Source organism: Podarcis vaucheri (genome assembly GCF_965113315.1).
Source record: "Podarcis vaucheri genome assembly, chromosome: 12".
NCBI lineage: Eukaryota > Metazoa > Chordata > Lepidosauria > Squamata > Lacertidae > Podarcis > Podarcis vaucheri.
In genome coordinates, this window is record NC_138750.1 from 2,182,241 (window position 1) to 2,254,091 (window position 71,851).

Consider the following 71,851-nt stretch of genomic DNA (forward strand, 5'->3'; position numbering starts at 1 on the left):
CAATCCAAGCTTATTTGTCCTCTTTCTATTAACTAAAACACCTATGCTTGATTTGGGCTGATAACAAACATTTCGCTCTGTGATTTTTGGTTGAATGTGCATTCTAAACCCAAAAACAGCTATTTGAAATAAGCCCAATCAGAGCGTTTTCATCTTCTCTCTACGTAGATGGAACGCAAAACACCTTATTGCTTTGTTTGGGGGTGATTCTGGTGCTCACCCAAAAAACACCATGTAAATTCCAACTATGATTCTATGATTCTATGAATTGAAATAAGCCCAATCGAAACTTATTCCTCTTCTTTCTGCGCATATGGATGCGGAAATATGGCGTTTTGTTATTTTGGTCTCATTACATACACTTTGCGATTTCTGGGTAAAAGTGCATTAATACCAAAGAACACGACTTTGAAATAAGCGAAATCCAAGATTCTTCTTTCTATTCAGATGGAACCGAATACCTGTTTTGCTTTCTTTAGGCTTATTACACTTTGCTTTGTTATTTGTGGGTGAATGAACACCGAAAGAGCAATCCAAGCTTATTCGTTCTCTTTCTATTGAGATGAACTTAAACACCTATGTTTGATTTTGGCTGATAATAAACATTTCACTGCGATTTTTGGTTGAATGCATTCTTTTTGCTTTGGTTGTGTGATTCTAGTGCAAACCCAAAAAACACCAGCTTATTAGTCTTCTGGAAGAAGCATATGGAAGAGGAAATATGGTGTTTCTTTATTTTGGTCGCATTACATTCACTTTGCGATTTTTGGGTAAATGTGCATTAACACTTTTTAATAAGCGAAATCCAAGATTCTTCTTTCTATGTAGACGGAACCCAAAACAACCTGTCTTGCGTTTATGCTTATGATACTTCGATTTTCTATTTGTGGGTGAATGAAAACCGAGTGCAATCCAAGCTTATTCTCCCTCTTTCAATTGAGATGAACCAAAACACCCATGCTTGATTTGGGCTGATAACATACATTTCGCTCTGCGATTTTTGGTTGAATGCGCATTCTAACCCCAAAAACACTTATTTGAAATAAGCCCAATCAGAGCGTTTTCATCTTCTTCCTATGTAGATGGAAGCCAAAAGACCTTTTTGCTTTTTTTTTTTAGAAAAGAAGCACTGCATATATACACACACATATACAGATATCCGTTTTATTTTTATATATTTACAAACGGACACCTATATCTAGGTATGTATATTCTTGTATATAAACTTCCGCGGCCCCCCCGCCCCATCCCTCCGCCAAGGGGCACGAGAGGAAGGCCACTGGGGGAGAAAGGCAGGTGAGGGCGGGGCGGGGGGCGGGGCTGCCCCCTGGGGAGAGCGGGGTCGAGAGAGAGTGGGCGGGAGAAAGAGAGAGGGCCAGCCTGGCTCAGCACGTCTCTGCTGGCCCAACGTCGCAGCGCCTCTTCCGCCCGTTTCCCTCCCTTTCCTGTCCTCTTGCCTCTCCTCCGGTGGCACCTCCTTCCGGTACCCCTGCCCTCGCCCAAGATGGCGGCAGCACAGGCTCTTCCGCCCGTTTCCCTCCCCTTCCTGTCCTCTTGCCTCTCCTCCGGTGGCATCTCCTTCCGGTACCCCTGCTCTCGCCCAACATGGCGGTAGCACAGCCTCTTCTGCCCTTCCGAGCTAGGAGTGCAGAAAAAGGTGAAACTGCCAGGAGAAGGAGAGGAGGAGTGTGTGTGTGTGTGAGTGAGTGAGTGAGTGAGAGTGAGACAGGGAGCATCCAAGGGTCATCTAGTCCAACCCTCTGCAAAGAAGCTCAGAGCTACAATTCCCAGGTCTTCTTTGGGAATTCTATGGGAAGTAAGAGTTTCTACATTCATGAGCATTCACTTAGAGTGCGCTCATGTTTTTACCTTTTATTGAAAGCGGCCAGAAGTGACTTGGGTGGAGTATAAATAATAAAATTATATTGCTCCTGCTGCTGTTCTTCTCTTAGCCTAACTCACATCCAACCCAATACCAAACCTTAACCCGAATGCTCACCCTAACTCAAACCTAATCCTCACTCTAACCCTAAACTTAACCCAAACCTAAGCCTCAGTCTAAACCTAAGCCTAATTTAACCCTAACCCTAAGTAATAAAATTATATTTCTCCTTCTGCTGTTCTTCTCTTACCGTAACTCAACCCCAACTTTAACTCCTAATCCTAATCCAACTCAAACCCAACTCTCACTGTAACCCTAACCTTTACCCAAACCTAATCCTAAACGCTTTGCTTCTTTTTGTGGTGTTTTGTGTTATTGCTTCATTTGTTAGGTCATGAGGCTTTCTTTGTTTCTTGTGGTGTTGCTTCATTTAGCAGTTTTTTAATTGGCTTTTGTGTTTCTTTTGGTATTGCATCATCTTCATAGGTTGTTTGGATTTCTGATTAATTTGCTTTGGATTTCTGGTAGCTCTGCTTCTTTATGATTTGTTTCTGTGTTTCTGGTGTTTTGGCTTGGTTATGCCAAAAAATTGAAGACATACCACCAGAAGCACAAAAACCAAGAAATATTCCCAAAATGAGGCAAAACCAGGAGACATGAAAACCAAGCCAAATCAATGGAAAAGAAACAATCTCACCCAAAACCGCAGAACCATTCAAAGTAAAAGAAGCAAAACAATTAAATGCAAAAAACAAGCAAAACCACCCCAAATTAAACAAATCAGCAGAAAACAAGCAGTCAAGCCACCAATTACAAAGCAATGCCACAAGAAACTGGAAACCAGTTTTTAAAAAGCAAAACCAGAAACTCAACAAGCATGCAATTTGTGGGAGTCCAAAAGCACTTCAAGCAACAGAAATTAACCAACACAGCATACTAGTTTTCACTTAGTCTTGGGTTTCTGGTGAATGTGCTTCGTTTGCAGCTGGCTTCATTTCTTTTCCATTGGTTTAGCTTGTTTTTTGGACTTTTGCTTTATTGCTTCTTTTGAGATGTTTTCTTGTTTTTGCATTCTGGTGGTGTCAGGGGTTCAGGAGCAGAGGCGAGGGCAAGGGAGGAAACAGAGAGCGAGGGGGAGGAGGCAGAAGAAAGGATGAGTGACGACGACGACCCGAGATCTCCGAGTCTGTCCAGTGAATCAGAAGATTCACAAAGAGGAGCACCAGTGGCAAGGGCAAGGGAGGAGACTAGGGGGACACCCCAGGAAGAAAGAGCCAGAGGGGACTCAGAGGGGAGCAGTTGGAGATCGGGACCTACGTCACCGCCAGAGAGTAGGGAAGAGGAAGAGCGCCTGGGAACTAGCGCTGGCAGCTCACAACAGGAGGGAGGGCACGAGTCAGGAGTGGCCACACCTTCATCGGGGAGCGAAGTGACGGTTAGACGGAAAGTGGAAGGTTGGGCGCGCGCGCCAAGTTCAAATGCACAGGAAGGTGGCGCAGTAGGCAGCCCGGAAAGAGAGCCAGGTCCTAAAGCCCGGCGCAAGGAGACAGGGGAGTCAGGGGGGTCAGCGTCAGAAGAATCCCGGAAGGGAGAGACCCAGGGGGGCAGAGGGACCCAGAGGAGAACTGTCAGGCGGAAAAGGTGGAGCAGGGCTAGGATATTAAGTTGGTGCGCAAGGGGCGGAGACTCAGAAGGAGCTTCGCCGACCTAAGCATAAGGCGTAGGGTTGCACGCAGCAGCTCAAGAATGGAGACTGTAACTCAATAAAGACTTTTAATCAACAACCGCTGGCTAGCGTGATCCTCTGTGAGCTAGGATCTGGAAGTAACCCTGACAGTAAGCTCCTTCTCTTCAAATTGTGGACATCCACGACCTCGCGGAGAGGAGGGAAAGCGGGTGCCTACAAGAAAGCTCACGAACGGTAGACAATATGACGGCCGAACAGCAAATAACGGAACTCAGAGACGCGGTTTCACGACTGACTGCCGAGGCGGTGGCGTCCAGGAAGAGAGAGGAGGACGCAGCGGCCGCCTACAGGGATCTCCAGGTCAGGTTGGACGTGCTTACGAAGCAGGGGCAACAGACACCCAAATCAGAGGGGATTGGGTTGGGGAGACGCACAGGCAGTCTGGTCTCGCACTTCGATGGGAATTTGCAACAGTACCCCAATTTTAGAGCAGACGTAATGTGTGCACTACAACTACTGCACAAAGACTTTAGAGATGAACAAGAGAAAGTGGGGTTCATCATGTCCCATTTGCATGGAGACGCTAAAGCATGGCTGCGCAATTTGTGGAGGGATAAGGATCCTGCGCTCCAAAATGCGGACGCCTTTATTAAAGCGATGGATGGCTGTTTTTTATCAAGCATTGACGTGGATCTTGCCCGAAGGGAGGTGCACGGACTAAGACAAGGGAGGGCCAGCGTACGGCAATATCATGCCCGCTTTTTCGCTTTGGTCAGTGCCCTGGAATGGGACAGAGATTCGGCTCCCGTCAGAGACCTTTTTTGGGAGGGCTTGAACAGCTCGGTGAAAGATGAGATTGCGAGGGGGGAGAGACCCCGGACCACGCAGGAGATCGTTCAGAGGGCGCTGGCGGTGGGAGTGCGGCTGGAAGAACGTCCGTGGAGCAGGGACGAAGGGCGCAGCGGGCGCGAACCAGCCAGGGGCTCCTCCTTCCTTCCCAGAGAAGCAGCGCGTGCGCAATCCACGCCCCCAACAGGGGGAGGGGTGGAACCGATGGAGGTAGGGAGTGCAAGGGCTCAGTCAGCAGCCAGAGCCCTAGCACCGGCAGCAGTGAAAGCGAAGCCTCCTAGAGGGAACAGGAAGTGTTACATCTGCGAGGATCCAGGCCATTTGGCGAAAGAGTGTCCCCGGAGGCTCCACAAGCACACTGCAGCCTCAGCAATGGTGACTGCAGCAACGCAGCAAGGAGAACCACAGCAGGGAAACGACGATGTCTGGCTGGAAGAGGAGGCACTGGGGCCCAGCCAGACGTGTCAGTGAAGCAGTCCCCAGAGATTTTACCGCCCATGGACCCCCTCCCGCCCAAGCCAGTAGTGAGGCTCACCGCATCGCTCCAGCTACCCAATGGAATCACCATGGACGTGCCAATCACCGTCGACTCGGGAAGCAATGCAGACTTCATAGGGCAGGACTTTGTCGACCGGCACGCTATACAGTTGCTGCCTGCCGCGCTGCCACTGCAGGTTGTCACGGTGGATGGCAGGGAGCTGTTAGGGGGGCAAGTGGTGAAGCAGACGCCACCTATGGTGCTGTGGCTTGGAAATCACAAGGAGATTATCAGCTTCAACGTCACTCAACTCTCAGACACGCCTATCGTATTGGGCATGAGTTGGCTGGACAAGCACAGCCCGACGCTGGCTTGGTACCAGAGGCAGCTGACCTTCGGTTCTTCCTTTTGTGCTGAACACTGCATCATGCCCCAGCAAGAAGGGGAGCAAGAGGAGTCACAGCTGCTGCTCGGCACGCTGCAAGCGATTCCCCACAAGTACGCAGAATTTTTGGAGGTTTTCTGCGAGAAGGAGGCAGACAAGCTACCCCCCCACAGACCATATGACTGCAAGATTGACCTGCTGCCGGGGGCGGCGCTGCCCAAAGGGAAGCTGTATTCCATGTCTGAAGACGAACTGCAGGAACTCAAGGAGTTCATTGATCATAATTTGAAACGCGGTTTCATCCGAGAGTCCCAGGCAGCGGGGGGCAGTCCTGTATTCTTTGTGAAGAAGCGAGACACGCCCCAGAAAAGGCTCGTGGTGGACTACCGCATTTTGAACAGTGTCACCAAGCCGTCGGACTTCCCCATGCCCCGAATCGACGACCTCCTCGCGAAAGTACGCAAGGGCAGCGTGTTCACCAAGTTGGACCTGCGAGGGGCGTACAACCTGATTCGCATGCGGGAAGGAGATGAGTGGAAGACAGCCATGTTCACACCCCTGGGCACCTACGAATATAGAGTTATGCCTTTTGGATTGCAAAATGGCTCCCACGTTTTTCAAGCTTTCATGCATCACGTGTTGGCGGGGCTCTACAAGACGTGCGTCTGTTTCTTGGATGACATCCTGATCTTTTCGGAATCGCAGCAGGAGCATGACAGACACGTCAGGGAAGTGCTGAGCAGGCTCCAGCAACATAGGCTTTACGCCAAGCTGGAGAAGTGCCAATTCGACGTGACGGAGGTGGATTTCCTGGGATACAGGTTGTCTGACAAGGGGCTCGCCATGGACAGCGCCAAGGTTCGAGCGGTGTTGGATTGGAAAAGCCCACGCAACCGGAAGGAGGTCCAACGATTTGTCGGCTTCGCGAACTTCTATCGCAAGTTCATCAAAGGCTTCGCTATGCAGACTGCAGCCATTACAGACACGCTCAGTTCCAAGAAAAAGAAGTTCATCTGGACAGCGCAGGCGGAGCAGTCCTTTCAGGCACTCAAGCGTCTTTTCGCCTCGGAGGAACAGCTGCTTCATGTCGATCCTAGCAGGCCGATGAGAGTTGAAACAGACGCCTCGGACAGGGCCGTCGGAGCAGTCCTGCTGCAGAAGGACCCGCAGGGGGTTTGGAGGCCCGGAGCGTTTTACTCCAGGAAGCTCAGCAAGTCCGAACAGAATTACACCATCTGGGACAGGGAGTTGCTGGCTATTCATGCAGCATTCAAAGCATGGAGGCACTTCCTGATTGGAGCCAAGCACACGGTGCAGGTCTGCACGGACCACAAGAATCTGGAGCACTGGCGCACGGCACAGTTCCTGAACCAGAGGCAGATACGTTGGGCTGAGTTCTTTGCGAATTTCGACTTCCGAATAGAGTATGTCCCGGGGGACACCAACATCATGGCGGACGCGCTATCCCGTAAGCCACAGTATCTGGAGGACGCCACGCCAGCGGCTGCCATGCACATCTTCGCGCCAACAGTGTGGGCGTGCGCTGCGGCGACAGTGGACCTGGAGGCGGTGCGACAAGCGTTGCAGAATGACTCTTTCGCGCAAGCAAAGATGGCTGAGATGCGAAGGGGCACGGCAGCGACCAACGGGTTCCAGCTGAGAGATGGATTGCTCATCCGCAAAGGGGCCATCTACGTGCCGGGAGACGAACTTCGCGCCAAGGTACTGCATCAGCTGCACGACGCGCCCACTGCCGGGCACTTTGGCAAGGAGAAGACGGTGGAATTAGTCGCCAGGGATTTCTGGTGGCCCGGAATGAGAGGGGAGGTCGCGGACTACGTGGCGAGGTGCGACACCTGCCAGAGGGCCAAACCAGTGCACAGACCGCCGGCCGGACTGTTGGAACCGCTGCAAACTCCGGTCGAGCCATGGGAGAGAGTCGCCCTGGACTTCGTCACGGATCTGCCCAGCTCGAGGGGCAAGACGGCCGTGCTGGTGGTGGTGGACTTGTTCTCCAAGATGGCGCATTTCATCCCGTGTGCGAAGGTGGCCACGGCGGAACAAACCGCCAAACTGTTCATAGACCACGTGTTCAAGGTTCACGGTCTGCCACGGTCTATTCTGTCCGACCGCGGGCGGCAGTTCATCTCGAACTTCTGGCAGAAGCTGATGGGCTTCCTAAACGTCAAGATCAACCTGGCGTCGGCGAGACACCCGCAGACCAACGGGCAAGCGGAGCGGGTCAATGCCATCATGCAGCAGTACCTGAGATGCTATGCGAATCAACAGCCTGCGACGTGGGTGGATTACCTGCCGCTCGCCGAGTTCGCCTACAACAACACGAAGCACGTGTCCACGGGGGTCACGCCGTTCTTTGCCAACAACGCGAGGCACCCCAGAACCTTCCCGGGACTGGAAAGACTGGTGGAGGGGGAGCCGCAGACAGCAGATGCGTTCGCGTCGGAGTTGCAAGAGGTTCACGATCAGCTGCGGCGGCACCTGGAGCTGGCCAAACACGCATACAAGGTGCAGGCAGACAAACACAGAAGGGTTGGCGAAGAGATCCATGTGGGAGACTGGGTCTGGTTAGCAGCCCACGCAGTGCCGGCCAGGTCGTTGGCCAAGAAGAAACTAGGGCATAAGCAACTGGGGCCCTACCAAGTCGAAGAGCAGGTCAACCCGGTGGCTTTCAGGCTGGCGCTTCCGGAGGGTTCCAGAATGCATCCGGTGTTCCACAGATCGGTGCTCACTCCCTACAAGGCACCGCACAGGTTTCAGGAACCCGGCACGGCGCCGAGTCCGCTCCGAGAGGGAACCAGGCAACGGGGAGTGGCACAGGAGGTGCGCCTCAACGAAGTCACGGAGATTTTGGACTCCAGATGGGGGGAAGAGGGGGTAGAATACCTTCTCGCTAAGGAGGGCACCCCGGCCAATGCCAACAGCTGGGTGCCGGGCTACGCTCTAGATGAACCTCTGCTCAAGGAAGAGTTTCATGCCCTCTTTCCCCATAGGCCAATGCCGGCGGACTTTTTCGACGACTGGCTTTTCACGCCCACGCTTTCAGCCAGCACGTTCCGGGGGTTCGACTCGGATGAGGAACCGACACGAGACGCCCGTTCCCCGGAGGGGTCACCCTCGGGATCTGCCTCAGAACCCTCGTATTGGTGGGATGATCGACCAGAGGAGCAGTGGCGCAGGAAGTGGCTGGAGGGTCCAGGACGAGCTACGCCTACAGAAGGAAGCGAGGGAGAGACCGACATGGACTTTTTCGGGGACAACCAGGGTCTCGAGCACGGCGGCACGGAGATGGAAGCAGAGGTGACCGTCGTTGACGAGAGCAGGGAGGAAGAACCGGGAGTCTGCGGATGGAGGCCGGCCACGGGAAGCGAACTGTACCCGACATTCGTCCCTTTGACACTGCAGCACCCAGTTCCCGCACCGGAGGGAGGGGAGGGGGGAAGGGGGGGCTTTGAGGGGGGATGGATGTCAGGGGTTCAGGAGCAGAGGCGAGGGCAAGGGAGGAAACAGAGAGCGAGGGGGAGGAGGCAGAAGAAAGGATGAGTGACGACGACGACCCGAGATTTCCGAGTCTGTCCAGTGAATCAGAAGATTCACAAAGAGGAGCACCAGTGGCAAGGGCAAGGGGGGAGACTAGGGGGACACCCCAGGAAGAAAGAGCCAGAGGGGACTCAGAGGGGAGCAGTTGGAGATCGGGACCTACGTCACCGCCAGAGAGTAGGGAAGAGGAAGAGCGCCTGGGAACTAGCGCTGGCAGCTCACAACAGGAGGGAGGGCACGAGTCAGGAGTGGCCACACCTTCATCGGGGAGCGAAGTGACGGTTAGACGGAAAGTGGAAGGTTGGGCGCGCGCGCCAAGTTCAAATGCACAGGAAGGTGGCGCAGTAGGCAGCCCGGAAAGAGAGCCAGGTCCTAAAGCCCGGCGCAAGGAGACAGGGGAGTCAGGGGGGTCAGCGTCAGAAGAATCCCGGAAGGGAGAGACCCAGGGGGGCAGAGGGACCCAGAGGAGAACTGTCAGGCGGCAAAGGTGGAGCAGGGCTAGGATATTAAGTTGGTGCGCAAGGGGCGGAGACTCAGAAGGAGCTTCGCCGACCTAAGCATAAGGCGTAGGGTTGCACGCAGCAGCTCAAGAATGGAGACTGTAACTCAATAAAGACTTTTAATCAACAACCGCTGGCTAGCGTGATCCTCTGTGAGCTAGGATCTGGAAGTAACCCTGACAGGTGGTAATACTTTTGAATGCTTTGGGGGTTTCTGGTGAATCTGCTTTGTTTGGGGTTGGTTGGCTTCTTTGTCAGTTTCCATTGATGTTGCTTTTACATGGTTCTTCTGCTTCTTTTCAGTAGGTTTTTGTGTTTTTAGTGGTTGACTTCATTGTTGGAATGGTCATTAGACATTTCTGGTGGTTTTGCTTCATTTCTGGTGGTTTTCCTTTTATTCTTGGGATTATCAGATCTCATACAAATTAATATTCTCAAAGGTGCAAAACCCAAAAAACCTAGAAATGAAGCAAACTCACCATAAATCCAGCACCCAATCTGTTATGTACTAACCTTGGATCCTAGAATGCAACAACTGATTAGTCTTTTCCTGCAGGCCAATCAGGCTCCAAGAGGGAAGCAGAGTTAGCCAGTCAGATGGGACTCATTGTGTAAATAATGTATATAAAAGCCTGAGGTTGGGGGGGGGGCAATAAAGAGCATGAAATACATACAAGACTCTGAGTATATTTCACAATTGTAATTTATATAAAAGAATCTATGAAACGAAAACCACAGAAAAAATTCAACATAATCCCAAAAACAAACCAGAAACAACAGAAACAAACCACATCCACCAAAGATGAGAAAACCAATTGAATAGAAATTCAAGAAACTCACGCAGTAAACATCTCAGGGAAAAGCAAAATCACACCATGCAAAACTAAGGTTTAACTGGCTTTGGGGTTTCTGCGCAATTTACTTTTCCCCTCTTTTGGGGGGTTTCTGGTGGTATTTCTTCTGCTTCTCACATTTCTGCTTCTTTTCAATTGGTTTTGGGATTCTGGTGAATTTGGTAATGATTTGATTAAAGTCTCTGTCTGGCAATTTTCCTTTTTCATGAATTCCTTCCTTGTTGGGTTTCTGGTATCTCACTTTTGGTTTTCACATTTCTCTTAGTTTTGCTACGTTTCAGGTAGTTTGCTTACTTTTTGGAATTATCCAGTCTCATAAAAATGAAGCAATATCATTAGAAGCTTAAAAAGCATGGGGGAAAAACCCCAGGCACTAACCCTAACCCTGAACGTCCACCTATCCCCTGCCCTAGCCCTAACCCTAACCCTGATATTCTGGTCATCCATCATTCAGAGCACTCCTGGCATATGGTTGTCAAGCCTCTGCTTAAAGACCTCCAAAGAAGGAGACTCCACCACACTCCTTGGCAGCAAATTCCACTGTCAAACAGCTCTTACTGTCAGGAAGTTCTTCCTAATGTTTAGGTGGAATCTTGTGCTTGAGCGCCTGATATCTCAGAAAATCAACATCAGTGTTGGGGTGGGTGGGTCAGGGCATTTCCAAAATGTTATGATAGATGGAGCCATGGATGTGGCCAAGGGGGGCCAACTAAATAAAAATAAATAAAAATACATAGCTAACTGAGGTTCTGACCCCCTAACAAAAGGCCTGCCCCCACTAACAAAAATGCTGGCTATGCCCATGGATGAAGCCAACTACAGTGTAGCATGTGTGGGCCGTGGGGGCACAAATTTGTGGCAGGGGGCACAAACAGGTGCCCCCAAAGCAGGCTCCCTCATTGGTGCCTGGCTCTGTGTGAGAAGGAGCTGACCTAAGCTGCTTTGCTTCTGCTGGCCAGAGTTCTGTCCTTATGTTAGGCCTGATCCAGGGAAGAGAGCCGGAGGGTGGGTGGCCGCAGTGCACCTCGCTCCCAGTCACAGCAGCAGCTCCGCCTCCAGCCCCTGAACTGTGCCAGCTGGTCAACATAGGAACAACTGTTTAGTGATTTGTGACTGAGATTTGATATTCCTCTTCCCTCCCTGCCCCCTTTGCCTGTGAGGAGGGACCATCTTGCTTTGATTGCGTTTAAGTTGTCTGGTGGTCTTGTTGGCTGAACAGCGAGGCACAAATGTTCCAAATAAATAAATCTCTAGACACAGTATAGAAAATTAGTGATCTTTGTAATGTGTGATTTTGTAGTACTACTTTGTAGTAGGGCGGCCAGATACCACATAGTATTTGAGCAAGAACAGAAGACCAAGGAGTGTGGTGGAGTCTCCTACTTTGGAGGTCTTTAAGCAGAGGCTTGACAACCATATGTCAGGAGTGCTCTGATGGTGTTTCCTGCTTGGCAGGGGGTTGGACTCGATGGCCCTTGTGGTCTCTTCCAACTCTATGATTCTATGATTCTATGATTCTATGACCAAATAAGTGAATAAGGCTAAAACCGGGGTGGGGGGGTGGGGGTGCAAATGTGATTTACAAATTATGTGCTATAAGAAGCCAAGAAACCTCCTGCTGGGTCAGACCAAAAGCCAAGAGCCTTTCTTCCTCCAGTAGCCAATCAGATGCCTCCAGGAAAGCCAGCAACAGCCCTCCCCAATTGTTGCTCCCCAGCAACTAGAATTCAGAGACATACTGCCTTTGTACAAGGATCTATCTATCAGAGCTGTATAAACCTATTGTGAAAGTTAACAGTATTTCAAGGTATAAGAATAGCCCTTTCCCCCCCACTCCCAACAACCATAGCAAAATACAGCATAGGATGGGGGTAAGCAATATGGTTCACTCCAGATGATCAGCCTCAGTTATCATGGCCAATGGTCATTTTCTTCTTATTTATTTTAGGGGCTTATTCTAGTTTTAGGAAATATGAAAATCTGTTTCCACAGAATAGTTAAGAGCAGCTTCATGAAAAGGAGCTATCTACTTGCAGTGGATCAAATAGTAGATGTTGTTTGAAGTCGAAAGATTTCCCTTCTTTCTGTACTCAACAATCACATCTTCTAAGGGAGGGGATATTGAAACTACTTGCAGAAAAACAGATATTTTATTATAAATTGACATGGATATTTGCACGCACAGAGAAAACAGCTTTGTGTTTTCTCTAAATTCTAAAGGCCAGTTCACAATATTGCATTGTCAACACAATGTTCCCTATATGTATGTATGGGTATCTATGAAACTTCATCTGTGGATGTTTGACCATACCAAGCTCAAGGAAATGTTCCTGAATGCAACACAAAGTCCCTTCTGCGCAATCATGAATTTGCATCAATGTTACATATAAGCACATTCACCAAGCAGCAGATATGAACAGTTAACCAAAACAAATCAACCCATTTTTTAAGCACATTTCTATTGCATTTATTGTGATAAGAAACTTACAGACATTTGTAACTACATTCCAACTTATATAAAATTATTGTTGTTTGAATGGGAATAATCTTATTGCTTGATGAAAAGTACTGCAATGGATCTGGTAATAACTTTTCTCATGGAAGTGGATGCCATTATGCTTTTTAACAAGTAAGATAAATTTGCATGAGGATAAAGCAATGCTCTGTAATATTTAAATCTCATTCGATGGAGGCCACACAAATGCAAAATGGAGACCACTCAAGTGAGAACAATAAAACTCCATTTACTGCAGAAGTTATATTTCTTCCTATGGGCTACAGGGATTCATTCTAGTTAGAATATTTTATTATTGTAATTATATTTGTTATTTAAAAGTAGCACTATATTTCTTCTAATACTTGAAATACAGTGTTGGTTCCTGACTTTTATTTTTGCTTCATGTTGGGTGGGTCTCATTTCCCTTCAGTTCAGTGTTCACAAGAGGCAAGGTAAAAACTTTGCAAATTTGTATACATATATGTATATGGTCTAAGCCACTGAGCCTCTTGGGCTTGCTGATCAGAAGGTCGGTAATTCGAATCCCTGTGACAGGGTGAGCTCCCATTGCTCGGTCCTAGCTCCTGCCAACCGAGCAGTTCGAAAGCACTCCAAAAAGTGCAAGTAGATAAATAGGTACCGCTCCGGTGGGAAGGTAAACAGCGTTTCCATGAGTTGCTCTGGTTTTGCCAGAAGTGACTTAGTCATGCTGGCCACATGACCCGGAAAAACTGTCTGCATATATCATGGGAATTGGGGTTGCTTGTGTGTAAAACTCTAGCCGTTCCCAACTGCTTGGGGTGGTTGCGTCTTTCCCTGGCTGAGCAGCCCTTTTGCGCTGCTGCTCAGTCGCTGGCAGAATCCGTCAGTGGGTGTCTCCTAAATTTCCTCCAGCATAAGAATTCCTTAACGGACAACCTTCGCCTCGCCTCTCTGTGCGGAAGCCTTCTGCGCAGAGTGGGCGTGCCAAGCGGTGGTCCTCCACTCTCCTCACTGACTTCACTGGAAGAGTCTCGGAGCCTCCCCTCCGAAGTGCTCTCTGCCTCTCCCTTCTGAGCCACTGAGCCTTTTGGGCTTGCTGATCAGAAGGTCGGTGTCAGGGGTTCAGAGACAGAGGCACAGGTGAGGGAGGAGACGGAGAGCGACGAGGAAGAATCCCAGGACAGTGAGGAAGAGGATGACAATGACTTGAGATCTTCCATGAGTCTCTCAAGTGAATCGGAGGATTCTCAGGAGGTGGCGCCCCTAGTCAGGACAAGGGGGGTCACAGGGGGGACCTGCCAGGAGCAGGGAAGCAGCAGGGAAACCCCGAGCGGGAGTGGGAGATCGGGGCCGGCTTCCCAGCAGGAACGAAGGGAAGAGAGGGGGGTTCCCAGTGTGACACACGGAGCGGAGCAGGAAAGAGACAGGGGAAGGAGATCTGGGGAGAACGTCCTGCCGGAAGAGGCGGAGAGTAGTACAGGGAGTAGTGTAAGTGTCAAAAGGAAGGTCAGGGGAGTGCAAAGGCTCAGTCAGTGGCCGGAGGCCCAGCGTCCGGAACAGTCAAGAAGAAGCCTCCTAGAGGGAACAGGAAGTGTTACGTCTGTGACAGTGCAACGCACATGGCGAAAGAGTGTCCCCAGAGGCTCCGGCAACACACTGCAGCCTTGGCGACAGTAAATGCAGCAGCACAGCATGAAGAGCTGTGTCAGGGAAACGACAATGCCTGGCTGGAATCAGCAATGTTGGGGCACAGCCAGGCAAGTCAATAGAGCAGTCCCCAGCGCCTTTGCAGCCTACAGACCCCCTGCCACCCAAACCTGTAGTGCAGCTCACTGCAACCCTCCAGCTACCTAATGGACGCACCCTGGAGGTCCCCATCACAATTGACAGTGGGAGCAACGCAGACTTCGTGGGGGTGCAGTTCGTCAAGCAGCATCGCATAGAGCTTCTGCCAGCCACGCTGCCATTGAACGTCGTCACAGTGGATGGCAGGAAGCTGCTGGGGGGGCAAGTGGTACAACAGACGCCGCCCATGGTGATGCAGATTGGCAATCACCGAGAAGTCATCAGTTTCAACGTCACCCGCCTGTCAGACACGCCTATAGTGTTAGGCATGAGTTGGCTGGATAGGCACAGCCCGACCATGGCGTGGTACCAGCGGCAGCTCACCTTCGGCTCGTCCTATTGCGCGCAGCATTGCATCCAGACCAGTCAGGAGGAGGAGGGCCAAGAGGAGGGGCAGCAGCTACGTCTCAGCATGGCGCAAGCAGTACCCCTCAAGTACAAGGGGTTTTTGGAGGTTTTCTGCGAGAAGGAGGCTGACCAGTTGCCACCTCACCGGCCCTACGATTGCGCTATTGACCTCTTGCCAGGGACAACGCTGCCGCCTGTGAAGCTGTATTCCATGTCCGAGGAGGAGCTGCAGGAGCTCCGGGAATTCATAGATCACAATCTGCAGCGGGGATTCATCCGAGAATCGAAGGCTGTAGGGGGCAGTCCTGTGTTTTTTGTGAAGAAGAAAGACACGCCCCAAAAGAGGCTGATCGTAGACTTCAGATTCATAAACTCAAAGACAAAGCCCGCGGCCTTTCCCATGCCCAAGATCGACGACCTGCTCGCGACGGTGTGGAAAGGGAAGATCTTCACCAAGTTAGATCTCCGCGGAGCTTACAATCTCATACGCGTGTGTCAGAGTTGCTCCCCGATCCTAGCTCACAGAGGATCACGCTAGCCAGCGATCATTTAGTAAAAGTCTTTATTGAGTTACAGTTCCCATTCTCAAGCTGCTGCGTGCAACTCTACGTCTTATGGTTAGATCGGCGAAGCTCTGTCTGGGTCCCCGCCTCCTGTACACCAACTTAATATCCTAGCCCTGCTCCACCTTTTCCGCCTGACTGTTCTTCTCTGGGTCCCTCTGCCCCCCGGGGTCTCTTCCTTCCGGGACTCTTCTGACGCTGACCCCCCGGACCCTTCTGTCTCCTTGCGCCGGGCTTTAGGACCTGGCTCCCTTTCTGGGCTGCTTACTGCGCCACCTTCCTGTGCATTTGAACTTGGCGCGCGCGCCCAACCTTCCACTTTCCGTCTGACCGTTTCTTCGCTCCCTGATGGAGGTGTGGCCACTCCTGACTCGTGCCCTCCCTCCTGTTGTGAGCTGCCAGCGCTTGATACCTGACTCCCTTCCTCTCCCCTGCTCTCTGTTGGTGACGCTGGTCCCGATTTCCAACTGCTCCCCTCTGAGCTCCCTCTGGCCCTTTCCTCCTGGGGTGTCCCCCTAGGCTCCCCCCTTGCCCTGGCCACTGGTGCTCCTTTCTGTGAATCTTCCGATTCACTGGAAAGACTCGGAGATCTCGGGTCGTCGTCATCACTCATCCTTTCTTCTGCCTCCTCCCCCTCGCTCTCTGTTTCCTCCCTTGCCCTTGCCTCTGCTCCTGAACCCCTGACATCCATCCCCCCCTCGAAGCCCCCTCTTCCCCCCTCCCCTCCTTCCGGTGCGGGAGCTGGGTGCTGCCGTGTCATGGGGACGAATGTCGGATACAGTTCGCTTCCCGTGGCGGGCCTGCATCTGAAGTCTTCCGGTTCTTCCTCCCTGCTCTCGTCGACGACGGTCACTTCCGCTTCCATCTCTGTGCCGCCGTGCTCGAAACCCGGGTCGTCCCCGAATACGTCCATGTCCGTCTCTCCCTCGCTTCCTCCTGGGGGCGTTGCTCGGCCTGGACCCTCCAGCCACTTCCTGCGCCACTGCTCCTCTGGTCTATCGTCCCACCAATACGAAGGTTCTGAGGCAGATCCCGAGGGTGACCCCTCCGGGGAACGTGCGTCGCGTGTCGGTTCCTCGTCCGAGTCGAACCCCCGGAACGTGCTGGCTGAAAGCGTGGGCGTGAAAAGCCAGTCGTCGAAAAAGTCTGCTGGCATGGGCCTGTGTGGGAAGAGGGCATGAAACTCTTCTTTGAGCAGAGGTTCGTCTAGAGCGTAGCCTGGCACCCAGCTGTTGGCACTGGCCGGGGTGCCCTCCTTGGCGAGAAAGTATTCTACCCCCTCTTCCCCCCATCTAGAGTCCAAAATCTCTGTGACTTCGTTGATGCGCTCCTCCTGTGCCACTCCCCCTTGCTCGGTTCTCTCTCGGAGTGGACTTGGTGCCGTGCCTGGTTCCTGAAATCTGTGAGGTGCCTTGTGGGGAGTGAGCACCGATCTGTGGAACACCGGATGCATCCTGGAACCCTCCGGAAGCGCCAGCCTGAAAGCCACCGGTTTAACCTGCTCTTCGACTTGGTAGGGCCCCAGTTGCTTATGCCCTAGTTTCTTCTTCGCCAACGACCTGGCCGGCACTGCGTGGGCTGCTAACCAGACCCAGTCTCCCACATGGATCTCTTCGCCAACCCTTCTGTGTTTGTCCGCTTGTACCTTGTATGCGTGTTTGGCCAGCTCCAGGTGCCACCGCAGCTGATTGTGGGCCTCCTGCAACTCTGACGCGAACGCATCTGCTGTCTGCGGCTCCCCCTCCCCCATTCTTTCCAGTCCCGGGAAGGTTCTGGGGTGCCTCCCGTTGTTGGCGAAGAACGGCGTGACCCCCGTGGACACGTGCTTCGTGTTGTTGTAGGCGAACTCGGCGAGAGGCAGGTAATCCACCCACGTCGCAGGCTGTTGATTCGCATAACATCTCAGGTACTGCTGCATGATGGCATTGACCCGCTCTGCTTGCCCGTTGGTTTGCGGGTGTCTAGCCGACGCCAGGTTGATCTTGACGTTCAGGAAGCCCATCAGCTTCTGCCAGAAATTCGAGATGAACTGTCGCCCTCGGTCAGACAGAATAGACCGCGGCAGACCGTGAACCTTGAACACGTGGTCTATGAACAGTTTGGCGGTTTGTTCCGCCGTGGCCACCTTAGCACACGGAATGAAATGTGCCATCTTGGAGAACAAGTCCACCACCACCAGCACGGCCGTCTTGCCCCTCGAGCTGGGCAGATCCGTGACAAAGTCCAGGGCCACTCTCTCCCATGGTTCGAACGGAGTTTGCAGTGGTTCCAACAGTCCGGCCGGCGGTCTGTGCACTGGTTTGGCCCTCTGGCAGGTGTCACACCTCGCCACGTAGTCCGCGACTTCCCCTCTCATTCCGGGCCACCAGAAGTCTCTGGCGACCAATTCCACCGTCTTCTCCTTGCCAAAGTGCCCGGCAGTGGGCGCGTCGTGCAGCTGCTGCAGTACCTTGGCGCGAAGTTCGTCTCCCGGCACGTAGATGGCCCCTTTACGGATGAGCAATCCATCTCGCAGCTGGAACTCGTCGGTCACTGCCGTGCCCCTGTGCACCTCTGCCATCTTTGCTTGCGCGAAGGAGTCATCCTGCAACGCTCGTCGCACCGCCTCCAGGTCAACTGTTGCCACAGCGCACGCCCACACTGTTGGTGCGAAGATGTGCATGGCGGCCGCTGGCGTTGCCTCCTCCAGATACTGCGGCTTACGGGAGAGAGCATCCGCCATGATGTTGGTGTCCCCTGGGACATACTCTATTCGGAAGTCGAAGTTCGCAAAGAACTCAGCCCAACGTATCTGCCTCTGGTTCAGGAACTGTGCCGTGCGTCAGTGCTCCAGATTCTTGTGGTCCGTGCAGACCTGCACCGTGTGCTTGGCGCCGATCAGGAAGTGCCTCCACGCTTTGAACGCTGCATGAATGGCCAGCAACTCCCTGTCCCAGATGGTGTAGTTCTGTTCGGACTTGCTGAGCTTCCTGGAGTAAAACGCTCCCGGCCTCCAAGCCCCCTGCGGGTCTTTCTGCAGCAGGACTGCTCCCACGGCTCTGTCCGAGGCGTCTGTCTCCACCCTCATCGGCCTGCTGGGGTTGACATGAAGCAGCTGCTCTTCCGACGCGAAGAGACGTTTGAGTGCCTGAAAGGACTGCTCCGCCTGCTCTGTCCAGATGAACTTCTTTTTCTTGGAGCTGAGCGTGTCCGTGATGGCCGCCGTCTGCATAGCAAAGCCTTTGATAAACTTGCGATAGAAGTTCGCGAAGCCGACAAACCGTTGGACCTCCTTCCGGTTGCGTGGGCTTTACCAATCCAACACTGCTCGAACCTTGGCGCTGTCCATGGCGAGTCCCTTGTCAGACAACTTGTAGCCCAGGAAATCCACCTCCGTCACGTCGAACTGGCACTTCTCCAGCTTGGCGTAAAGCCTATGCTGCTGTAGCCTGCTCAGCACTTCCTTGACGTGTCTGTCATGCTCCTGCTGCGATTCCGAAAAGATCAGGATGTCATCCAAGAAACAGACGCACGTCTTGTAGAGGAGCCCCGCCAACACGTGATGCATGAACGCTTGAAACACGTGGGAGCCATTTTGCAATCCAAAAGGCATAACTCTATATTCGTAGGTACCCAGGGGCGTGAACATGGCTGTCTTCCACTCATCTCCTTCCCGCATGCGAATGAGGTTGTACGCCCCTCGCAGGTCCAACTTGGTGAACACGCTGCCCTTCCGTACCTTTGCGAGGAGGTCGTCGATTCGGGGCATGGGGAAGTCCGATGGCTTGGTCACACTGTTTAAGATGCGATAGTCCACGACCAGCCTTTTTTGGGGCGTGTCCCGCTTCTTAACAAAGAATACAGGACTGCCCCCCGCTGCCTTGGACTCTCGGATGAAACCGCGTTCCAAATCATGATCTATGAACTCTTTGAGTTCCTGCAGTTCGTCCTCAGACATGGAATACAGCTTCCCTTTGGGCAGCGCCGCCCCCGGCAGCAGGTCAATTGTGCAGTCATATGGTCTGTGGGGGGGTAGCCTGTCTGCCTCCTTCTCGCAGAAAACCTCCAAAAATTCTGCGTACTTGTGGGGAACCGCTTGCAGCGTGCCTAGCTGCAGCTGTGACTCCTCTTCCTCTCCTTCCTGCCGGGGCACGATGCAGTGTTCAGCACAAAAGGAAGAGCCGAAGGTCAGCTGCCTCTGGTACCAAGCCAGCGTCGGGCTGTGCTTGTCCAGCCAACTCATGCCCAATACAATGGGCATGTCCGATAGTTGAGTGACGTTGAAGCTGATGATTTCCCTGTGATTCCCAAGTCGCAGCACCATAGGTGGCGTCTGCTTCACCACTTGCCCCCCTAGCAGCTCCCTGCCATCCACCGTGACAACCTGCAGGGGCAGCGTGGCAGGCTGCAACTGTATGGCGTGCCGGTCGACAAAGTCCTGCCCTATAAAGTCTGCATTGCTGCCTGAGTCGATGGTAATTGGCACGTCCATGGTGATTCCATTGGGCAGCTGGAGCGATGCGGTGAGCCTCACTACTGGCTTGGGCGGGAGGGGGTCCATGGGCTGTAAAATCTCTGGGGACTGCTTCACTGACACGTCTGGCTGGGCCCCAGTGCCTCTTCCTCCAGCCAGACTGCGTCGTTTCCCTGCTGTGGTTCTCCTTGGTGCGTTGCTGCAGTTACCATTGCTGAGGCTGCAGTGTGCTTGTGGAGCCTCCGGGGACACTCTTTCGCCATAATCTGTGGATCATCGCAGATATAACACTTCCTGTTCCCTCTAGGAGGCTTCGCTTTCACTGCTGCCGGTGCTAGGGCTCTGGCTGCTGACTGAGCCCTTGCACCTCCAACCTCCATAGGTTCCGCTCCTCCTCCTGGCGGAGGCGTGGATTGCGCACGCGCTGCTTCTCTGGGAAGGAAGGAGGAGCCCCTGGCTGGTTCGCGCCCTCCACGCCCTTCGTCCCTGCTCCACGGACGTTCTTCCAGCCGCACCCCCACCGCCAGCGCCCTCTGAACGATCTCCTGCGTGGTCCGGGGTCTCTCCCCCCTCGCAATTTCATCTTTAACCGAGCCGTGCAATCCCTCCCAAAACAGGTCTCTTACAGGAGCCGAATCTCTGTCCCATTCCAGGGCACTGACCAAAGCGAAAAAGCGGGCATGGTACTGCCTTACGCTGGCCCTCCCTTGCTTCAGTCCATGTATCTGCTGCCGAGCAAGATCCACGTCAATGCTTGATAAAAAACACCCATCCATCGCTTTAATAAAGGCATCTGCATTTTGGAGCGCCGGATCCTTATCCCTCCACAAATTGCGCAGCCATGCTTTAGCATCTCCATGCAAATGGGACATGATGAACCCCACTTTCTCTTGCTCATCTCTAAAGTCTTTGTTCAGCAGTTGCAGTGCACACATTACATCTGCTCTAAAGTTGGGGTACTGTTGCAGATTCCCATCGAAGTGAGAGACCAGACCGCCTGTTCTTCTTCCCAATCCAATCCCCTCCGGTTTGGGTGTCAGTTCCCCTTGCTTCGTAAGCACTTCCAACCTGACCTGGAGATCCCTGTAGGCGGCAGCTGCGTCCTCCTCTCTCTTCCTGGATGCAAGTGCCTCGGCATTCAGTCGTGTCACTGCTTCTCTGAGTTCCGCTATATGCTGTTCAGCCGTCATGTTGTCTGCCATTCGTGAGCTCGCTAGTAGGCACCCGCTTTCTCTCCTCTCCGTGAGGCCGTAGATGCCCACAATTTAGGAGACAGATCCTAGCTCACAGAGGATCACGCTAGCCAGCGATCATTTAGTAAAAGTCTTTATTGAGTTACAGTTCCCATTCTCAAGCTGCTGTGTGCAACTCTACGTCTTATGGTTAGATCGGCGAAGCTCTGTCTGGGTCCCCGCCTCCTGTACACCAACTTAATATCCTAGCCTTACTCCACCTTTTCCGCCTGACTGTTCTTCTCTGGGTCCCTCTGCCCCCCGGGGTCTCTTCCTTCCGGGACTCTTCTGACGCTGACCCCCCGGACCCTTCTGTCTCCTTGCGCCGGGCTTTAGGACCTGGCTCCCTTTCCGGGCTGCTTACTGCGCCACCTTCCTGTGCATTTGAACTTGGCGCGCGCGCCCAACCTTCCACTTTCCGTCTGACCGTTTCTTCGCTCCCTGATGGAGGTGTGGCCACTCCTGACTCGTGCCCTCCCTCCTGTTGTGAGCTGCCAGCGCTTGATACCTGACTCCCTTCCTCTCCCCTGCTCTCTGTTGGTGACGCTGGTCCCGATTTCCAACTGCTCCCCTCTGAGCTCCCTCTGGCCCTATCCTCCTGGGGTGTCCCCCTAGGCTCCCCCCTTGCCCTGGCCACTGGTGCTCCTTTCTGTGAATCTTCCGATTCACTGGAAAGACTCGGAGATCTCGGGTCGTCGTCATCACTCATCCTTTCTTCTGCCTCCTCCCCCTCGCTCTCTGTTTCCTCCCTTGCCCTTGCCTCTGCTCCTGAACCCCTGACAGTATGTGTCAGGGCTGCTTCCCGGTCCCAGCTCACAGAGGACCACGCTAGCCGGCAGTACTGTACAAAAGTCTTTATTGAGTTACAGTCTCCATTTTCAAGCCGCAGCGCGCAGCTCTACGTCTTAGAACCTAGACCGGCGAAGCTCCGTCTGAGTCTCCGCCTCCTGTACACCAACTTAATACTCTAGCCTTACTCCACCTCTTCCGTCTTTCCTTCCTCCTCTGGGTCCCTCTGCCCCCCGTGGTCTCTTCCTTCCTGGACTCTTCTTATGCTGACCCCCCGGACTCTTATCCCTCCTTGCGGCGGGCTTTAAGACCTGGCTCCCTATCCGGGCTGCTGACTGTGCCGCCTTCCTGTGCATTTGAACTTGGCGCGCGCGCCCAGCCTTCAACCTTCAACCTTCCTCTTGACCGTTTCCTCGCTCCCCGATGGAGGTGTGGCCAATCCTGACTCATGACTCATGTGTGGTGGAGTCTCCTTCTTTGGAGGTCTTTAAGCAGAGGCTTGACAACTATATGTCAGGAGTGCTCTGATGGTGTTTCCTGCTTGGCAGGGGGTTGGACTCGATGGCCCTTGTGGTCTCTTCCAACTCTATGATTCTATGATTCTATGAGATACTAACTGGGATAAAAAATCTCAACCTAAAAGGCTTGTTGAAAGAGGAATGTCTTTAACAGGCCCCAAAAGACTGGTAAATGCCACCGGATTCTTCCTCTTCCCTGCTAGAAAGGGGAGTGGAAAATTTCATACCAATGGCCTTAGTGACTCCAAACATCCAAATCACTGAATTTATTTATTTTTAAATTGATTTTTATTAATTTTCCATTAAGAACCTCCAATTTATAACAAATCAAATCATAATCCAATTCAAAAATTAAAATTAAATTAAAAAAAACAACCAAATTACAATCTGAATTGTTAATTATTAAATTTCACATGGACTTCCCATATTCTGGACCTCTGAAGAACTCATCTCAGATAGTTATATTTCTTCCCTCTTGTTGTTTTCATATTTTCCACATTCTGATTGTAAACTCTCAAAGTCTTCAGTCCCTGGCTGATCGATTCTCAGTCATGTTAAACAATCATATATCCAGTTTAATCTATGTATGCGTATGTCCTGCTGCCCGCCTGCCACCCACCCTCTCCATCCATGGCCGCACCAGGTTTACCTCAGCGTGCAGACAGCAAGGCTCTGGATTGGCTGCAGGAACTTCCTGAAAGGCGTGAACATGGCTGTCTTCCACTCGTCGCCCTCCCGTATCCGGATAAGATTGTACGCCCCTCGCAGGTCCAACTTGGTGAAGACGCGTCCTTTGCGCACCGTCGCGAGGAGGTCGTCGATCCTGGGCGTGGGGAAAGCTGTGGGCTTGGTTTTCGAGTTCAAAATGCGATAGTCCACCACAAGTCTTTTTTGGGGCGTGTCCTTCTTCACAAAAAATACGGGACTGCCCCCCACTGCCTGGGATTCCCGGATGAACCCGCGCTTCAAATTATGATCTATGAACTCCCTGAGTTCCTGTAGTTCATCCTCAGACATGGAATACAAGTTCCCTGTCGGCAGCGTCGCCCCAGGCAGGAGGTCAATCTTGCAGTCATAGGGCCCTGTGTGGAGGTAGCTTGTCCGCCTCCTTCTCACAGAAAACCTCCAAAAATTCTGCGTACTTGTGGGGGACGGCTTGTAGCGTTCCCAATTGCAGCTGTGCGTCCTCTTCTTCCCCCTCCAGTCTGGGCAGGATGCAGTGTTCAGCACAGTAAGAGGAGCCGAAAGTTAGTTGCCGCTGCTACCAAGCCAACGTCGGACTGTGCCTGTCCAGCCAACTCATGCCCAATACAACAGGCGTATCCGACAATTGGGTGACATTGAAGCTGATGACTTCCCTGTGATTTCCGATCTGCATCACCATCGGTGGCGTTTGCTTCACCACCTGCCCCCCTAGCAATTCTCTGCCATCCACCGTGACAACCTTCAGGGGCAACGTGGCTGGCAGTAGCTTTATCTTGTGCTGCTTGACGAAATCCTGCCCTATGAAGTCCGCATTGCTGCCAGAGTCCACCGTAATTGGCACGTCCATTGTGAGTCCATTGGGTAGCTGGAGCGATGCGGTGAGCTGCACTACTGGTTTGGGCGGGAGGGGGTCTGTGGGCTGCAAAAGCTCTGGGGACTGCTTCACTGACTCGTCTGGCTGGGCCCCAGTGCCTCTGTTTCCAGCCAGACTCCGTCGTTTCCCTGCTGTGGTTCTCTGTGCTGAGTTGCTTCTGTCACCGTTGCGGAGGCTGCAGTGTGCTTGTGGAGCCTCTGGGGACACTCTTTCGCCATGTGCTGAGGACTGTCACAGAGGTAGCACTTCCGGTTCCCTCTAGGAGGCTTCGCTTTGACTGCTCCCGGCGCTAGGGCTCTGTTTGCTGAATAATTCCCCATTTCCATGCTCATTTTCCTTTTATGTGCTCTGAAACCATGAGATTGTATCCACAAGAGAGTAATTAAAGCTACACAGATGTGCTGAGTTATTTCATTTGTTATTTGAAGACTTTGCTGCTGTTGCTCTGCTAGTGAGTATTGGGGAGGACCGCTCCCCCTTGAAGCCCATTTTCCACCTTTGGCCTGGGGGAGGCCCCATACTCACCACCACAGCTTATAAGACTCCAAGGAGGCCTCAGGTGTGGGGGGTGGGATGGATGTTTAGTCGGGTTTGGGAATTTGTTTAATTTTGGTATGTTTGTAACTTTTACTGTTTTGGTTTTTATTTTTATTTTTTATTTTTTGTATAGGTTTTAATTTGATTTTAAGGGGAGGGGTCAAGGCTGCCTGGGAGTGGGTCCCAGCCAACAAAATGGCTGGGGCAGGTTCCACGGGGGGGGGGGATGCACTGGGACAACCAATCTCAGTGATCACGGGTAGGAGGAGGAGTTATGCTAAGACCAGATGATGTCATTCCCGAGGAGGCAGGTTTAGTCGTTGTTTGAAGACTATCCCTGCCTCCGGGTCTGGTCTTGACCAGACGGATACTGGAATCAGCAAGGGAGACCCACATGACCTGAAGGTACTGCTGTGCAATGCCAGGTCAAGGATTCATAAGACCACTGCCACCCATGACTTGATCGTGGATGGAGGACTTGACCGGGCATGTGTAACAGAGACTTGGTTGGATGAAGCAGATGGGCCTGTCCTTGCCGCTGCTTGTCCACCAGGTTTCTCTTACGCACAGCAACCCAGGCCTTGTGGGCGGGGAGGGGAGTTGCAGTTATTTTTAGGAAGTCATTAGTTTGCACCAGGCATCCTATTGGGAAGACCCAGTTTTCTGAGTGCATGTTCTGGAAGCTGGGCAATAGGGGCAGTACAGGATTCCTTTTAGTGTACAGACCTCCCTGCTGCACCAAGGATTCCCTGGCCAAGCTGATTCAGGTTGTGGCAGATATTCTCCTGGAGACACCTAATTTGGTTGTCCTGGGGGATTTTAACATCCACGCCAACATGACCTTACAAGGGGCTGCTCAGGACTTTGTGGAAAGCATGGCCTCCATGGGGCTATGCCTGAATAAGTCTGGCCCAACTCATAGCTGCAGACATGCCTTAGACCTGGTGTTCACCTCTATGGATGTTGGTGAGCTGACACTAAGTAAAAGTGAAACAAAAGAAGTGCCATGGTCAGATCACTTCCTGGTGCAACTGGACTTCTCTGCAACTGTTCTCCTCTGCAGGGAGGTGGGACTGATTCGGATGGTCCACCCCTGCCACTTAATGGATCCAAATGGTTTCCAGAGAGTGGTAGGGGATACTTTATCCCATGTTAATGGCCTTCCAGATGATTCCCTGGGGGCCCACTGGAATGTGGAGTTAACCAGGGCTATTGACTTTTTGGCTCTGAAGCTCCCTTTCCAATTGCATGGAGCCTGGACAGTCCTGTGGTTTTCCATGGATCTGAGGGCAATGAAACAATTGCTGAGACAGTTAGAGTGCCAGTGGTGGATAACTCATTCTGAAGCTGACCGGACACTGGTTAAAGCTCAATGCCGAGTCTACCAAGTGGCGATAGCGACAGCAAAGAAGATTTTCTTCACCGCCTCTGTTGCATCCACGGAAAATAGCAGCAGGAGACTCTTTCAAGTGGTTCACAATTTAGCGGAACCATCTGCTCCATTGGGGTCCAGTACGGGCCACATGATCTCCTGCAATGATTTTGCAAAGTTTTTTGCAGATAAATTCACTCAGATTTGGTAAAAGGTAGACTCTACCGTAGGAGCAGGGCTGGGGCAGGAGAGTGCTAGAATCCTGTCTAGTCAAGTTGCGTGGGATCAATTCCAATCTGTTACCTCCGAGGATGTGGACAGGCTTCTTGGACGAGTGAAACCAACCACTTGTCTGCTTGATCCTTGCCCATCCTGGCTTATAGAAGCTAGCCAGGAAGGGCTGGGCAATGGGCTTCGTGGGGTGGTGAATGCTTCTCTCTGTAAGGGAGCCTTCCCTGACCTGCTGAAAGAGGTGGTTATCAAAACGCTTCTTAGAAAACCATCTTTAGACGTGTCCAATATGGCCAACTATCGCCCAGTCTCAAATCTTCCATTCTTGGGCAAGGTGATTGATTGATTGAGTGAGTGGTTGCTGAAGAACTCCAGGCACACCTGGAAAAATATATGCTACTTAGTTCAATGCATGGTATCAGCAATGAGAAAACACAACTATTGTATGCCGTGTTGGAGAAAGACGTTAGAACTGCCCTGAAAAACATGTGGACTTGCAGTGAGAAACAAATTGTTGCAAATGCAATTATTCCAGACTTTACATTGCTGCATACAGAAAAATTGTATTGTCATTGCTATACTTGCAAAGTGAGCCTAAAGGGAAGAGGTTTTGTTCTATTCCTCCTCAATTCTTGTAGAAAAATAGAGGAGTGTTGGAATAGCCCCATACTCCAAAAAGAGCAGCAGCCAAAGTTTCTGTGTACATATACTTTGCTCTAGACAGCTCACAATTTAAATTTCAACCAAAGGGAAATTAAGGAGGAAGAGAAAGGGAAGGCAAACATAAATCCTAAAATTCTTAGGATGAATATGCACAGGTGCCGGTACCCGTATGACACTGCAGTTCTGTGCAGTGCATATGAAAACGTATGTGGAACCTGTCTGATAGTTTCAGTTGTAATTGAGCTCTAATGTGTTAAGCCAAAGGCTGCACATATCAGGGGGGTTGTGATACAGCTATGGGAGTAGTACAGTGGTACCTTGGGTTACATACGCTTCAGGTTACATACGCTTCAGTTTACAGACTCCGCTAACCCAGAAATAGTACCTCGGGTTAAGAACTTTGCTTCAGGATGAGAACAGAAATCATGTGGCGGCGGCACAGTGGCAGCAGGAGGCCCCATTAGCTAAAGTGGTGCTTCAGGTTAAGAACAGTTTCAGGTTAAGAACAGACCTCCAGAACGAATTAAGTTCTTAACCCGAGGTGCCACTGTATTAGAGAACATGTTATGCAGAAGTGTAGAGACATGTACTGCCACAGTAAAAACTTCTCTCTCTCTCTCTCTCTCTCTCTCTCTCTCTCTCTCTCTAGGAAAATCATTGCAGAAGGATAAAAATCTTAGGGGACTGTTACTACTGTGTGTCAGGACTGACCCAGCCCAAAACAGATCATGCCCACTGCTGTGTGGAAATGGGATTGGATATGATTGACACCATCACGTAAGTTCTTCATGGGCTTGCATCCTTCCATAGCAGGAGTGGCTCAACTTTTTTGGCCCAAGGCTCACATTGTTTCATAGCAAGCAGTCCAGGGGTAGCATGGCAGTGGTGAGTGTGGTCACCCCACACTCCCACACATACCAGAACACACATGGTCCTTTTCAGGGTCTCCTGGAGGTGAATGAAAAGTTCCTTCTCCACAATCAACAGCTGATACAGCAGAGCTGGGAGCTGCTCCCATTCAGACGCCATGGGAAACTATAGTTTGGGACAGTGATGATCTCTCCTCCTGGCCTGCCTCCCCCCGCAGTAGCATCTCCTTATTTACTGATGTTGGTCCAGAGGAAAGTAGTCACTCTCTGAGATGCCGTTTCTGCATGCCTACCCTAAGACCAAGAAGCAGCAGGGATCAAAGGAGCTTCAAAAATGTTCAGTAACAACACACAAGCACCCATGCCCAAGCCAATTCTAACTGGATTAAGGAGGAAGCAACACCCATCCAAGGAGGAAGGAGAGCTTCCAAACCTTTTAAAGAAATGGGTCATATATGCTACATCCTTTCCTATTTACAGGAATGTGAACAACTATCTTCCAGATTCAGGCAGGTAGCCATGTTGGTCTGATGCAGCAGACATATATATAAAAATAAAAAAAATTGTCCAGTAACACAAATGCTCATGCCAAGAACAAACTTAGTTGGTCTGATGGTGGTTCCTGCTTGGCAGCGGGTTGGACTCGATGGCCCTTGTGGTCTATTCCAACTCTATGACTCTATGATTCTATGGTCTCTAAGGTGCTACCGGACAATTTTTTATATTTTTTAAATATATTTCAACTATCTTCCAGTTTGGAATAAAAATGCTTGGAGTCAGAGCTTCAAATGTGACTCCTCATTGAGGAAAAGTCTTTTACTACTCCCCATAACAAAGTGAGCAAATTTAGGAGGGTGGTGGATGACTTGACCACATCTGGTTTGAGAGACTGTCTATTGAATATCTCCAATCACTTCTGGGAGCTCAGGTGGAGCAGCACAGTTCTGAGACACTGCATTTCTGTCCTCTCCAGAGATGCTTGTGTCATTGGGAACATCTCATGGTGCATCTGAAGATCTATGGGTCAGAGATGTCTGCAACCTCCAGCCAGAGGAGACCAGGAATCTCATGTGGCAATATGGACTTTCGCTGATTGTTAGGCTGTGAAGACTAATATTGTGAGCAATTTCCTATCCACTGCTCCATGTGGGTGTTCAGGTTTCACCAGAACTCAAGGAGTCAGACTCTGACTTTGGTGTGTTACTCTCTTTGATGAGGCAATTGCAAAAGTTTCTGCCTGCTACCTTGTAGGAAGGACAGTGTTTGGGCCAATCATGAATAAACCATTTTAGACAGAATATTAAAAACATGATAAAACATCAAACATTAAAATCTTCCCTAAACAGGGCTGCCTTCAGATGGAACACTACCTTAAAATGCCCACTGGAATAAGAAAGTCCTTGCCATATACCTGAAGGAGAGTGTCTGTCTGATCCCAATCAAGAGACAGGTCCATGCCTGGGCCCACAACCCTACACGCACAGCTTCTAGTTGGAGGACCACCAACAGAGACACCCTCAAAGATCTCAGCAATTGGGCAGGGATAAAGGGGCTCAGGTGGTACTATCATGGAGCCAGGTTTCTGACCTGGTACCACATGGGCAGACAGTTGTTTGTCCCTATCAACTGTTTAGGTGCAGCACAAGGGTAGCCCCACATAAAGTGCATTGCAGTAATCGAGTCTTGAAACGTTGTGGCCATCCTAAAAAGATTAAAAAATAACACAAAGTTTAATCTTCATTACTACGTGGTCCACATCCAAGGAATTAAAAATAAGTCGGGTGTTTTGGCCTCATAGTATTGCATACATTGAAGCTTTTACCCTTGTGGGGAACAGAAAGGGGAAAGATGATAACATAGAATCATAGAATCATAGAGTTGGAAGAGACCACAAGGGCCATCGAGTCCAACCCCCTGCCAAGCAGGAAACACCATCAGAGCATATGGTTGTCAAGCCTCTGCTTAAAGACCTCCAAAGTAGGAGACTCCACCACACTCCTTGGCAGCAAATTCCACTGTCGAACAGCTCTTACTGTCAGGAAGTTCTTCCTAATGTTTAGGTGGAATCTTCTTTCTTGTAGTTTGGATCCATTGCTCCGTGTCCGCTTCTCTGGAGCAGCAGAAAACAACCTTCCTCCTCTATGTGACATCCTTTTATATATTTGAACATGGCTATCATATCACCCCTTAACCTCCTCTTCTCCAGGCTAAACATGCCCAGCTCCCTTAGCCGTTCCTCATAAGGCATCGTTTCCAGGCCTTTGACCATTTTGGTTGCCCTCCTCTGGACACGTTCCAGTTTGTCAGTGTCCTTCTTGAATTGTGGTGCCCAGAACTGGACACAGTACTCCAGGTGAGGTCTGACCAGAGCAGAATACAGTGGCACTATTACTTCCCTTGATCTAGATGCTATACTCCTATTGATGCAGCCCAGAATTGCATTGGCTTTTTTAGCTGCCGCGTCACACTGTTGGCTCATGTCAAGTTTGTGGTCAACCAAGACTCCTAGATCCTTTTCACATGTACTGCTCTCAAGCCAGGTGTCCCCCATCTTGTATTTGTGCCTCTCTTTTTTTTTTTGCCCAAGTGCAATACTTTACATTTCTCCCTGTTAAAGTTCATCTTGTTTGTTTTGGCCCAGTTCTCTAATCTGTCAAGGTCGTTTTGAAGTGTGATCCTGTCCTCTGGGGTATTAGCCACCCCTCCCAGTTTGGTGTCATCTGCAAATTTGATCAGGATGTCCTTGAGTCCATCATCCAAGTCGTTGATAAAGATGTTGAATAAGACCGGGCCCAAGACAGAACCCTGTGGCACCCCACTAGTCACTCTTCTCCAGGATGAAGAGGAACCATTGATGAGCACCCTTTGGGTTCGGTCAGTCAGCCAGTTACAAATCCACTGAGTGGTAGCATAGTCAAGACCATATTTTACCAGCTTCTTTACAAGAATATCATGGGGCACCTTGTCAAATGCCTTGCTGAAATAAAGGTAGGCTACATCCACTGCGTTCCCTTCATCTACCAGGCTTGTAATTCTGTCAAAAAAACGAGATCAGGTTAGTCCGACATGACTTATTTTTCAGAAATCCATGCTGACTATTGGTGATCACAGCATTCCTTTCTAGGTGCTCACAGACTGTTTGCTTAATGATCTGCTCCAGAATCTTCCCTGGTATTGATGTCAGACTGACTGGGCGGTAATTATTTGGGTCCTCTCTTTTCCCCTTTTTGAAAATAGGGACAACATTTGCCCTCCTCCAGTCTGCCGGGACTTCGCCTGTTCTCCAGGAATTCTCAAAGATGACTGCCAGTGGTTCTGAGATCACATCTGCCAGTTCTTTTAATACTCTTGGATGCAGTTCATCTGGCCCTGGAGACTTGAATACATCTAAACTAGCCAAGTATTCTTGTGCTATCTCCTTAGTTATTCTGGGCTGTGTTTCCTCTGCTGAATCATTTGCTCCAAATTCTTCAGGTCGGGCATTGTTTTCTTTATTGGAGAAGACTGAGGCAAAGAAGGCATTGAGTAGTTCAGCCCTTTCTGTGTCCCCTGTTTGCATTTCACCATCTTCTCCTCTGAGTGACCCCACTGTTTCTTTGTTCTTCCTTTTGCTATGAACATACCCATAAAAGCCTTTTTTGTTGCTTTTAACCTCTCTAGCAAGCCTGAGTTCATTCTGTGCTTTAGCTTTTCTGACTTTGTGTCTACACGTGCTGGCTATTTGTTTGAATTCCTCTTTGGTGGTTTCCCACCTTTTCTATTTTTTGTACACATCCTTTTTTAATCTTAACTCAGTTAAAAGTTCTTTAGATAGCCACCCTGGCTTCTTTAGGCACCTTCCATGTTTCCTTCTCATTGGTATTGTCTGACGTTGTGCTTTTACTATCTCCCTCTTAACAAACTCCCAGCCATCATGAACTCCCTTTCCTTTTAGTATTACTGTCCATGGGATCTCACCCAGCACTTCCCTAAGTTTTATGAAGTCGGCTTTCTTAAAGTCAAGAAATTGAGTCCTAGTATGCCTGGCTGCTCCTTTCCGCTGTATAGTAAACTTCAGAAGAGCATGATCACTCGCGCCTAATGATTCTTCCACTTCTGCCCCACTAACCAGGTCATCAACATTGGTTAGGACCAGATCTAAAATGGCTGTTCCTCTTGTTGCTTCTCCCACTTTCTGGACAATGAAGTTGTCTGCAAGGCCAGTGAGGAATCTGTTTCACCGTATGCTCTTGGCTGAGTTTGACATCCAACAAATATCCGGGTAATTGAAGTCCCCCATTACTACTATCTCCCTTCCTTTTGCATGCTTGGCCATCTGTTCCAGGAAGGCATCATCTATGTCCTCCGTTTGGCTTGGGGATCTATAGTAAACTCCCACAATGAGGTCACTGTTATTCTTCTCTCCCTTAATTTTGACCCAAATGCTCTCACTTTGGCTTTGAGGTTCTAAATCTTGGATCTCTTCACAGGTATACACATCCCTGACATATAACGCCACTCCTCCTCCTTTCTTGTCTGATCTGTTTCTCTGAAATAGATTGTATCCCCCCATCATTACATTCCAATCGTGGGACTTATCCCACCAGGTTTCAGTGAATGCCTATAATGTCATATTTAGTTTGCTGTACCAAGAGCTCAAGCTCATCTTGTTTATTTCCCATGCTTTGCGCATTAGTGTACAGACATTGAAGTCCATTAATCATTCCCCCGTGTCTCTTATTTAAGGATTTTTTCCTCCCACCACTAGGTCTGCATGCTGTTTGCTCCATTTGGTCTATGACATTTGGATGATCATCTTCATCAATTGATAGACTCCTACCTTCTCCCTCCCCCACATTAGTCAGTTTAAAGCCCTCCTGATGAGGTTTCTGAGATTTTTGGCAAAAACATTCCTCCCAACCGTTGTGAGGTGCAGCCCATCACTTGCCAGAAGTCCATTTTCAAGAAACTGCAGTCCGTGAGCTAAGAATCCAAACTGTTCCTGTTTACACCATTTGCGAAGCCAGCTGTTCACTTCCACTATTTTTCCCTCTCTCCCTGGGCCACGTCGTTCAACTGGGAGGACGGATGAGATGACAATTTGTGCATTTAGTTGCTTCAATTTCTTCCCGAGAGCCTCGTCGTCTCTTTTGATCTTCTGGAGGCTATTGCTTGCAGTGTCATTGGTTCCCACATGACCCAAGAGGAAGGGGTATTTGTCAGTGGGTTTTATGATTCCTTGCAGTCGTTCAGTTACATCTTGGATCTTAGCCCCGGAGAGACAGCACACTTCCCGAGACATCTTGTCAGGCCCACAGATCACTGCTTCTGTTCCCCTCAGTAGGGAATCCCCTATCACCACTACACACCTCCTCTTAGGTTTGGTCGGGGTTCTTCCGTGAGCTGTCCGTTGAAAGGTCTCCTGCACATTCCCTGAGGACTGACTTTGCTGCTCGTCTTCATATACCTGATCGGCTGTAATGAGGGAGAGATCCTCAAATGGAGTCTGTTCTTCGTCTTCCATGCTAGGGGAAGAAGAAGAAGAAGAGTTTGGATTTGATACCCCGCCTTTCACTCCCCTTCAGGAGTCTCAAAGCGGCTAACAATCTCCTTTCCCTTCCTCCCCCACAACAAACACTCTGTGAGGTGAGTGGGGCTGAGAGACTTCACAGAAGTGTGACTGGCCCAAGGTCACCCAGCAGCTGCATGTGGAGGAGCGGAGACGCGAACCCGGTTACCCAGATTACGAGACTACCACTCTTAATCACTACACCAAACTGGGAGAGGACTTCAAAGCGATTGTGTATTTCTAAACAATCAGAACGAACCCTGGGCCTCCTACTTCTTTGAGTCACGTTTCTCCATATATCTGGCTCCTGTGTTGGTAAACTAGCCTCCTTCTCAAGGGAGTCCCCTGTCTCCTCCTTGGTGGAGACGGTTTGCTTTGTCGCTTCCAAGAAGAGCTCCAGCTCTCTAATTCTTTGGAGCGTAGCTACACGTTCCTCCAGTTGCTGGACTTTGTCTTTTAAGAGGGCAATCAACATGCAATTGCTGCAGGTAAAGCTGCCTGCAACCTTTGGCAAGATGGCAAACATTGCGCAGGAACCACAGGCGACTGCAGCTGTTCCCTCCCCCTCCATCTTGAGAACGTGTCATTGGGGGTGGCTACAGCGGTCCTCCATCATAAAAAGTGTGAAGACAGGACAAATAACTCCGCCCACAAAAAAACCTAGGTCTCCCCCAACAAACGTTTGAGACTAGCTCCCCTAAATCTAAAAGATGGATCAAACTGCGCGCGCCTAGCGGCATGCGCCGCTGCCCAGCTAGCTCTGATAAGCTCTTCCCACAGCCAATCACCTGCCTCAACAGAAACCCTGCCCCCTCTGACCTTTGCACAGGGAGAGCAGCTAGTCAGCCACAAAGAAACACACAAGAAAACCTTTTTTGCTCCTTCTTCGGCTGCTGCCCAGCTAGCTCATGTTCTCTAATGTACTGCATTCTGATTCTGTGTTTTCTAGATCAGTAGCTGAAGCCACTGAAGTAGATCTCAACATGAGGGTCGGCCTGCACACAGGAAGGGTGCTTTGTGGTGTCCTGGGCCTTCGCAAATGGCAGTATGATGTTTGGTCAAATGATGTGACTCTGGCTAATGTAATGGAGGCTGGAGGCTTGCCTGGGTAAGTCTCAGCCTGAAGTTCTGCCACCCACCCAGTGGTGTCGTGTGGGGAGGGCCAGAGGGGCGGGTACCCTGGGAGGGTGCTTTTTTTGGTGGGTGAATTTTGCTCCTCAATCCCCTGCCAGCCCTGCTCCACTGTGCCCCTGCTCCCCATGGCCCTTGGTGGGCACAACAAACATGTTCCCAAGGAGCGCACTCATGCTGCCCTGCCAGCCCCACACTGCTTTGTGATGCTGCAGGGCTACGTGAAGAGAACCAGAATGGCGCATGCCCCCTGCATCCTCTTCACGCAGCCTTGCAGCCTTGCAAAACAGCGTGGAGTTGGCAGGGCAGTGTGGGTGTGCCCTTTGGGCAGATGTGCAGCGCAGCTCTGCTGGGTGGCAGGGAGTCACTCCAGCAGCACCAGTGGTATGCACCCCAGGCACCAGTGACACTTGCTACGTCTTTGCTGAAGGGTATTCAGGGCCCCAGTGAAGGGTGGTGAATTCTTGCAGGAAAGGCCTGTGGCATCTGCAAATGTCAGAGGGGTGGCCCCACTGTCAGCACCATGTCAAGACTCTCAGTGTGTTAATATGCCACCAACTCTGTTGAAAGGGCATCCGTTGCAAACATTTATCAGTTTGGTGCTAGGACCAAACTGGATGAGACAATCTTTTTGGGAAAATCCAAGATTTCCCTACCCAAACCAGTTGAGGATTTGGGTTGGGGTTTAGCAAACACCCTTCTTCACGCTCAGTGTGTGTGTGTGTGTGTGTGTGTGTGTATACACATTGGCTAGAAAAAAATTGTGACCTAGCAGAAGCTTTTATGTACCGCAGAGTAAGTAAGCCTATGATGTTTCAAGGCACTGTCTTTTTTCTTGCCTACTCCCACCTAATCTCTAGGAAAGTGCATATTACAAAGACCACCTTAGAGTGCCTGAATGGGGACTACGAGGTAGAACCAGGCTATGGCCATGAAAGGAACAGTTTTTTGAAGAAGCATAATATTGAGACCTTTTTCATTGTGCCATCTCACCGGAGGAAGGTATGTCTTTCATTCTGGCTGCTAACTGCATAGGCTTTGTGGTCTGATTCTTCTATGGTGTTGTGACATCATAAACGATTCACGTGAATTTTCATCCATGAGCTGAACTTCTATTTGAATTGAACAGGAAACGCTGAGCTAAAACACTCCATGTCAGTTAGATGGTCAATCTCTTTCACTGTGGACACTTAGAGAACTGAAACATTTGAACAAAAAAGTATTCAGTCTAAAATAAAACGGCATGGGGCTGAAGGGACATTCTTTCACCTTTGGTGGACCTGTCCAAAAGTGAAGGCCTTCTGGGAAATGATTTACAATGAGTTAAAAAAGGTGTTTAAGTACACCTTTCCTAAGAAACCAGAGGCCTTCCTCCTGGGCATTGTCGGCCAGAAGGTGTTAAAGAAAGATAGAACTTTTTTTATGTACGCAACAACAGCAGCAAGAATTCTCATTGCAAAATATTGGAAGACACAAGATTTGCCCACACTGGAAGAGTGGCAGACGCAGTTATTGGACTACATGGAACTGGCTGAAATGACCGGCAGAATCCGAGATTTGGGAGAAGAAACAATGGAGGAGGACTGGAAAAAGTTTAAGGACTATTTACAAAAATATCACAAGTTATATGAATGTTAAAAATTTGCATGATTTGAAAAATCCAGCTTCAGCAACAAGATCTGGCGTTATGGGAAATTAGATTAAAAATATGAAGGGACTAAAGTTTAAAACGATACTATATTTATACCAAGATAAAAGTAAATTGTTATTAAGTGTTTTAAACCTAAAATATAACTATTTGAAAGTACAATGAACACACGAAACAAGATAATAATTTGTTGACATCTTTATTATAAAGAATGCAGGATGAGGGAGATGTGGGGAAGTCCGGTTGGTGATGAAAAAATGTTGAGAAAAGATGGATGCTTTTTTTTTCTTTTCTTTTCTTCTTTTTCTTTTTTTCTTATGTATCTGACTTTATTTCTGTACCTGAGAAAAGCAATAAAAATATTTACAAAAAAATAAAGAATAAAATAAAACGGCATGGAATTTGTGTGATTATTGAGGGAGTGGGAGTATATATTGTATTTTATTTGTTTGATTTCTTTGTGAACCATTTTGTGATCTTTTCTGATGAAAAGCAGTATATAAATACTTGAAATAAATAAGAAATAAGCATGATGCCAGTAAGTAACATTCATCCATCATTTTCCTATTTTTATTAGATTAGTATTTTACAGAACACTTTACCTGAAAGTTCTCTTGTGCAAATCACACTGAAATCATTCATCGTGCCCTTAAATGTTGACTTCATATCTTTAAAAACTGAGAGAAGTGAAATTACAGGGAACCAGGCAGCGGGCCTTCCCATCAGATGTCAAGGAGATAAATAAATATACAACTTTTAGAAGACATCTGAAGGCAGCCCTGTATAGGGAAATTTTTAATGTTTGATGTTTTATTGTGTTCTTATATCTGTTGGAAGCCACCAAGAGTGGCTGAGGCAACCCAATCAGATATGTGGGTTACAAATAATAAAACTATTATAATTATCATCATCATTATAATTATCATTGTTTTTACATTTCAGCATGTGAGCATGGTGTCTTTTCAAGTCTTTCTGATATTTGTAAGGATGGAGAACATAAAACATCACATTTAAAATGATGTTTCATCTGCAGCAATTGTGTACAATGGGCTTACTTAAAAGTAAGGAACTGGGCGGACTAGCTGTTTGTATTGCAAGGTTTGGGCATAAATATTTGTGTTTGGACAACTGACCTTTGGGGTGATGAGTGTTCTGATAGCTGGACCTGTGGGGAGCTTCCTTTTATGCTTCTGTAAGCAATGCCTGCCTTGGATGTTTCAGCTGGATGTTTCTCTGTTCAACAGTGCTTTACAATGCTGTTTTTCATATCTTTAGCTATCTAATGGTTTGGAAAACTTTTAGAGGTGTGTGTAAATTCTGCTTTGATGATGAGAAAAGATGGGGGTAAACAGATGTGTAGAAACAGGGCTGTAGCTACGGGGGGGGGGGGGAGCTAGCTAGGTTTTTTGGCCTGGGTAAAGCCTGCAGGAGGCAGCACTGAGGCTCCCAGCCTGTGTGCAAATGCGCAGTTGTGTGTGGGGGGGGGTACCAAATTGTGTCTTTGACCCAGGTGAAATAAAGCCCAGTTTCACCCCTGGTAGAAATGCGCCTAGCCCCCCAAAGGCAGTCAGGTATGTGCTATGTGAACCTCTCTCAGTTATCTGGCTGCTAAGCTACGCCTTTTCATAGGAAACTACTGTGTGGGAGGGGGAACACAAAGCTCCCCTGTGGTTGAGGACAAAGCTACCTTAATTTGAGGAATGTGTGTTCTCAAATGCAAATGCTGCCCCTATATTAGCATTCCAAGGGAGTTGCAGGGTTAGGAAACCTGGGTTCAGCATCACATTCAATCAAATAATCCAGGCCCTCCCAGCACTAGCACAACTTGCTAATATGCCTTAAGATGATGTCCTGGCTGCCTTACAAAGGGCATTTCTCCCCCAAACCATCTGAGACAGCACAATGTAATTCTTTCTGCACACATAACAAGGGCCCAAGAGAGCCTTTCAGTGTGGCTGAGCTTAGATGCTTGGTGCAGCACTGCAGTTTTTCAAACTGGGAGGATGCTGGGTGATTGTTCTGCGGCCTGTATGATGAGGCCCTGTAGAACAGCCTATTTGCAAAGACAGCTCACATTCAAATATGAATTAGAGGAAGTTCTGGCTGCTGAAGCAGCAGCAGAAATTGCCCCCAAAATGCATTTGATGTATTTGATTCCCCTACCTGAAATGGTATAGAACAACTCACAGATACTCACATCGAGATGCTGAACGTGTACTTTCTTTCTGAACCAAGGCTTCTTATTGTGGTTAGGGATGTCAGAAAATTCTGAAGGAAATGGAAACAGGAAATTGACCATGGAACAGAAATAAATCTAGTAATTCCCCCATCTTATTTGCATAATTTCCTTTGCATCAAAATGAATGGGATAGAATAACACAATGGCAATGTAACTTATCCAATGTACGTAATGAATTATGTAAGTTACATTATTTTTCCACAGCAAAGAGTGTGTCAAATAATATAGCTTTGGGTGATATATGAACTTTGGTAGAATAAAACAGTGCTACATGTGTCAAATATAGAGCAGAATGAAAAATTACTTCTTCTTGTATCCCTAATGGCGGTACTGATAACTAAACTTCCTTGTCTTCTCAGCACTAGAGCTGAATTGAGAAGTGCATTTCTTGAGAAAGATTGGAGTTGTACTTCTGAAATTCCGGCCCTTTTTGGCAAGCGCATTTGCAATTTCAGATACTATACGGCTGACTGTAAGCTTTATTTATCGGGATGTACAATTCTATGTACAATTCTAATATTGGCTATTTGAGGTTTTACATTGCATAATTAATAACAACAACAACAATACTAATAACAACTTGTAATGCCAATAAAGGTATTTGTATTGTATAGTATTGTAATAATATTATTTATACCCCACCTATCTGGCTGGGTTTGTGTATAAGCTGCCGTAGGGCAGACAACACAGTTTTTGTAGGTTTCAGTGGAGATAGACAGAGGCCTTGTTTTAATTTTGCCATGTATGTTTATGTAGAATGCCTATGTTATTCGCTTTTGATACTATCTTATATCAAGGCCTGTAAATAGTTGCTCTCCTGATTAATTACAGCAAGTAGGAATTACCTTCAAGTGGTCTGACAGAGGAGTTTTTCAAAAATTGCTTCCAGTTTTTCTTTTAGGCTCGTGGTGACCAAACTTGGCCCTCCAGATGTTTTGGGACTACAGTTTCCACCATCCCTGACCACTGGTTCTGTTAGCTAGGGATGATGGGAGTTGTAGTCTCAAAACATCTGGAGGGCTGGGTTTGGCCACTACTGGCCTAAGCAGATGGGCCAGTACAAAGCTGTGTTCGGGCTAATAATTCTTGTGGAATTATATGCCTGTTATTGTTGGGGTCTCAGAGGCAAATGACAAAAGCAGAAGAGGTGATGAAAATGATGTATAGATGGTATATTACACCTGTTAAGTTAGCAAAAATGTATAAAGTCAGTAATAAATGTTGGAAATGTAAAGAAAAAGAGGCAACATTTTATCACATGTGGTGGGAATGTAAAAAGGTGAAATGCTTCTGGGAGATGATATATAATGAGTTGAAAAAAAATGTTGAAATATACATTTATAAAGAAACCAGAAGCAATTCTATTGGGCATTGTGGGGAGTGATATAAATAGAAAGGAATGTAAGCTCTTCTTATATGCAATAACAGCAGCAAGGATATTATTGGCCCAAAAATGGAAGCAAGAAGAGTTACCGTTGATTGAAGAATGGAGGATGAAGTTAATGGACTATGCAGAATTAGATAAACTAACAGGAAAGATTCGAAACCGGCGAGACCAGAAATTCACGGAAGACTGGAGTAAATTTACGGATTATTTGAAAAGTAATTGTGAAGAACAGATGATGTTTGTAGGGTTGCAAGACGTTTTGTGAGGAGTATTATTAGAAGTATTGTAAAAATGGATAAGGGGGAGGATGATTAGTTAAGAGATGTAAAGGCAATATAAAGTTAAGAAATGCATAAGAAGTGGTTAAAATGGTGGATCATCAGAGGTGCTGATGGAAGTCAAAAAAGATTGTATAAGTGATAAGTTTTGTGGTACATTTTATAATTTATATGTTAAAATTAATAAAAAAATTATTAAAGACAGAAGCAGAAGAGACTTGAAGAATAAGGGAGCCACAAGAAACCCATGGAAAGAAGGAAGACAAAGAGACTGAATGGTGTTGGGACTGAAGGAAATAGCTTAGGATGGACCATGAGAAGACATCACCAAGCCCCATGTTTGTTACTTGTGCACGGGTCAAAGAGCTGATGTGCTTCTTCCTATTTCTGAGGAATGCACACCCCACCCAGAGAGGAGCTGCTGCTATCATCTATCATCACTGCATAAAAGCAAAGAGCAGCCTCTCCATTATTGTGTCAGCAACTGATTTATTGAAGCGACAGATGTTCCTTTGCAGCTTGGCTAACAGCATTAGATCTCTGGGATGCATGAACGGAGTATCTGGGAAGCTGGCAAGGCAGGATGCTGCCTGAATTCTACTGGTCTGTTGCTTTTCCACTGAGCCTTAGATCAGTCATTGTGTCACTTAGCAGTGCATTCTGGTGCACCAAGACTTTTCATAGTTATTTTTCACTTGCGGACTGATTTCCAAACTTCCTTAGTTTTTCTATGTAATCTGTTTTAATGGGCAACAATTTTTTACTTTTTGAATGTTGTCTAGATTTCTACAACTGATTTAGGGTATTTTTGTACTGCTGAATCAGGAAATGGCATCCATTTCTCTTCATCAGGTCAGGTTTACTGTAAACTGAATGGTGGGCATTGATAAAGGTAAGTACACGTAAATTGCATGTTGCTTCACCATTTTTCAAACTTCAGGGCTTGAACTTCCGTTTCTTGGAACTCCTGGAATGCTCAGCGGCGGTAAGATCTCTCTTCAGAGTCCAACAGTAGTCAGCCATCATGACTGCGTCCCAGTGACCCTGATACCTGGTCTCCATCTCTTTCATGTCCTGATGGAATCTCTCCCCCTGCTCGTCACTCATTGAACCCAGGTTCTCAGGAAACCAATCCATATGTGAAAATAGGTAGTGCATCTTGACGCTCATGTTGCAGCCCAGGTTTCTGAAAGCAGTCAGCATGTTGTTGACAAGTTCTGCATAGTTTCTGGCCTTATTGTTGCCAAGCAAGTTCTTCACTACCAGAACAAATGCCTTCCACGCTTCCAGTTCCAGTTCGTTCATTGAGTTTCCGAACTCTGGATCTCTGATGAGCTGACGGATCTGAGGACCGTCAAAGATGCCAGCTTTCAACTTCTCCATGGTCAATCCTGGAAAAGCCTGGCACAAGTAAGGGAAGCAGTCACCATCCTTGTCCAGAGCCTTGGTGAACTGCTTGATTAAGCCGAGCTTGATGTGCAGCGGTGGGAAGAGTAGTCTGTCTCTGTCCACCAGAGGGTCGTTGATGACGTTCCTTTCTTTGCAAGGCACCAATTCCTCCCGCACAGGCCAGTCCTTCTTCGTGTAATGCTGAGCACGGTTCCTACTATCCCACATGCACAGAAAACATGGGTACTTGGTGAAGCCAGACTGTTGTCCCAACAAAAAGTTCACCATCTTCAGGTCAACACAAATAAACCACTTATGCTGATCATAACCAATTTTCTCCAGCACATACTTCACCGCTTCATAGTTCTCCTTCAGTGTAGTTGAGTGAGCCAGGGGTATAGAGGCAAACTGGTTGCCGTTGTGTAGCAGAACACATTTCAATGATCGCTTGCTGCTGTCAATGAACAGTCTCCAATCTTTGGATTCGTACTGTGGCACTCCAAGCTTGAGCAGAAGCTGTGCAATATCTGCACAGTACACGAAGTCCTTCTCTTCCGAGAAAAAACGGAGGTACTCTTGATGCCTGTTGCAGAAGAAGCTGATGCGAGCACTGTCAGAGAGGAGGTTTTTTCCTTCACTCTGAATGCCAACAGTTCGGCAGAGTCCTTTGACAAGCTGAGGTCACGAACTAGATCATTCAACTCCTTTTGGGAAAATGGATGTGGAGCATCATCTTCAAGAACCACTTCTTCTTCTTCATGTCCTTCAACACTGGAGGCATCTTCATCACTAATGTCAGGAAGTTCTCCGAAGATAGGCACTGGAATCTCATCACAATGAGCTACAGGACGACGTGCTGATTGAAGATCAGGATTAACTTAGTTTTGATTCCCCAACTTTATGCTTTGCCGCACCAATTTATGGAAGATTTCGAGGTTTTATGACTTCAAACTGATCCCTTTTCAACATAATCACCCAGAACTATCGGACCTGATTACTTCTTGTCATTAAAATAATCATTTCCAATCAAAACAATTATTCGACATGGCATTTTACCCCCACCAACGTCTTCTAAAATGCTCCACACAAGCGTACATGTGAACAAAAACATAAAAAAGACGTGCCATAGCTCAAAAACTTGACCTGATTGAGCAAAACCAATGTGATTTTTGGATTCGGCACATCAGATTCATCCTAAATCAACTGAAAAAATGCAGACAACAAATTTGTTGTTGACCAGTGTATTCTTCTACCTCATCATATCACGAGAAGTAGGAGACTGAACTGTTTTTCCTTTATATTGAGCAAGACACAGCAGCCATGGTCTGAACATTCACATTTCTTGCTGATTTAATAGAGCATTATTTTCCCATGAGCCTCTAAATGTTGAAATGTGGCCAAATCACTGTATTCTCAGTGCATTGTTCTTTTTGATATTAACATGAACTGGCTTCAGCAAGACAGCAAGAATAACACTCAGCGTTAGCAGCAACAGATGGCTGGGGATGTGTTCCATTTCCAAGCCCTGCAATTGCTTTAAAGGAGGATTATATGTAACACCCCATTTTCTTCTAATCTGCTTTGACAACAAGCTCCTTCATCAAGGTAGGCTCATTAAATCTAGAGTGGACACAATAATGTATAAAAGCTTCTTCATGTACCATTTACACTTTTAAATGAGGACAGATTCTAAAATATTCACCACTTTTAAATATTTTATTTGCGGCCTGTTGGTGCTGCACCTGATGCTGAACTTTGACAATGATGGCTGAGGCCGATGGGAACTGAACTCCCAAACATCTACAGGACCTCAGACTGGGAGAGGCTGGTTTTGGACCCCTCTCACTTTAATGGTGTTATTTCTTTGCACAGGATCCTGTCTATGCAGAGGGGTTATAAGTTGGTGGGATATCCCATTTATCTGGCCATATATATGACACCTTTCTGTGATAAAACCAAGCTCAAGGCAGCTTCTAGTAACAAATTTAACCACATCAAAATTAACTCAAAATTTAAACAATAAAACAATTGTAGAAGTTCCCCATAAAACTCCGCAATCACAACTATATACACAGCAGCAGGCTAATATATGCAGCGTTTTTGTATGGACAAAGACTTTACATGATTTGTGTGAAGCTACAAACCAAGGCATTCCCAGTTAGAGGGTGATGGAGAACAGGACTGGGCAAGGTCTCAGCTTGAGTCCTTGAAGAGCTTCTTCTACTTAGAACTGGCAGTGCTGCTCTAAATGAACTACTTCCCATGACTGACTTTGGTAGGTTCATCAGAAAGTGCTTATAGGAAGTCCACTTATAAACACCATCTCCAACTCCTCGAAAGATTCCATCAACGGTGTCTCCGAAAAATTTTACACATCACTTGGGAAGACAAGCGAACTAATATCAGTGTACTGGGAGAAGCAAAGATCACCAGTGTTGAAGCAATGATTCTTCAACATCAACTTCGTTGGACTGGTCATGTTGTGCAGATGCCTGATCATCATCTTCCAAAGCAACTACTCTATTCCGAACTTAAAAATGGAAAGCGTAATGCTGGTGGTCAACAAAAGAGGTTTAAAGACAATGTAGTCTAAACACTGACAACTGGGAAACACTGGCCTGCGAGTGCTCCAGTTGGAGAGCAGCCTTTACCAAAGGTGTCATGGGCTCTGAAGACACACAAACTCAGGACACAAGGGAGAAATGTGCTAAGAGGAAGGCACGTATGGCAAATCCACACCGTGATCAACTCCCACCCAGAAACCAATGTCCCCACTGTGGAAGAACATATGGATCCAGAATTGGCCTCCACAGTTACTTACGGACTCATGGTTTATGGAAGACAATCTTACTTGGCTACGAGGGATTGCCAAAGAAGAAGAAGAAGATTTAGTCAGCTTTGCATTGGCAACTGTGCCGGCAGTGAAATTTCAGCAGCTGGGTCAACACAAGGCATTTTGCCACCAATGAGAGGCACCGGGTGTGCATCAGGTTCTGTCTTGGCAGGGCTTTTGGTGTAGCCCCCTTTGTGATCCTGGAGCAAGGTTGCCCCACTCGCCTGTCACATTTGGCCCATGAGAGGTGGGGCAGATATGGCTTTGGCCCAAGGGGGGAGGTTCACCACCCTGGCATATGGCAGGCCTGCAGCATAGCCCAATGTTATTATCTGTCTCTTGGCATGTTGGGATTTTTAGGGAAATACAGTTGGAAATGCAGTTGAAGTTGATTGTCAAAGAAGTGAGGGGATTTATTGCTTTTCCATTTATTGGGGGCATAGGGGGGCTCCTGTCGATGGGCATTTTGTATTTTTATGTGGTGAACTTCCCTGTGATCTTTTATGGTTTTATTTTGCTCTTTTATGAAAACCCAAGGTATGTGTCACAAATATTTGTTTTGTGTTCATTAAACCTATCCAACTTTTATTCTGATTGTAATGCATTAACTACAGCTGCTTATATATTTAATTATTCTAAGGTATATATTTATATTATTATCCTTACAGATATTTCCTGGTCTCATTCTCTCTGACATAAAGCCTGCCAAAAGAATGAAGTTCAAGACTGTATGTTATCTGCTGGTTCAACTTATGCATTGTCGTAAAATGTTCAAAGCTGAGATCCCTTTCTCCAATGTGATGACTTGTGAAGACGACGACAAGGTAGCGTATGGCAAAGCAAGGTCATTTGTCAAAATGTGTGGTATCTGCCCTCACCTCCCATTTCACTGGGGCCTTTTTTTAAAAAAGGGTACTCCTGGCAGGGCCGTCTTTAGCATATGCGGTGCCGTGGTGCAAAGATCTGCCCCCGGCGCCCCCCAAAGTTGTTGAGCTTTTTTTAGGGAGTCTCATGCTGCTAAAAACATACCACCGATCACGCCAGGGAAAGCAGCACACAGATTGCACACTTTTGCCCCTTCCCAAAGAGAAATCAGAAGTGTGCCATCCTCAGTGGCGTACCAAGGTCAGGTGGTGCCATTTAGGTGATTGATTACAGTATTTGTATACTGTATTATCAAAAGATCATAGTATACGATTCCATGATCAGCACAGATGTCTTTTGGAGATATTTAAAGGACTGTAGGACTATCTATACCTAGAAGTAAAAACTGCTAGAGTACTAGTCTGCACCTAGTGACTCATTTCCAAATTATTAATTTTGGAGGGTCACTTTCTCATAACAATAAACCTCCACCCACCCAGCAAAAGAAACATGGTTCTTTTCAGATGTTGGTAACTTACACTGCCGCCGCCACCCACTGCTTTAGTGAACAAGATGAAACCCTGCTGAGCACAACAGGACAACTCCCATGGTGCTCAGCCTCCCATATCTACTTTCTGGAAATGGCCCTGGAGGTAGGAGCAGAGCAGGGTTCCCAACCCCCACCTCCCTGAGATGCTCCAAAAGGATACCATGGCACTGAAAACGCCAGTCAATGAAGGGGAACAAGCAGGGTCACATTCCACTTCCTATCTTTCTCCCAACAACTGTCATCAGCCAGGGCTACTAAGGCAGGTTCAGTGGCATGGCCAGCCCTGAAGCCAGACTAGAACGTATCCAAGTTTCCTCCAAGCAAGCCTGGGCCTGGACTGTTGCCACTCCTTCTAGTGCTTTGCCCCCGAAGGGGCCATTGCCAGTGTAATAGTTTTTTAATTACTGAGCCCAGGGAGATCTTCTTAAGGCAGGAACCCCCCCCCCCCCGCATCCAGAGCTACAGTACCTCTCAGATAAAAAGGAACCTGTGAAATTCAGAGCTACCTAAAATCCTGTCTTGTGGGCAGATGCAAGAGTGCTGTTTATCATTGTGCTGATAGTTATTATTTTTCAAATGGAGCTACTGCACCCCACCCTGGGGTCCCTTGTGAAGAAGGGGGGGGGGCTGAAAATATTTCAAGCAAATAGCTAAATGAGGAAAGCCCTGTTAAGTTTTACAGCCTAAAACAGGTTAACAATACAAAAGATTACAACTATTTTTCTTATAATCTGCTTCTGAAGTCAGAGTGGTGAGTTGCTTTGATGGGTTCTGTTGAAAAGGGGCTTTCATTGTACTCCTTTTGCCGCCTGCTAAGAACATTTTTGTTTATGCATTTGAGAATGCTGATGTGTTCTTACTTTATTGCTGCTTCCAATTCTTTGGATGTTTTAATTGTTTTCAATAATAATTTCGTTGTATTATTCTTTCTGTAAACTGCCTTGGGGTGTTTGGGGGCGGGGCGGGGCAGGGCAGTTACAATCACTTGGTATAGAAATTTCACGAAATAAGTAAAAATAAATAATATGTTTAAAAACAAACAAACTCAGAGATAGCCACATTCCATTTGCAACAGAAAGCCAACCAGCTGACCTGCAAGATGTGATTTCTCTACAAGCCTCACAGTTCTTACACAGTTTGGAAAAGCTCTATTGAAATCAGTGGCGCTCCACTCCAGAATTGTACACCTACTTCTCTAGGAGTAAGCTCCATTGCACTCAGCAGTTCTTACTTCTAAGTAGGCTTAAACTGTTATGCTGCAATCCTCTGCTGCAGCCTAACAGTGCTATCCTTAGCACTCCTGTCCAGAAATATGCACATTTACCTGGGAGAAAGCTCCAACTGAGACTGCGAAGGGTTAGCTTCCCACCCTCCTGCCTTTTTGTCAAATCAAGCAGCTCAGCCCTATCTAGGCTTGTTACTCGTAAGTAAGTCCTACAGCGGGACTTACTTTCTAGGACTTTGGTTGCTCTTCAATGATTATCAGAAAACTGCAGGTGCTTCCTATAATTTTTGCATCCTCTCCTACATTGTTCCTTATTTATTTTTATTTGATTTTAATGAAGGCACCTACCCACTCCACTCAATACCCTGGCGGTAAATCTTCCCGAGTCTCGGCACCCCTTCTGTTGCCTCACAAACAGGATGCCAATGAAACTTACACTAGAGTGCAAACAGAAGCCTCGCCCCCCCCCATTTTCACCCACTTCTTAAAAGGGAAAGGAAAAGAGAAGTGGAGAGAGAGGGAGAGACAGAGAAAGAAAGAAAATGCCGTACTGAGTTGAATAGGATCCAAAATGCAGCAGACTGATTGGTCCCAGAACAATAGGATCCAAAATGCAGCAGTCTGATTGGTCCTAGAACAATGTAGCAGTATGATTGGTCTGTAGGAGCCACCCAATCCAGCTCCAGATGGAAGTGAATCCACAACCTGATTGGCTTACAGGAGAATTCCGAAATTAGCCAATCACGTGCAGCCCATTGTGTAAATAATGTATATAAAGCAGATACTTTGGGGGAACTTTCATTCTTCCTCACCACTATGAGCTGAATAAAGAGCATGAAATCCACTCTCGACTCCGAGTATATTTGTGCTGGTCCCGGGGGGGAAAGGTACTAATAGCCGAAGTTCAGTCCAGAGTCACTAGCAGGGTAGACGATCACTAGATGAGACGCGAGGTCCGAAACAGGGAGCCGGGCGGGGGAGCAGGAACGCTGGTAGGGCAGCAGCAGGAAGCCAGGCGGGTAACAGGAACACTGGTAGAGCAGAAGCAGGGAGCCAGGCGGGGAACAGGAACACTGGTGGGCCAGCAGCGGGCAGCCGGGCAAGGAACAGGAACACCGGAGAGTCAGGAGCAGGAAGCCGGGCGAGGAACAGGCACCCCGGGAGTGCAGATCTAGGTCTGGGTAAAGCAGGCACTCCACAACAACGTTGCTCCCGCAACCTGGGACCAGGCTGCCTGACCTTTATCTTCTTCTAAGGCCAGGGGCGGTCCCGGCCCCCAGGAGCCCCGCCTCTCCTGGCCTTAAGGCGAGCACTCCTCCTGGGAGAGACCAGTTCCCTTCGCCTCTCTGCCCTAAGCCTCTGCAGTTCAGGAGAGGCCGAAGGGTTACTGGGCCCCGGGGGAGGCTCACCTGTAGCCACTGAGTCCTCCAGCACCTCTGGGGCCAGAATGGTCTCACCTGGTGCCTGCCCCTGAGGATCTGGCACAGGTGCAGGCTCCTCAGCATCTAGGCCTTGCCCCAGTTCAGCCGGCCCTGGAGGCGGGGACTCCTGTGCCGGCTGGGATTCCTCCGGTTCACTCTCAGACTCGGAATCCCAGGCCATCACAATATTTCACTGGTGATGAGGATGGGATCCTGCTGAGCTGACCGCCACACACAGCACCGCAGCACTGCCACCTACCGCACCGCTGCCTTGCACCATGTATCCAGGCTTCAGCTCCAGGACCCAAGGAACTCAGAATGGCAACCGACAGCAGCTTCTCACCGTTCAACCCAGCATCCGCAGACTGGGAAGCGTACGACACTGTTTCACCTTCCTCCTAGAAGCCAAAGGGGTCACCGACGAAGAAGATGCCAAGAAGAGGGCGATATTCTTCAGCGTCTGCGGAGAGGAGACGATCAAAATCACCCGGGCTCTCCTTGTGCCTGAAGACGTTGCTACTGTTCCTTACAAAACAATAATGGAACGGCTCAAGGGGCTCAAGGGGCTCAAGGGGCACTTTTCGCCATAGCCCTCAGTGGTGGCTCATTGAAATGCCTTCTACGCAAAGCGGCAAGCCCCTGGGGAAACCATAACTGGGTTTGTGACCTCTCTCCGCCAAGCCGCCCGGTTCTGCAACTTCTCAGAGCTGGAGAACATGCTTCGTGACCGCCTCGTTGGTGGCCTGAAGGATGAGAAGCTGCAACGGCGCCTCTACACTAAGAAGGACCTAACATTCCAGGTCACTCTGGAGGAGGCCCTGGAAACAGAAGCTGCCGAGAGGTCGACGCAAGAGGCACAGCCGAGCCTGCCGTCCCAACCGAGGGTCCACCACGAAGACCTCACCGACGACTCAGGATCCGACAGGGAGGAGGTCACCGAGTACAGCAGCGCACTCAAGCAGCGCACAGACCACAGCTGCCTCGATGAGAAGGAGGGAACTGCGCAAGCTGAAGGGGGAGTCACGAGAGGAGGACCTGCCGTTTCTGCAACGCAGAGTGCAGGCAGTGCAAAAAATTGGGACACATCGCCCGGGTGTGTCGGGCTCGGCCCACCCGACGCCAGGCATCAGATGCCCGATCCAAGAGCCCCAGGTCCCAGGGCCCAACACACCAAAGCAACTCGACGGAGCTCATGGACTTCCAGGTATACCAGTTGCCCCACCCCCACATAAAGAAAAATTATGTAGAGGTACAGATAGAGGGGGCCCCATGCCGCATGGAGCTAGACATGGGTTCAACTCTATCCATAATCTCGGCAAGGACCTTAAGGAAACTGTGTCCTAGTGGGGGTCCCAAACTCAGGCCGGCCCCATTCACCCTCTGGGACTTCCAGAAACGTAAGGTCCCCACAATGGGGGTGGGGGCCTTCAGGGTGCAATATCGAGGGCGGACGCGGCAACTAGACTTGCTTGTGGTCTAGGGCTCCTACATTAGCTTACTGGGATTGGCATGGTTTGGACCACTGGGGCTAGCTGTCACCGGGGTAAACCGCATTAGCTTACAAGTGGACGTGGATGTTAGTATCTCAGCTCACAGTCAGAGGTAACTGGCCTCCCCCAGGCAATTAAGCTGGATACTTGATGACCTCTCCGCTGCGTCTCCCGGCAGGCAAGGTCATAAACCCGGCGATTCTCCTCATCAATCAGACGTGAAGAACACAACCTCTGCTACTTTGTTTCTCTCCCTCCCTGCATTCTCCCCAGGGAGGGGAAATGAGACAGACAGGAGTCCTATTTACATGTTTTATTCCTGTCATTCAGCAGTACATAGGAATGCGACTGCACCCTTCAGACTCCATCAGAAGAGTCACTACTCCACCCCTGTACTTCCAGCACAGGTCATATGACACTCTGAGCTAACATCCGGTGCTCAGTACAGAGAATAGGCTCCACCTTTTCCCCAGCAGTACATCTGCAAACCACAACATCCTGTTTTGCATTCAAGCCATCTGGAGCTGGCTTTTGCCTTGGTGCTTTTTCCCAACATCCTCCCCCAAAAGCATCAATTGGCAAAACATTATCCAGAGAAGAAAACAAACAGTTGTTATACATATAACAGTCCCCTGTTGTTTCAGTTCCACCCTTGGAACTTCCCACCACTGGTTTCACCAGTGTACCTCTCTGGTTGTCTGGCTTCCAAGGAATGAGTGCTTCTGCATTACCTTGGCTAGCTATTCTCTGTTGTGTCTTTGTCTCTGACTTAGACACTGCTTTAACCTGCTTTGAGTTGTTAACAATAGCAACACATGCAACAGCTAAGTTAGCAAACTCTTTTGAGTACCTCTTTGGTGATACACCCTTTGCAACTCTCTCAGACCTGCGTATGAGGTTCTGATCCTCTCTGCTCACTGGTTCAACCTCTGTGCTTTGTTGAGAACCAGTAGCAATCAGTGGTTCTTCCTTCATCTGTGAAGGTCTATCCCTTGTGGGAGATTTTCTCTCAATGACTGTTACAACTGAACTCTCTGAGCTATCAGTGTCATCGTCAGTACCACTGTAATCTGTGTAATCATCATCATCTGAATTGTCATCTGTGGGAAATGTGTGTACTACTCGCTCTTGTTCCGGAGCACTCTCTAGAAACTTTGTGAGAATCACCTGACCAGATTCAGACAAAATTACTCTGTAGAGACCCTTTTCATATCCCACAAAAATGCCTCTGGCATTCTTTACTCCACCTGGAGCTTCTGTTCTCACATGAGACCCGAAAACCTTAAAATAGGCAACAGAAGGTTTTCTATTGAACAGCTTCTCAAAAGGAGAACATCCCAACTCTGTTGAGACTTTTCTCAACCACACTTGAAGATATGACGCTAGCGATTCCGCCCAATAATCATGTGTCAAATGTGAACTCAGCAATTGCGCATGCATCCCCTTTTGCAATTCTTTGTTCACCCTCACACAGACCCCCCTGTTCCACGCTTCTGCCGAAACAGCAATTTTGTGGTCTATTCCTCTTCCATCCAGGAACTTCTGAAACTTCTGTAACAGAAAAATTTGCTTCTCATCTGTGAAAAGACAATCAATGTTAGCATTATGCATATTTTTAACCTTGTCACAAAACTCCTGAAACCTTTCTAAAGTTTCTTGTGGTTTCTCCATCAAATACACCCAAGAATAATTAGTGAAACAATCCACACACACAAGGTAAAATTTTGCACCGCCCCTAGATGGTTCTAGAGGACCAATCACATCAGCATACACCCGCTGAAATGCTCTGTCGACCTTCGCCACCTTCCTGGTGCTCGTGTTGGTCACACCTGCAAGAGAGATTTCGTTAGAATCAGAAGAATTACATTTCATGTAATCACTTTGATCAAAAGTCAACAAATACAGTCCATCTTTCTCTTTGGCAGTAAGAAACAGTTCTCCATCTTTGTAGATCTTGCAGCTTTTAGCATCATAGGACAGTTTCAGTCCTTTCTTTGCAATCTGCGACACACTCAGCAGATTAAATCTCAGTTCTGGAACCAAGTAAACATCACTTATAGTCAAGTTCAGACTCTCAAGATACACAGTTCCAATTCCGGTCGCTTCCAACTCTTGACCGTTGGCCTGTTTCACAGTGAAGCTTTGCTTCTTCAACGTCGAAAACAGTCCTCGGTGCGGGCACAAATGTTTTGTACATCCCGTGTCGATTATGAATGTGTTCCCAACATCTGACGTGGTTCCTTTCGCCATCATAGCCTTTGCAGGTTTCACCTGGTACTTGGTACGGCTTTTGCCTGACGCCTCAGGCTTCGTAGAGCTGCTCTTTGCTCCTCTTGACTGGCGTGGCTTCCTACAGTTTCGCTGTAGGTGCCCAGTCTGTCCACAATTGTAGCATCGGACAGCGCTCAATGCTGTAGCATGCTCTGCAGTAGCACCAGCAGTGGGGAGATTCGAACTCTGTTCTTCCCTCCCCCTGTCCTTCACTTCCAGTGCAGCAAGTCTGTCGTGTTCATTAAGGACGACAGCACACGCTCTTTCCGCAGTCAGGTCTTGAGCCGGAAGGGAACCAAGCTGACTGGCAACAACCTTGTAAGTCCGATTCAGGCTGTTTATCATCATGAAGCAAAACACTTCCTCCTGTAGACGGAAATTGCGTTCCACCATCTGTTGACGCAGAAATTTCATCTCTGTCAGGTGCGCTTGAACATCTCCATCAGGTGCTAATCTCAGATTGGTCAGCTTCTCAAAATACAGCAACGCTGAAGAACCAGCATCTCTCTGATGCGTTGTACGCAGCGTGTCCCAAACCTCTTTCGCGTGTTCTAAACTCTGAACATGCACCAACTGCTTATCTGAGACACACAGAATTATAGCAGTCCTGGCCCTCATGTCCCGTGACTCCCAACCTCTGGTTGGTGCTGCAGGGATGGGGTTTTCAATTACATCAAAAAGCCTCTGATTCTGCAGCAGGGCCTTCATCTTTACAGACCAAGATGAATAATTGTCATTAGTTAAGGGAGGAGGAAAAGGCAGACCTCCTTTCTTGGCATCCATCTTGAAGCCAAGCCTCCAGCTCACACTCTCAAGCAAGCTGTAAAATCCAACAGTTGTTTCCTGCCTTCTCTAGCAGGCAAACTGCAAGTTGTTTACGCTCTTTGGCACCTGGCAGCTAAACGCTGGCTGATATGGAAAGTCCCTTCCAAGAGCTCTTAAACTTGTAGCCAAAACACTCCGTGGTTTTGTTTTCCTATTCTCAAGCTCACAATCCAGCTTCTATGCCAGTAACTTTCCACGCTCGTTACTTTGCAACAGTGCATAGAGGACTTCTTATCTTTAACCACAAGAATTTGTGGAATGCAGGCTTCAGCTTCCAAGCTGCAGGCCTGTCCTTCCGGAGCTGTTGTTTTTCCAACGCAGCTTCCCCCGTGAACCAGAGAATTAATCATTCTGCGTTCACACTTTTAGCCCGAAAATGCAGCATACCTTGAGCTTTGTTGCTTTGAAAACAGCTTCCTCTGGATTCAGCCGTCTGTTCAGCCTCTGGCTTATCTTAGATGCTTTTCTCCCTCTTGGAGCAGAGGAGGACAATCCACCAGCCTCTCATGCAGATGTCCGATGAATCGCAACCATCCAAATGCTGACATATGTTAGTATCTCAGCTCACAGTCAGAGGTAACTGGCCTCCCCTAGGCAATTAAGCTGGATACTTGATGACCTCTCCGCTGCGTCTCCCGGCAGGCAAGGTCATAAACCCGGCGATACTCCTCATCAATCAGACGTGAAGAACACAACCTCTGCTACTTTGTTTCTCTCCCTCCCTGCATTCTCCCCAGGGAGGGGAAATGAGACAGACAGGAGTCCTATTTACATGTTTTATTCCTGTCATTCAGCAGTACATAGGAATGCGACTGCACCCTTCAGACTCCATCAGAAGAGTCACTACTCCACCCCTGTACTTCCAGCACAGGTCATATGACACTCTGAGCTAACATCCGGTGCTCAGTACAGAGAATAGGCTCCACCTTTTCCCCAGCAGTACATCTGCAAACCACAACATCCTGTTTTGCATTCAAGCCATCTGGAGCTGGCTTTTGCCTTGGTGCTTTTTCCTGACAGTGGATGCCATATGCAAGGAATTTCCAGGGGTTTTTGATGGGAAATTGGGACAGTATATGCCCCCCCCATTGCTCTGCAGCTTGACCCCACGGTACTTGACCTCAAGGCCCGCTGGGTCCCGTTCGCCCTGAAACCCTGTATAGACGAGGAATTGGATCGGCTCATGGAGCAAGGAGTGCTGGAGCCTGTGCCTAATGCCCCCTGGGAAACCCCGATTGTCACACCCGTCAAGCCTAATGGTTCAGTCCGCATCTGCACAGACTACAAATGTACCACAAACAAGGCCCTCACAGCCCATGCATACCCAGTGCCAGTGGACAGCCATGTCCTTGCCACCCTGGCTGGGTTAAAATTTTTTGGCAAGCTGGACTTGGCCCAAGCCTATCAACAGCTGCCGGTGGATGAGGCCACAGCAGAGGCATAGACGATTGTGACGCACAGAGGAGCGTTCAGGGTAAAGCGGCTGCAATTCGGTGTCAGCGTGGCACCAGGCATATTCCAGAATCTAATGGACTCGCTCCTTAAAGGGATTCCTGGCATCACCCCCTTCTTCGATGATGTGTTGATTGCCGGGCCCACAGCAGAGGACCGCCTCCACAGCGTTCTGCACCGTTTCCAGACGGCAGGTCTCAAGGTGAAGCGGGAAAAGTGTCTACTAGGAGTGCCTCAGGTGGACTTTCTGGGATTTATGGTGGACGCAGAAGGGGTCTACCTGACTGGGGACAAGGTATGGGCCATTTGTGATGCCCCAGAGCCCAAGAGCAAGACTGAACTTCAGGCCTACTTGGGACTTGCTTGTCTCAAACTCTGTCTTGGCACACTTCGACGAGAGGCTGCCGGTGGTGCTAGCATGCGACGCCTTGCCCTATGGCATCAGCGCTATCCTGGGACACCAACTCCCAGATGGAAGACAGGTACCGGTGGCATACTTTTCCCAGACACTCAACGCAATCGAGCGGAACTACTCGCTAATCGACAAGGCGGGTCTGGCAATCGTGAAGGGAGTAAAAAAATTCCATGATTTCTTGTACGGGCGGCCCTTCACCGTGGTGACTGACCACAAGCCGTTGCTTGGCTTGTTTGCCCCTGAAAAGCAGACCCCCCAAGTGCTGTCTCCTCACGTCCTCAGGTGGTCAATTTTCCTTGCCAGCTACCAGTATGCACTGATTCACCGCCCTGGGAAGGCGATGGGCCATGTGGATGCCCGCAGCAGGCTACCACTACCGGAAACAGGCCCCGACCCAGCACCTGCACAAGAGGTTATGAGCCTGGAGCTGCTTCCCGACCGCCCCATTCAGGCACAAGAAGTTGCACACCATTCCAAGAAAGATAGGGTCATCTCCCGGGTCCTGGACTGGGTGTGGAGAGGATGGCCGAGCAGCAGCGCCGGGCTAGAATTCACAGGCTACACAACCCGTAAACATGAACTGTCGGCCCACAAGGGGTGCCTGTTATGGGGAAGCAGGGTCGTTGTTCCCCAGCTCCTCCGCAAAAGGGTCCTCACAGCCCTACACGAGACACACCCAGGGGTAGTGAGAATGAAGGCCCTTGCCAGGAGTTATGTGTGGTGGGCGGGGATCGACGGAGAGATAGAGGCCTGGGTCAAACACTGCCAGGCCTTCCAAGAATCCTGCCCAGATCCCCCAAGGGCCCCAGTCCAGTCTTGGGAGTCCGCCTGAGCACCATGGTCACGCCTGCACGTGGACTTTGCTGGCCCCTTTCAGGGGAAAACATTCTTCATAGTGGTGGACTCCTACACCAAATGGCTGGAAGTCACACTGGTACCGTCCACTTCCACGTCCGCAGCCATCCGGGTACTACGCAGGCTGTTTGCAAGCCACGGGCTCCCTGACACTCTCGTCTCAGACAACGGAACCACATTTACGTCAGGAGAATTCCAAATCTTCACAGCGCAATCCGCCACATCCGCTCAGCACCATTCTACCCTGCCACCAATGGTCAAGCAGAACGCATGGTGCGGACCACCAAGGACACCCTCTGCCGCATGACGCACGGGGATTGGGAGTACCATCTTGCCACATTCCTTCTAGCACAGCACCCCCAGCTCAACAACTGGCTGGAGCCCCGCTGAACTACTAATGGGCCGGCGCCTCTGGACCGCCTTCACCCCGATAGAGCTCAGGATGAGGTAGTGGTGGGGGAAGGCAGGAACCCCCTGACCTTCGTGGCCCAGGACCCAGTGTATGCAAATAATTTTGGGGCAGGCTCAGCATAGGTACCCGCCACAGTCACCAGGGTCACTGGCCCCATGTCGTACGAGGTGCTAATGGATGGGGGGCAATGCTGGCGCCGCCACTGTGACCAGATACGGCGATGATTCCCGGGACAAAACCAGGAGGAGGACAGGTCAGAGGAGTCCCAAGGGAACAGTGGGGCAGTGAGGCCCATAGAGCAGGAGGGGCCAGCAGGAGAGGCAGAATCAGTAAATACAGAGAGGACCCATGAGGCCAAAAGGACACCAGAACAAGAGCCACGACTGAGTGAGCCGGTTGCCCCAGACCAAACGGCCCCATCATAGCCAGCATCCTTGGAACACGAGCCCAAACCTGAACCCCTGACCAGGGAACACCCCAGGCTGCAACGCACACGTAGGCCGCCGGCGTACCTAGAGGACTATGAATGCAACCTCCCGGGCAGGACTGGAACTTAGAGGGGAGGGGTGTTATGTACTGAGTTGAATAGGATCCAAACTGCAGCAGTCTGATTGGTCCTAGAACAATAGGATCCAAAATGCGGCAGTCTGACCGGTCCTTGAACAATGCAGCAGTATGATTGGTCTGCAGGAGCCACCCAATCCAGCTCCAGATGGATGTGAATCCACAACCTGATTAGCTTACAGGAGAATTCTGGAATTAACCAATCACGTGTAGCCCGTTGTGTAAATAATGTATATAAAGCAGATACTTTGGGGAAACTTTCATTCCTCCTCACCACTATGAGCTGAATAAAGAGCATGAAATCCACTCTAGACTCTTGAGTATATTTCACTCAGGTTAAGAACAGTTTCAGGTAAAGAACGGATGTCCAGAACGAATTAAGTTCTTAACCCGAGGCACCACTGTACAATATATTCTTTGCCACTAGATGATGCTGTTCTATGGTTGCTCCATAAGAAAAAAGCTCATTTCACTGTTATTTCTAAAACACATCTGCAGTTTTCAGTCTCTGGCTGAAACAGAGGGTGAAAGAGTCTTGATTTGAACATCTTTAGCCCTAAATTTACACTTCTGTCTCCCCCCACACACACTCCTCCCCCCCCCATGTCATTGCAGAAAACTATGTGATCTGTTCCTTTCCCTAACTGACATGGAGTTTTCAAGAAATGGAGCAGTTGTGCTGATCCCTCCACATATCCCTGGGCTGCACCCAATCCATGCACTAATTCTAAATTACCCTGGTGGCCAGATTATTATTTCCTCCATTAAGAAGTGTGCCATGCAGGCCACTCTCTGCCTTCATTACTGAATGAATTGCCGGAAGGAGTCCTAAATTCAGCTGTCAGGCATTTTGTGGTTGCCTCCAGCATGGGACTGGCAACCTGTCCTCATTTGAGGAGAAGAGCTGTGCCAGAAAGGGCTGCACGGCATATAAGGCAGCACGGTTTTACAAATTTAGTCATCATCATCTTATTTGTATGATGCCTTTCCACGGGTAAAAGCACTGCTTTTTGCTGGGGGGATGCAGGGGTACACATACCCCTAAACATTTTGTGAATCTTTGTACTTTGTCCATTTACTGTATTTAGTTTCCCCGATTTGAACTATAAAATGGTGATTTTCTTGCGTCAAGAAAAAACAACATTTTTTAGGGGGGGAAAAGCACTGGGTAAAACCATGCTCAAAGTGGCAACATGAAAACATTTACATAATAACAAGCACAACAGAAGCAATCGTAAACAATAAGTAAAACACATGAAAAGGTACAACCAAATTTGAATAATTTCCACATGAATCATAAGTAAATCTAAAAATAAAGTTACAAATGGATATTTTGGGGTTGGGGGTCTGACAAACCACCTCCAAAAGCTCAAACATAGGAAGCTTCTTTCTCCCAAGGCACACCCTGGATCAATCTATCTCAGTATTGGCAACAGCTCTCTGGAGTTTCCGACTGGGGATCTTCCCAGCTTTACCAGCAGATTCCAGGGACAGAACCTGGGTCTGCCTGCATGCTGAGCTGAAGCCACCCTAAAGAGATGCTTATACATAGAGAAGCGCTAACCTTTTAAAAAATGAAATACCGGTAGGTATTTCATTAGACTAGAGAAGTTGCAGATGGCCACTGCCTGAAAGCCAGCCATTTCCCCTTCCACCTCACGTCTTCAGATAGATTTTGGGATGCATTGTTAGTCTCAGGTTCATTAATAAAAAATCGCTCCCATGACACACCACCACTCCTCAGAGCATTTTGTCAGTCCGTATGACGTTCAGGTATCTGAGAAGCCAGCAGAATTGTGTCTTTTTGCTGCTAGGATAAAATGTATGTGCTGTATGTTCAAATACATTGTTTAAGGTGATTAATGGATAAGTTAAGAATGTACCTTGCTGGTACCAAAATGTATGGCTGTGGGTTTTGAAGGCCACTCCATGCAAGGCCCTTTCCACCTGGCCTAGGGGGCAGAGACCAGACTCACCCAGCTCTACTTCAGAGGCTCCTGGGAGGCCAGAGAGACATTGCCCTGGGTTCTGAAGAGCCCAGACTGACTGGAACAAACTGGGGTGAATGTCAAAAATGCTTTTAAATGCTATTAAATAGTTTTTAATCTGTGGCATTTTAAATTTGGGGAGTTTTTTGTTTGTTTTTGTTTGTTGGGGGTAGGGTGAACGTTTAGTTGGGGCAAGTTTAGTATAGTTGTAAATTATTTTTGTTTTTTAATTAGTTTTGTCAGGGGTTCAGGAGCAGAGGCAAGTGCAAGGGAGGAAACAGAGAGCGAGGGGGAGGAGGCAGAAGAAAGGATGAGTGATGACGACGACCCGAGATCTCCGAGTCTTTCCAGTGAATCAGAAGATTCACAGAAAGGAGCACCAGTGGCCAGGGCAAGGGGGGAGCCTAGGGGGACACCCCAGGAGGAAAGGGCCAGAGGGGGCTCAGAGGGGAGCAGTTGGAAATCGGGACCAGCGTCACCAACAGAGAGCAGGGGAGAGGAAGGGCGTCAGGTATCAAGCGCTGGCAGCTCACAACAGGAGGGAGGGCACGAGTCAGGAGTGGCCACACCTCCATCGGGGAGCGAAGAAATGGTCAGACGGAAAGTGGAAGGTTGGGCGCGCGCGCCAAGTTCAAATGCACAGGAAGGTGGCGCAGTAAGCAGCCCGGAAAGGGAGCCAGGACCTAAAGCCCGGCGCAAGGAGACAGGAGGGTCCGGGGGGTCGGCGTCAGAAGAATCCAGGAAGGAAGAGACCCCGGGGGGCAGAGGGACCCAGAGAAGAACAGTCAGGCGGAAAAGGTGGAGTAAGGCTAGGATATTAAGTTGGTGTACAAGGGGCGGAGACTCAGACGGTGCTTCGCCGGTCTAACCCATAAGACGTAGAGTTGCACGCAGCAGCTTGAGAATGGAAACTGTAACTCAATAAAGACTTTTACTAAATGATCGCTGGCTAGCGTGATCCTCTGTGAGCTAGGATCTGGAAGCAGCTCTGACAGTAAGCTCCGTCTCCAATTGTGGGCATCTACGGCCTCGCGGAGAGGAGAGAAGGAGGGTGCCTGCGACTCAGCTCACGAACGGCAGACAATATGACGGCCGAACAGCAGATAGGAGAACTCAGAGAAGCAGTGACACGTCTGAATGCCGAGATACTTGCATCCAGGAAGGGAGAGGAGGACGCAGCTGCCGCCTACAGGGATCTCCAGGTCAGGTTGGAAGTGCTTACGAAGCAAGGGCAACTGACACCCAAACCGGAGGGGATTGGATTGGGGAGAAGAACAGGCAGTCTAGTCTCTCACTTTGATGGGAATTTACAAATGTACCCCAACTTTAAAGCAGATGTACAGTGTGCACTGCAACTGCTGAACAAAGACTTTAGAGATGAGCAAGAGAAGGTGGGATTTATCATGTCCCATTTGCATGGAGATGCTAAAGCATGGCTGCGCAATTTGTGGAGGGATAAGGATCCAGCGCTCCAAACCGCGGATACCTTCATTAAAGCGATGGATGGCTGCTTTTTATCTAGCATAGACGTGGATCTTGCCCGGAAGGAGGTGCATGGGCTGAAGCAAGGGAGGGCCAGCGTAAGACAGTACCATGCCCGCTTTTTTGCATTAGTCAGTGCCTTGGAATGGGACAGAGATTCAGCTCCAGTCAGAGATCTATTTTGGGAAGGCTTGAACAGTGCGGTTAAAGACGAAATTGCAAGGGGGGAGAGACCCCGGACCACGCAGGAGGTCGTTCAGAGGGCGCTGGCGGTGGGAGTGCGGCTGGAGGAACGTCCATGGAGCAGGGATGAAGGACGTGGAGGGCGCGAACCAGCGAGAGGGTACTCCTTCGTTCCCAGGGAAGCTGCGCGTGCGCAATCCACACCTCCGCCAGGAGGGGGAGCGGAACCGATGGAGGTTGGCGGTGCCAGGGCTCAGTCAGCAACCAGAGCCACAGCACCGGGAGCAGTCAAGGCGAAGCCTCCTAGAGGGAACAGGAAGTGTTACATCTGCGAAAGTCCGCAGCACCTGGCGAAAGAGTGTCCCCAGAGGCTCCACAAGCACCCTGCAGCCTCAGCAATGGTAACTGCAGCAACTCAGCAAGGGGAACCACAGCAGGGAAACGACGGAGTCTGGCTGGAGAGAGAGGCACTGGGGCCCAGCCAGACGTGTCAGTGAAGCAGTCCCCAGAGATTTTGCAGCCCACAGACCCCCTCCCACCCAAACCAGTGGTGAGGCTCACCGCATCGCTCCAGCTACCCAATGGACTCACCATGGACGTGCCAATCACCATTGACTCAGGAAGCAATGCGGACTTTGTAGGGCAGGACTTTGTCGATACACACGCTATACAGCTGCTGCCTGCCACGCTGCCCCTGCAGGTCGTCACGGTGGATGGCAGGGAGCTGCTAGGGGGGCAGGTGGTGAAGCAAACGCCACCAATGGTGATGCGACTTGGAAATCACAGGGAAATCATCAGCTTCAACGTCACCCAACTGTCGGACACGCCCATTGTCTTGGGCATGAGTTGGCTGGACAAGCACAGCCCGACGCTGGCTTGGTACCAGAGGCAGCTGATCTTCGGCTCCTCTTACTGTGCAGAACACTGCATCCTGCCCAGACAGGAGGGGGAAGAAGAGGAGTCACAACTGCAAGTAGGCACGCTGCAAGCAGTCCCCCACAAAGTACGCAGAATTTTTGGAGGTTTTCTGCAAGAACGAGGCGGACAAGCTACCTCCCCACAGGCCATATGACTGCAAGATTGACCTCCTGCCAGGGGCGACGCTGCCGACAGGGAAGCTGTATTCCATGTCTGAAGATGAACTACAGGAACTCAGAGAGTTCATAGATCATAATTTGGAGCGCGGGTTCATCCGAGAGTCCAAGGCAGTGGGGGGCAGTCCCGTATTCTTTGTGAAGAAGAAGGACACGCCCCCAAAAAGACTTGTAGTGGACTATAGGATTTTGAACTCGAAGACCAAGCCCACGGCTTTCCCCATGCCCAAAATCGACGACCTCCTCGCGACGGTGCGCAAAGGACGCGTGTTCACCAAGTTGGACCTGCGAGGGGTGTACAACCTTATTCACATACGGGAGGGCGACGAGTGGAAGACGGCCATGTTCACGCCCCTGGGCACCTACGAATACAGAGTTATGCCATTTGGACTGCAAAATGGCTCCCACTGTTTTCAAGCTTTCATGCATCACGTGTTAGCGGGGCTCCTCTACAAGAAGTGTGTCTGCTTCCTGGATGACATCCTGATATTTTCTGAATCGCAGCAGGATCACGACAGAGACGTCAAGGAAGTGCTGAGCAGACTACAGCAGCATAGGCTGTACGCCAAGCTGGAAAAGTGCCAGTTCGACGTGGCGGAGGTGGATTTCCTGGGCTACAAGTTGTCAGACAAGGGGCTCGCCATGGACAGCGCCAAGGTTCGCGCTGTGTTGGATTGGAAAAGCCCGCGCAACCGGAAGGAGGTCCAGCGGTTTGTCACCTTTGCGAACTTCTATCGCAAGTTTATCAAGGGGTTTGCAATGCAGACGGCGGCCATTACAGACACGCTCAGCTCCAAGAAAAAGAAGTTCATCTGGACGGAGCAGGCGGAGCAGTCCTTTCAGGCACTCAAGCGTCTCTTCGCGTCGGAAGACCAGCTACTACATGTCAACCCCAGCAGACCGATGAGGGTGGAGACGGACGCTTCAGACAGAGCCGTGGGAGCAGTCCTGTTGCAGCAAGACCCGCAGGGGGCTTGGAGGCCGGGAGCGTTCTACTCCAGGAAGCTCACCAAGTCGGAACAGAACTACACCATCTGGGACAGGGAGTTGCTTGCCATTCATGCAGCATTCAAGGCGTGGAGGCACTTCCTGATCGGCGCCAAGCACACAGTCCAGGTCTGCACGGACCACAAGAATCTGGAGCACTGGCGCACGGCGCGGTTCCTGAACCAGAGGCAGATACGTTGGGCAGAGTTCTTTGCGGACTTCGACTTTCGAATAGAGTATGTCCCAGGTGGCACCAACGTCATGACGGATGCCCTATCCCGTAAACCGCAATACCTCGAGGAGGCGACGCCAGCGGCGGCCATGCACATCTACGCACCGACAGTGTGGGCGTGCGCTTCGGCAACAGTTGACCTGGATGCGGTACGGCGAGCGTTGCAGGACGACTCCTTCGCGCAAGCAAAGATGGCAGAGGTGCACAGGGGCACGGCGGCGACCGACGAGTTCCAGGAGCGCGATGGATTGCTCATCCATAAAGGGGCCATCTACGTGCCGGGAGACGAACTTCGCGCCAAGGTACTGCAGCAGTTGCACGATGCGCCCACTGCCGGGCACTTTGGCACGGAGAAGACGATGGAATTAGTCGCTAGAGACTTCTGGTGGCCCAGAATGCGAGGGGAAGTCGCGGATTACGTGGCGAGGTGCGACACCTGCCAGAGGGCCAAACCAGTGCACAGACCGCCGGCGGGACTGCTGGAACCGCTGCAAACCCCATTCGAACCATGGGAGAGAGTGGCCCTGGACTTTGTCACGGATCTACCCAGCTCGAGGGGCAAGACAGCAGTGCTAGTGGTGGTGGACTTCTTCACCAAGATGGCACATTTCATTCCGTGTGCGAAGGTGGCCACGGCGGAACAAACCGCCAAACTGTTCATAGATCACGTGTTCAAGGTTCACGGTCTGCCGCGGTCTATACTGTCCCACCGGGGGCGACAGTTCATCTCGAACTTCTGGCAGAAGCTGATGGGCTTCCTGAACATCAAGATCAACCTGGCGTTGGCGAGACACCCGCAGACCAACGGGCAAGCGGAGCGAGTCAATGCCATCATGCAGCAGTACCTGAGATGTTATGCGAATCAACAGCCTGCGACGTGGGTGGATTACCTGCCTCTCGCCGAGTTCGCCTACAACAACACGAAGCACGTGTCCACAGGGGTGACGCCGTTCTTGGCCAACAATGGAAGGCACCCCAGAACCTTCCCGGGACTGGAAAGAATGGGGGAGGGGGAGCCGCAGGCAGCGGACGCGTTCGCGGCGGAGTTGCAGGAGGTCCACGATCAGCTCCGGCGGCAGCTGGAGCTAGCTAAGCACGCATACAAGGTGCAAGCGGACAAACACAGGAGGGTTGGCAAAGAGACCCAAGTGGGAGACTGGGTCTTGTTGGCAGCCCACGCAGTGCCGGCCAGATCGTTAGCAAAGAAGAAGCTAGGCCATAAGCAACTGGGGCCCTACCAAGTCGAGGCACGGGTCAACCCGGTGGCCTTCCGGCTGACACTTCCGGAGGGATCCAGGATGCATCCAGTGTTCCACAGATCGGTGCTCACTCCCTACAAGGCACCTCACAGATTTCAGGAGCCAGGAACGGCACCGAGTCCGCTCCGGGAGGGGACCGAGCGGGGGGGAGTGCCACAGGAGGAGCCCATCAACGAGGTCACAGAGATTTTGGACTCTAGATGGGGGGAAGAGGGGGTAGAATACCTTCTCGCCAGGGAGGGCACCCCGGCTAGTGCCAATTGCTGGGTGCAAGGCTACGCTTTGGAAGACCCTCTGCTCAAGGACGAATTTCATGCCCTCTTCCCACACAGACCCATGCCAGCCGACTTTTTCGACGACTGGCTTTTCACACCGACACTTTCAGCCAGCACGTTCCACGGGTTTGACTCGGACGTGGAACATTCACTGGACACACGCTCCCCGGAAGAATCACCCTCGGGATCGGCCTCGGAAATCTCGTATTGGTGGGACGATCGACCAGAGGAACAGTGGCGCAGGAAGTGGCTGGAGGTTCCAGGTCGAGCGACGGACCCGGGAGCGACCGAGGCAGAGACTGACTTGGACGTGTTCGGGGAGGATCTTGGGTTCGAGCACGGCAGCACAGAGATGGAAGAGGAGGTGACCGTCGTCGACGAGCGCAGGGAGGAAGAACCGGAAGTCTTCAGTTGGATGCCCGCCACGGGAAGCGAACTGTATCCGGCATTCGCCCCATGACAATGGAGCACCCAGCACCCACACCTGAAGGAGGGGAGGGGGGAAGGGGGGGCTTCGAGGGGGGATGGATGTCAGGGGTTCAGGAGCAGAGGCGAGGGCAAGGGAGGAAACAGAGAGCGAGGGGGAGGAGTCCGAAGGAAAGATGAGCGATGACGATGACCCGAGATCTCCAAGTCTTTCCAGTGAATCGGAAGATTCACAGATAGGAGCGCCAGTGGCCAGAGCAAGGGGGGAGCTTAGGGGGACACCCCAGGAAGGAGGGACAAAAGGGGGTTCAGAGAGCAGCAGTTGGAAATCGGGGCCAACGTCCCCAACAGAGCGCAGTGGGGAGGAAGGGCGCCAGGTATTGGGATCCGGCGGCTCACCGCAGGGGGGAGGGCATGAGTCAGGAGTGGCCACACCTCCATCGGGGAGCGAAGAAACGGTCAAGCGGAAAGTGGAAGGTTGGGCGCACGCGCCAAGTTTAAATGCACAGGAAGGCAGCACAGTAAGCAGCCCGGAAAGGGAGCCAGGTCCTAAAGCCCGCCGCAAGGAGACAGAAGGGTCCGGGGGGTCAGCGTCAGAAGAGTCCAGGAAGGAAGAGACCACGGGCGGCAGAGGGACCCAGAGAAGAAAGGAAAGGCGGAAAAGGTGGAGTAAGGCTAGGGTATTAAGTTGGTGTACAGGAGGCGGGGACTCAGACGGAGCTTCGCTGGTCTAGCTTATAAGACGTAGGGCTGCACGCTGCAGCTTGGAAATGGAAACTGTAACTCAATAAAGACTTTTACAAAGTGAACGCTGGCTAGCGTGATCCTCTGTGAGCTAGGATCTGGAAGCAGCTCTGACAGTTATGTATGAAATTTCTTGGCTTAATGTAATTATGCAAAGGAGTTAGAAAGTAAGAAATGTTAGATTCTTATGTGAGATTCTTATTTCATTGATGGTGTGTGAGAATGTGAACCCAAGATCTCTGTTTGGATAGAACTTGAAACCATGAGCCATCTGGGGACTTCCGGGTTAGCGTGATCGGCTAATGGCGGATTCCCTCCAAGCTCCCGAGGGAATCGGCTCCGTGGAAGACGGGTCCTGCTGCGTCGGCGACGCGGGGACCCTCAGAAACCACAGGCGCTGAAGCCTGTGGATTTGACTCGGTGGGCACCATTTGCGCCCTCCTCGACCCACGAAGAAGCCTTTTTAAAGGCTTCGGAGCGGGTGACGGAGAGTGGCGTGGTGCTGTGAGTAGACCGCTTCTTCTACGGAGTGAAGCTGCGAGCCATGGCCGGAGAGGGCTGACTTCTTCCTTTGAACATTTGGTCTGCAAATGTAACAACCCGTGAGTAGTACGGAAATTGGACTTAAAAATCCTATTTTTAAATTCGGCACGACCGGGGGATGCGTTAAAAGGAAGTCCGCCCCCCGTCTTGTAGACAACTTAAAGCAAGAATTGGATAACTAAGGTCGAGAGACCACCTTTCTCTTTGCGAGACAAGTTTTTAATTCCACGATTTGGCAGTATAAGTATTTTGCTGGAGGATAAGAACTGATTTTAAGGAGCTGATGCGCAACCCCCCGGGATCCGGGAGCGATCCGTGAGAGAGCCTGTTGAGGAGATATAAAGACTTTGACAGCTGTCAAACGAGCTGTCAAAGTTAGAAAAATTTGCCTTTTTTATTTCTGCTGGTTATTTTTGATACATTTGACTTTAAGTCGCTTGAAAATAAAGAAAAATAAAATAAAAAAGTAACCAGACTGTTGGAGAAAGAACACTAAGTAACCAGAACCCCTCTAGAGGGGGTTCTGAGACATTACAATGGCTGCAGATGGAAAAATACAGGCTGAGCTGGATAGAATGTTCTCTCTCTTGGGAAAATTACAAGATCAGAGTGAAGCTCTGGCCACAGATGTTATGACCTTGAATTCTGAAGTAAATAATCTTGTTGATGGTGCCAAGGACTTGACTCAAGAAAATTTTGCAGCTGAACAAGAAGAGATATGGGCAGACTCAGAGGAGTGGGAAGGAGGAGCTGAAACGTTGCAGGTGAAAAAAGACAACCAGAGGCCTGAAAAAATGGATTACAAAGGAAACAAGACCTGGATGATGAAAATTTGGCTTGAATTTGAGAATGAAGATTGGAGAGATCCCCCCATGGGGAGATCGGAAGACCTATGGATTACAAATTTGATTAAGGTGAAAGTTGGAGCTTTTGGGACATTTGGGACATTTGGACTTAAAAGGAATAAGAAATATGATTTGGGCTCCACTTTTGAATACGGAGGTCTGGTTGAAAGAAATGTAGACCCCATTGGGACAGAGCTTCTCCGAGATTCGATGTTCACTATAAAGGACTACCAACAAAACCGGCAGAGAGGGACTGAAAGAGATTTGAGGGCCTTGGACGTGAGGGATCCGGGCTGAGAGCTGATGGATTGATGGATATTCTTTGGGGATCGAAACCGGGAAAGGGGGGGGCGAGAGTTTTGGAACCCAAAGGGTCTATAATTATATGTTGTTTTTTGTTATTTTGTTTTGTAAATATTATAAAAATTGGGAAATTCGTGGAAGGGAAACTGGGTCGACCTTAGAAAAGTATGTAAAGGGTGTGTATTTTGGTTTAATTGAGGTTTATAAGCTAAATTTGGTTAATTAAGAAGAATTAAGTAAAATATTAATAAGGTAAAAGTTGGAGATAAGAACTTGCTGAGTTGGGATGCAGGAAGGGGAGGTGTGGGGAAGTCAGGGAAAGTGGTTAAGAAATTAGGGATTTGAAATTACATGTGTTTGTCTTTGTGTTTGTATGTCTGTGTTCTGTATGTTTGTGTTGTGTATTATTTGTGTTTGTGTAAATTGTGAAAACCCAATACAGTGGTACCCCGCAAGACGAATGCCTCGCAAGACGGAAAACCCGCAAGACGAAAGGGTTTTCTGTTTTGGAGGCGCTTCGCAAGACGAATTTCCCTATGGGCTTGCTTCGCAAGACGAAAGCCCATAGGGAAATCTCCGGGGACCTCTTTTAAATGCTGGTGGTGGGGAGCAAAGCCTTTCCCCCCCTCCGGCCTTCAGAAGAGGTCCAGGAAGGCCGGCGGGGGCCGAAAGGCTTTGCTCCCCACCGCCAGCATTTTAAAAGCAGTCCGGGATAGCAAGGAAGCGCTTCCCGCTATCGCGGACGGCTTTTGAAGGCAGGTGGGGGGGGGAGCAAAGACTTTCGCCCCCCGCCCGCCTTCAGAAGAGGTCCTGGATCCAACTCCGACGCGAACGCGTCCGCTGCCTGCGGCTCCCCCTCCCCCATTCTTTCCAGTCCCGGGAAGGTTCTGGGGTGCCTTCCATTGTTGGCGAAGAACGGCGTCACCCCTGTTTTCTCCGACCATTTCACCAAGATGGTACACTGCGCTCCCTGTCCATCTGTACCCACAGCCAAGGAAACTGCTCAGCTGTACCTTCAGCATGTCTTCCGCCTGCATGGACTACCTGAGCGCGTGGTGTCCGACCGGGGAGTTCAGTTCACATCCCGGTTCTGGCGAGCATTACACCAGACCCTCGGTACAGAGGTCTGCCTCTCGTCAGCCTACCACCCACAGACCGATGGCCAGACGGAACGGGCGAACGCGGTGCTGGAGCAGTACCTCCGGTGTTACTGCAGCTACCAGCAGGATGACTGGGTCGACCACCTGGCATTAGCGGAGTTCGCCTATAACAACGCGGTGAATGTGTCCACCCAGCAGACCCCGTTCCAGGCCAGTTATGGTTATCATCCACGGCTGTTTCCAGAGGTGCTGCCGGCATCTGCGGTCCCGGCAGTGACGGAGTGGCTTCAAGAGCTCCAGTCCCAGCAACAGCTTTTGGTGGAGCAACTGCACCAGGCCAAGGAAGCGTACAAAGCCCAGGCCGACCGTCACCGCCAGGTGGGGCCGGAACTTCGCGTCGGTGACCTGGTTTGGCTCTCCACTCGCCATCTCCACCCCTCTCGACCTTCGCGGAAGTTGGACGCCCGCTTCACCGGCCCGTTCCCTATCGTAGACCAAGTCTCTCCTGTGGCATTCCGTCTCCGGTTACCCGCAACCCTGAAGGTTCACCCGGTCTTCCACAGGTCCCTTTTGAGTCCGGTGGCCCCACCCGACGAGTTCCACCCGAACCGTCCCCGACAGCAGCCAGTGTTGGTTCGGAGAGAGCCTGAGTACGAGGTGGAACGCATCCTGGACTCCTGTGAGCACCTAGAAAGGAATGCTGTGATCACCAATAGTCAGCATGGATTTCTGAAAAATAAGTCATGTCAGACTAACCTGATCTCGTTTTTTGACAGAATTACAAGCCTGGTAGATGAAGGGAACGCAGTGGATGTAGCCTACCTTGATTTCAGCAAGGCATTTGACAAGGTGCTCCATGATATTCTTGTAAAGAAGCTGGTAAAATGCGGTCTTGACTATGCTACCACTCAGTGGATTTGTAACTGGCTGACTGACCGAACCCAAAGGGTGCTCATCAATGGTTCCTCTTCATCCTGGAGAAGAGTGACTAGTGGGGTGCCACAGGGTTCTGTCTTGGGCCCGGTCTTATTCAACATCTTTATCAACGACTTGGATGATGGACTCAAGGGCATCCTGATCAAATTTGCAGATGACACCAAACTGGGAGGGGTGGCTAACACCCCAGAGGACAGGATCACACTTCAAAACGACCTTGACAGATTAGAGAACTGGGCCAAAACAAACAAGATGAATTTTAACAGGGAGAAATGTAAAGTATTGCACTTGGGCAAAAAAAATGAGAGGCACAAATACAAGATGGGTGACACCTGGCTTGAGAGCAGTACATGTGAAAAGGATCTAGGAGTCTTGGTTGACCACAAACTTGACATGAGCCAACAGTGTGACGCGGCAGCTAAAAAAGCCAATGCAATTCTGGGCTGCATCAATAGGAGTATAGCATCTAGATCAAGGGAAGTAATAGTGCCACTGTATTCTGCTCTGGTCAGACCACACCTGGAGTACTGTGTCCAGTTCTGGGCACCACAATTCAAGAAGGACACTGACAAACTGGAACGTGTCCAGAGGAGGGCAACCAAAATGGTCAAAGGCCTGGAAACGATGCCTTATGAGGAACGGCTAAGGGAGCTGGGCATGTTTAGCCTGGAGAAGAGGAGGTTAAGGGGTGATATGATAGCCATGTTCAAATATATAAAAGGATGTCACATAGAGGAGGGAGAAAGGTTGTTTTCTGCTGCTCCAGAGAAGCGGACACGGAGCAATGGATCCAAACTACAAGAAAGAAGATTCCACCTAAACATTCGGAAGAACTTCCTGACAGTAAGAGCTGTTCGACAGTGGAATTTGCTGCCAAGGAGTGTGGTGGAGTCTCCTACTTTGGAGGTCTTTAAGCAGAGGCTTGACAACCATATGTCAGGAGTGCTCTGATGGTGTTTCCTGCTTGGCAGGGGGTTGGACTCGATGGCCCTTGTGGTCTCTTCCAACTCTGATTCTATGATTCTATGATTCTATGATTCTATGATACCGCAGGGGAAAGCTGCAGTATCTCATTGACTGGAAGGGGTACGGACCGGAGGACCGTTCCTGGGAACCAGCGGCCAACGTCCACGCACCTGCCTGCCTCCGAGAGTTCCATGCGACGTACCCCGGCAAGCCGGGTCCGGACCCTCGGTTGAGGGGGGGGCCTGGGAGGGGGGATGGTGTGATGGCCTGGGATTCCGATTCGGAGGATGAAACAGAGGAATCCCAGCCTGCACAGGAGTCCCCGCCTCCAGGGCCGGCTGAACTGGGGCAAGGCCTAGATGCTGAGGAGCCTGCACCTGTGGCAGTGCATCAGGAGCTGGCCCCAGGTGAAGCCCTTCTGGCCCCAGAGGGGCTTGATGACTCAGTGGCCACAGGTGAGCCTCCTCCAGGGCCCAGTAACCCTTCGGTCTCTTCTGATCTGCAGAGGCTTAGGGCAGAGAGGCGAAGGGAACTGGTTGCCCCCAGGAGGAGTGCTCGCCTTAAGGCCAGAGGAGGCGGGGCTCCTGGGGGTCGGGACCGCCCCTGACCTTAGAAGAGGATAAAAGCCCAGTCAGGCCGGCCCCAGGTTGCGGGAGCAACGTCGTTGTTGGCTACGGACCTTCCTGTGTTCTTGATCCCTGCTCGGCTTCCTGTTCCTGACTATCCAGTACTCCTGTTCCCTGCTCGGCCTCCTGTTCCCGACCATCCGGCGTTCCTGTTACCTGCTCAGCCTTCTGTTCCAGCGTTCCTGTTCCCCGCCCGGCTCTCTGCATCGGACCTCGCCCCATTTCGTGTGGACTCTGCTACACTCACGGTACCTTACCCCCGGGACCAGCACAGTATGGAAATCAGCAGCTCTGCAACTTACATCTGTTGGAGGGGTCGGGCCTCTGAGCACCCCAAGTGCCTCACTTCACAAACAATCAGACTTCAGAGCCAGCTCTAGGTGGGAGCTGGTGTGGTAGGTTAAATCACAGAGCCTAGGACTTGCCAATCACAAGGTCGGCAGTTCGAATCCCCGCGACGGGGTGAGCTCCCATTGTTTGGTCCCAGCTCCTGCCAACCTAGCAGTTCGAAAGCACATTGAAGTGCAAGTAGATAAATAGGTACCGTTCTGGCGGGAAGGTAAACGGCGTTTCTGTGCACTGCTCTGGTTCGCCAGAAGCAGCTTAGTCATGCTGGCCACATGACTGTACGCTGGCTCCCTCAGCCAATAAAGCGAGATGAGCGCCGCAATCCCAGAGTCGATCACGACTGGACCTAATGGTCAGGGGTCCCTTTACAACTCAGAGAGACAACTATAAAAGCCTGAGACACAAGAGCTCAGAATAGTGGGCTTTGATGACAGACCCTTGTGTGCTCCTTGCATGACCTCTGCTACCACCCTATTACATTTTCCACCCTACTACCTTTTTTTCATCTTTATGTGCTTCATGCCAGGAAACACGTCAAGCCCTGGTTCATAAGCATGAACTGAATCGTATTTGTCAGAGCTGCTCCCAGATCCTAGCTCACAGAGGATCACGCTAGCCAGCGATCATTAAGTAAAAGTCTTTATTGAGTTACAGTATCCAATCTCAAGCTGCTGCGTGCAACTCTACATCTTATGCGTTAGATCGGCGAAGCTCCGTCTGAGTCTCCGCCCCTTGTACACCAACTTAATATCCTAGCCTTACTCCACCTTTTCCGCCTGACTGTTCTCCTCTGGGTCCCTCTGCCCCCTGGGGTCTCTTCCTTCCGGGATTCTTCTGACGCCGACCCCCCGGACCCTCCTGTCTCCTTGCACCGGGCTTTAGGACCTGGCTCCCTTTACGGGCTGCCTACTGCGTCTCTTTCCTGTGCATTTGAACTTGGCGCGCGCGCCCAACCTTCCACTTTCCGTCTGACCGTTTCTTCGCTCCCCGATGGAGGTGTGGCCACTCCTGACTCGTGCCCTCCCCCCTGTTGTGAGCCGCCAGCG

The 71,851-nt window shown here is 49.8% G+C and overlaps 1 protein-coding gene across 1 annotated transcript; it reads left to right on the plus strand.

Moving 5' to 3' along the window:
- Nucleotides 1–26,943: 26,943 nt before the first annotated feature.
- On the plus strand, nucleotides 26,944–45,646 carry LOC309515852 (adenylate cyclase type 1-like; the record flags this gene model as incomplete). The annotated part of the gene is made up of 6 exons (XM_082194066.1): nucleotides 26,944–27,006; nucleotides 27,452–27,579; nucleotides 34,169–34,327; nucleotides 35,211–35,352; nucleotides 44,793–44,948; nucleotides 45,554–45,646. 6 exons carry the CDS (start codon nucleotides 26,944–26,946, stop codon nucleotides 45,554–45,556), a joined length of 651 nt encoding a protein of 216 aa, XP_082050192.1. The 3' UTR covers nucleotides 45,557–45,646.
- Between the last annotated feature and the right edge of the window lie 26,205 nt (nucleotides 45,647–71,851).